This window comes from Cetorhinus maximus, chromosome 1 (assembly GCF_964194155.1).
Source record: "Cetorhinus maximus chromosome 1, sCetMax3.hap1.1, whole genome shotgun sequence".
In the NCBI taxonomy this organism is placed as follows: Eukaryota; Metazoa; Chordata; class Chondrichthyes; order Lamniformes; family Cetorhinidae; genus Cetorhinus; species Cetorhinus maximus.
Window position 1 is genome coordinate 162,099,287 of NC_135879.1, and position 72,089 is coordinate 162,171,375.

Here is a 72,089-nt window from a genome sequence, read left to right on the forward strand (position 1 = left end):
CTGTGAGACAGTTCTCCCAATTTTGGCACTAGCCCCCTGATGTTAGTAAGAAGGACTTTGCAGGGTCGACAGGCCTGAGTTTATCGTTGTCATTTCTGGTGCCTAGGTCGATGCCAGATCTGTCCAGTTCCATTCCTTTTACACTTTTTAGCGGACTGATACAACTGAGTGACTTGCTAGGCCATTTCAGGGGGCAGTTAAGAGTCAACATCATTGCTGTGGGTCTGAAGTCACAAGTAGGCCAGACCAGGTAAGGGCAGCAGATTTCTTTCTCTGAAGGACATTAGTGAACCAGATGGGTTTTTACGACAAGGTTTCATGGTCATCTTTAGACTATTAATTCCAGACTTTTTTTACGGAACTCAAATTCACCATCTACCGTGGTGGGATTCAAACTCCGGTCCCCAGAGCATTACTCTGGGTCTCTGGATTGCTAGATCTCCTGCAATGGATCTCTGCCAATGTTTTGGTTACTATGATTATCTGGTCCATTTAAGCTCTCCAATGAAGGTAAGCATGCAGGTGCAGCAGGCGGTAAAGAAGGCAAATGGTATGTTGGCCTACATAGCGAGAGGACTCGAGAACAGGAGCAGGGATGTCTTGCTGCAATTATACAGGGCCTTGGCGAGACCACACCTGGAATATTGTGTGCAGTTTTGGTCTCCTTATCTGAGGAACAATGTTCTTGCTATAGAGGGAGTGCAGCAAAGGTTTGCCAGACTGATTCCTGGGATGGCAGGACTGACATATGAGGGGAGATTGAGTCGGTTAAGATTATATTTGTTGGAGTTCAGAAGAATGAGGGGGGATCTTATAGAAACCTATAAAATTCTAACAGGACTAGGCAGGGTGGATGCAGGAAGGATGTTCCTGATGGTGGGGGAGTCCAGAACCAGGTGTCACAGTCTGAGGGTACGGGGTACACCATTTAGGACTGAGATGAGGAGAAATTTCTTCACCCAGAGAGTGGTGAGCCTGTGGAATGCGCTACCACAGAAAGCAGTTGAGGCCAAAACATTGTATGTTTTCAAGAAAGAGTTAGATATAGCTCTTGGGGCAAAAAGGATCAAAGGATATGGGGAGAAAGCGGGAGCAGGCTATTGACTTGGATGATCAGCCATGATCATAAGGAATGGCGGAGCAGGCTCAAAGGGCCGAATGGCCTACTCCTGCTCCTATCTTCTATGTTTCTATGTTACTATGTAATCACTTTATTACTACAAATAATGACCAACAGACAAGTCCCAGACCCGAGACAAAAGAGGAATGTGGACAATGTAAATCCACATTCCCACTATGAACAAAAACATAAGAACATAAGAAATAGGAGCAGGAATAGGCTATTCTGCCTATCGAGCCTGCTCCGCCATTCAATAGGATCATGGCTGATTTGATTGTGGCCTTAACTCCACTTTCCTGCCTGTCTCCAATAATCCTTGACTCCTTTATCAACTTGTCTAATTCAGTCTTGAATATATTCAATGGCTCAACCTCCACTGCTCTCTGTGGAAAAGAATCCCAAAAACTAATGACCCTCTGAGAGAACAAATTCACCCTTGGAAACCTCTTATTTTTAAACTGTTCCCCCTAGTTCTAGATTCCCCCATGAGAGGAAATCTTCTCTTAGCACCCACCTTGTCAAGCTCCCTCAGAATCTTATGTGTTTCAATAACTTCCCCTCTCTTTTTTCTAAAGTCCAATGAGTTTAGGCCCATCGTGCTCTGCCTTTCCTCATAAGACAACCCTTTCATCTGTGAAATCAGCCTAATGAACCTTCTCTGAACTGCTTCCAATGTAAGTACATTGTTCCATAAATAAGGAGACCAAAACTGTACACAATACACTAGGTGCGGTCTCACTAACATCCTGTGCAGTTACAGCAAGACTTCCCTAATTTATACTCTATCCCCCATGCAAAAAAAGCCAACATTCCATTTGCCTTCCTAATTATTTGTTATACCTGCATGCTGACTTTTTGTGATTCATGTACAAGGACACCCAGATCCTTCTGTACTGCAGCCTCCTAGCTGTTAATTGGCCAGTCACCAAGTAACCGCGATCGTCTGGCTGCATTTTGCTCATGCGGAAGCAGCATCCAATTCTTGTCCCATCACCATGACTCATGCTGTCCAAATTAGATTTAGCTTATTTGATTCTGAGTGTGGAGGAGCCCAGCTCCAAGTTGTATTGGGGCTTTGCACAGAAGACAAAGACCGTTCTATCCATTATCAACCAAGTGGTCAACTCCATGAATACGACTGTGTATGAGTCTGGTTTAGTGATGACATCTTTTCCAATTTCCCTTTTCTCCTTATAACGGGGTTCTTTGTCGCTAATGGTTAATAGTGAGCAAAGCAATTTAGTAGAATTTACACTATTCAGTTGTTCTAAGATTTTGTCATGTTTAAATTCCCAATGAAATTTTGTGTTTTTTATTATTAGTCATAATGTTCATCGTTGCATCAAGGTTAGGAATAAAACATGAACCGTATGTGACCATCCCTGGTGGACTTCTTATCATAGTCTTGCAGTAGAGGTGACATCTGAATAGAATTTACTTCTTTAATTCTGGTGACAAACATTCTTCCCAAATAACAAGTTTGTTTTTCCTTAATGAATTCACATTTTTCACAAGCATGCAAGCTTTTCTTTTAGCCTTGCATCTTAACTCAGCATTTTTTGCGACCTTATACTTATATCAAGATACGGCCTGATTAATTTAAACTTCTGGAAGGCCTTTCAATTGCTTGTTTTTAACATCCTGACATAGAAAAGACCCCAAATTTCAATATTTTGTATTGTTTGAGACAAATATTACTGAAGAATGTTATGAAACAAAATATTCAAGGTCTGATTTTAATATGTGCATATCCTGATCTAACTCATGAACGTACTTGCAGATCTTTTCATCTCCAAAATAAATAATGTACATGCTGCACATAATTGGACTTCATTGCAACATGTGGATTTTATATTCAATTATATCTTTTTCTGTTATCTTGTCTGTAGTGCTAAGAAATTTCAAATAAATAACTTAGATATAAATGAGAAAGAAGACCTAGACAGCCTAAAATGGCTCAAAACAAATAAATCCTCAGGCCTAGCTGGCCTTTATTCCAGAACACTCAAACATAGGAAAAGGATGGAATTTGTGAGAGACTGACAGTCATTATGATGGATTTGTTGAATATTGAGAAGCAGTGGATTGGAACCAGGCTAACACTGTACACTTTTTGAAAGGGAAGTGACTAAATAAACATAGACCCTAATGTCTTACTTCGATACCATGTAAAATGATGGAATCAATCAGGAGTAAAGATCCTGCCTGACCAACTTTCTTGTCAGCTCTGAGGAAGTAATGTCTCAAGTGGGCTATGGAAAGCCTGTGATGTAGTGTTCCTGGACTTCCAAATAAGATTTGACAAAGTTTCTCATAGAAAATTGCGAATTAAACTGAATGCAGTGGGAAATCTGGGTAAAACTTTAGAACGGATAAGAAATTAGAATACGAGAACAAGGTAGAAAACAGCTACACTAATTAGAACAATTATGTCAGGGCGGGCAGGGAGGGAGCAGTGTGTGTGTGTGTTAGAGTTAGCGTCTCAGAGATTAGTGTGAGGTCAACACTTTCTAAATTTACATAAACAACTTGGATTCAGAAACTCAAAGCAAATTGGTTACATTTGCAGGTGATACCAAACTAGAAGAAACAATTGATTATTCAGAAACAGCTCAGGGAATATGAACTGAACTAAATATATAAGTGGGAACAATAGCAGGTAAAGTCTTATATGGATATTACTTAATATAAGAAGAAATAATGGATATCACAGATGAAGAGTGTTAAAAAAGTTAAGGATGGATCTATGCACCTGACATTGAGCATGTCTTAACAGTCCAGAACAGCTCTTAGCAAAACCATGTAATGTTGAACTAAATAGTCAAAACAGAGCTCTGCTAAGGCCACAGCTTCTTGTCCAGTTCTGGTCACCAAGACATACAGACAGAGCCCACATGTGCTAGAGGCAGTAAACGGAAGAACCACAAGGCTGATGTAAAAGCAAAATACTGCAGATGTGAGGGTCTGAAATAAAATTAGAAAGTGCTGAAAAAGTTCAGCAGGTCTGGCAGCATCTGTAGAGAGGGAGAATCAGAGTTAATTTTTCAAGTCCAATATGACTCTTCTTCAGAATTGCTACAAGGATAGGTTTAGAGGTTGGAGGTATGAGAAAAGACTGAAGAAGTTTAACCTTCTGGAAAAGGGTGAGTACAGGTGATATTACAGAGGTGTGTAAGACTGCAAATTGTATGAAATGGGTAGATTCTACTAGGGTCTCAGGGGTGGGTTAAATGTGCATAAATCATTGAAGCTTTCAGAACAGGTGGAGAAAGCGGTTAATAGGGCATGCAGGATCCTGGACTTTATATATAGAGACATAGAGTATAAAAGCAAGGCAGCTATGGTGAACCTTTATAGAACACTGGTTCAGCCTCAGCTGGAGGATTGTGTCCAATTCTGGGCACCACATTTTAGGAAGGATGTGAAGGCATTAGAGGCAGTGCAGAAAAGATTTACGAGAATGGTTCCAGTGATGAGGGACTTCAGTTTCATGGTTGGATTGGAGAAGCTGGGGCTGTTTTACTTGTAGAAGCGAAGGTTGAAAGGAGATTTGATAGAGGTGTTCAAAATCATGAGGGGTCTGGACAGAGGAGAAAGGGAGAAACTGTTCCCATTGGCAATGGGTCACAAACTAGAGGACACTGGTTTAAACTGAATGGCAAAACAACCAAAGGTGACATGAGGACAGCAAGTGGTTAGGATCTGGAATGCCTGAGTGTGTGGTGGAGGGAGATTCAGTTGTGCCTTTCAGAAGAGAAATGGATGATTATTTGAAAAAAAAACTGCAGGGCTAGAGGGAAAAGAGGGGGAGTGGGACTAGCTAAGTTACTGTTGCAGAGAGCTGGCACAGCCACAATGGGCTGAATGGTCTCCTTCTATGCTGTTACCATCCTATAATTCATAACACCATTCTAACTAAACGGTGGGAGTTGGATCAGGGGACACAGATTCAAACTGGTAAATGGCATATATAGAACTGATGTCAGGAGGTTTTTCAGATGAAAAGTGAACTACTAACATGTGCAATGGCCTTCAGAATAGGGCAGTGGAAGAGAAGGTCCAGAACCTTCTAAAGATACGATCGGAAACCCCCATGGAGGTAAGGTTTTCTGGATGAATTAACAAAAATCTGCTGAAAGCTTTCCTCATCCATATTTATCTTGTGACATGTACTGATTATAACTTCAATATGTTGTCAGTCTGTTGAACCTTCTAGATACTTTAAAAACTGAAGCATTAAGAGAATAGTCATTCCAGTCTGTGCTTCTACAACTGCATACAATTGTGCATTGACTTCCCTCATGGTAACAGGAATGCAGATTTGCAGCCTACATTGTAACTTTAGTGCAGTGTTCAATATATAAGATTTGCAAATTACTAGCCCAGCCAATTTTTTTTAAGTTTCCAGGATTGCAATTAGGTTCTCACCAAAACTCTAACAGCTCTAAGAGAGAGCTTTGAAGAAGTCATATGGACTTAGAAGGTTAACTCTGTTTCTCTCTCCACAGATGCTGCCAGACCTGCTGAGTTTTTGCTGCATTTTCTGTTTTTATCTCAGAGCAGCTGCTAGATTTGCAGACAGAGAGCCCAAGTAGGTAAAGTTCTTGCTTTCCCTGGTTTCCTGGAGAATAGAAAACATCTATTTGCATCAAGCACCCTCAGATGAGCCTGTTGGGATCTTACAGGTTGTCTGTTGTGTTGTTGAATCAGTAGTCCTTCCAACAGCTACATTGTTTAATATCAACTGGGACTGCAGCCGTTCAAGAAGGCAGCTCACCACCACTTTCTCAAGGGCAGTTAGGAATGGGGAATACATGCTGGCCCAGCCAGCGACATCCCCATATCATGAACGAATACATTAAAAAAATCTTGACAAAGTGTTTTCTTTAATCTATTGTCATTAAACCTGTTAGAATAATTTTCTCGTTTGTTTGATCTTTATTGTGTCACTATTTATTTTGTTTTATAACAGCCTTTTAGAATTCTCAATAACTTGCAATTTGTTCTCGGGTGCTTTTAATAAAGTCTGTTCTTAAAGAAAAATGAATAAATGAGAGGCGGTGGTGAACAGGATCAACTTTGGACTCAATATAAACCCACGCAACCTAACTGGAGAGAAAACTGCAAGAGAAAGGAGAACCTCCAGCCGCATCACTACTTCCTGGTGCAGGACTTGCCAGGACATCTGACGGCAATTTCACAGCATGGAACTGTACAGCTATTATTCCTTATATGTTTCTATTTATTTGACACTAACGTCCATCATAAACAGTGAGCCTAAACCTCAGTCCAGTCTGAGGTGGAGAGACGAGAAGCAAATTTGGATTGAAGCGATCAAGAAAGCAGTCGTGGAGCAATTGGGACTGAAAAAACCCCCAGTATCAGGAATGAACATTTCTGGATTAGAGGAGGAGAAAATGTATAAACTTTACTTACAGCGTGTGAGGCAATACGATCAAAATATTAACTTGATGAACAAGAAACCTATCAGAATAAGTTCTGTCAACGTGTTTATTCAGAAGGGTAAGCGCTTTGTCCGATCGAGTACATGTTACTTGAATGCATATTATTAACGTGGGATTTGACTCAGTAATCCATGCGTAGCAGTATCAATTTAGCCACACGCTTAAATCATCTTGTACGTTGTAAAAATCCACTGACAGAACATTTTTTTCTGTTCGAAGTGAATGTTTTGACTGCACTGGAGCAGACAGGGTGGCTTTTCAAATACATATCGATTTTTAAGGAATTAAATTTGAGAACATTAATGTTGCTAAATTTAATATTATTTTCTCTGAAAAATTGATGCGCTATGGGAGGCAGTTTTCCAACTTCCCGCTGCTAACAGTCAGATACTGGGATGGTGCTTGTCCTAAAGTAAAGGCATCGTGACTTGAACATTGGGCCGGGTTGTGGGCTCCATTTCTATTCAAGTATATAATGACATTGTGTGAAGAAATAAATAGAGCCATTTCAGTGCAATCTGTGGACAGGAATTTGCCACAGGTTTCGGGGACTCTGACGTACACGAAGAAATGGGAGCTCCTGAGCCGGCACGTTGGGAGTAGCTCAGCTATTTTATATACACAGGATATACGGCACTAAAACAGGCCATTTGGCCCATCCAGTCTGCGCAGTTGTTTATGCTCCACTCAAGCCTCCTCCTATCTTTTCTCATCTAAATCTACCATCATAACCATCTATTAACTTCTCTCTCAAATGCTTGTCTGGCTTCTCCTTAACTATTGATTTTACTATTATACTTCTATCTAATATACTTACGCTATACTATTGGCTTTAAACACTACTTGTGCTAGCGAGTTCCACATTCTTACCACTCTTTGGGTGAAGAAGTTCCTTCTGAATACCCTACTGGATTTATTGGTAACTGTCTTATATTGATGCCCACTGGTTATGCTCTTCCCTACAGGAGGAAACATTCTCTCCGTTTTGACTCTTATCAAAACCGTCCATTTTAAAAAACCTCTGTTAGGTCACCCCTCAGCCTCTCCAGTGCCTCTATACCCTTTTTATAATATGGAGACCTTTTTAAGTGTTGGTCTAACCATGGCTCAGCACAGGTTTAGCATAACTTCCCTACTTTTCAACTCCAACTCTGTGGAAATAACGCCTAGTACTCTATGGTGCAACTTTTAGTGATTGGCATATTTGTACTCCAAGATCCCTTTGTTCCCCTACCCTACCGAGGCTTGTACCTTCCAAGTAATAAGTGACTTCCCTATTCTTCCTACCAAAATGTGCTACCTCATGTTTATCTGCATTGAACATCATTTGCCAACTATTTGCCCATTCTGCAAATTCATTAATGTCCTCCTGTATCGTGTTGCAGTCCTCCTCAACATTGACTATCCCCGGCAACTTGATGTCATATGCAAACTTAGAAATTGCATTTATGATTCCAAATAGTTAATGTACATTGTGAACAGCAGTGGTCCCGGCACTACTCCTTGTGGGACACCACTTCCCACCTTCTGTCATTCTGAATAATTACCCTTCTCTCCCACTCTCTGCTTTCTGTCTTGAAGCCAACTAGCAGTCTAGTCTACCACTTGTCCCCTACTTCTCTAACTTTACTCATTAGTCTATTAGAGGGCTCCTTATTGAATGTCTTTTGAATATCCAGACAAATGACACCTAATGAATTACCATTGTCTACTCTCCCTGTTACCTCCTCAAAAATTCAATAGGGTTGGTCAAGGAAGATTTTCCCTTTTGAAATCCATGCTTACTATTACTATTCATTATATTTCTCATTTCTAAAAGCTGTTCTATTTTCTTCTTTAGTTGGGATTCAATTGTTTTTAAAATACATGGAAACAATCCATTGGGACTGGGGCAGGGGCAGCTTTGTCCTCTTTGAATTAGTTACATCCTTTTTTTATTTAAATGCACTTATCTTATTACACATCTCATCATTCAATGTCATGTCTACCTGTTCTATCCCCCTGGTAAATACTAAAGCGAAATAATCATTTAATATTTCTACCATCTCTCTATCATTATGTATGGTATTATCCTATCTACCCCTTAATGGTTCAATTCCCATCACAGCCTTCCTTTTCTTACTGGTATGCCTGTAAAACATTTTACTATTTTGTTTTATGTTCCTTGATAATTTAATTTCATAGTTCCTCTTTGCCTTCCTACGTCTATAATCTGTTCATATTCTCTTATATCATGAACTCTTCTGCTGTCAGTGAACTTAAATGTATGCCTTTTTCCTAACCATTAATTGTCCCCTTATGTCTTTATTCATCCAGGCTGTCCCACTAATATTTTGTTTGCTCTTTCCTTTTAGTGGAATATATATTCCTTGCACCCTACTGTTTTAAATTTTTCACATAGTTGTTCTATGTTGTTGTTTGCCAACATTGTTGTCCATTTTATTTTCCCAAGTTCAATCTTTAGCCCCTCAAAGTCAGCTTTCTACCAACTATTAATTTAGTTCTTGATATATCTATGTCCTTTTCTATCATCATCTTAATTGTGTTATGGTCACTATTGCTTAGATGTCCTCCTACTTTTACTTCTCTTATCTGCACTGGTTCATTGCCCATTAGTAGATCTCTTGTTGGACTTTTTACATATTGGATTTGAAAGGAGTCCTCAGTGCATTGTAGAAATTCTATTTTCTTAACCCTTTTACATACTGTTGTATATTTTATATTTCAGATCTATGCAGAGATGACACCAGTCACTGTTTTTTTTAACTAATTCAAGGGGTGTGGGTTCCGTTGGCTAGACCAGCATTTATTGTCCATCCCTAATTGCCCTTGAGAAGGTGGTGGTGAGCTGCCTTCTTAACCGCTGCAGTCCATGTGGTGTAGGTACACCCACAGTGCTGTTAGAGAGGGAGTTCCAGCATTTTGACCCAGTGACAGTGAAGGAATGGTGATATATTTCCAAGTCAGGATGGTGAGTGACTTGGAGGGGAACTTCCAGGTGGTGGTGTTACCAGTATCTGCTGTCCTTGCCTTTCTAGATGGTAGTGGTCGTGGGATTGGAAGGTGCTGTCTAAGGAGCCTTGGTGTGTTTCTGCAGTGCATCTTGTAGATGGTACACACTGCTGCTACTGTGCATTGGTGGTGGAGGGAGTGAATGTTTGTGGATGGGGTGCCAGTCAAGAAGGCTGCTTTGTCCTGGATGGTGTCAAGCTTCTTGAGTGTTGTTGGAGCTGCACTCATCCAGGCAAGTGGGGAGTATTCCATCACACTCCTGACTTGTGCCTCATAGATGGTGAACAGGATTTGGGGAGTCAGTAGGTGAGATACTCAGCGCAAGATTCCAAGCCTCTGACCTGCTTTTGTAGCCACAGTATTTATATCACAGAATCACAGAATTGTGACGGTACTAGTTCAGTTCAGTTTCTGGTTAATGGTAACCCCCAGGATGTTGATAGTGGGGGGATTCAGCAATGGTAATGCCATTAAATGTCAAGGAACAAAGGTTAGATTCTCTCTTGTTGGAGATGGTCATTACCTGGCACTTGTGTGGCGGGAATGTTACTTGCCACTTGTCAGCCCAAGCCTGGATATTGTCCAGGCCTTGCTGCATTTGGACATGGACTGCTTCAGTATCTGAGGAGTAGCGAATGGTGCTGAACATTGTGCAATCATCAGTGAACATCCCTACTTCTGACCTTATGATGGAAGGAAGGTCATTGATGAAGCAGCTGACGATGGTTGGGCCGAAGACATTACCCTGAGTAATTCCTGCAGTGATGTCCTGGAGCTGAGGTGACTAACCTTCAACAACCACAACCATCTTCCTTTGTGCTAGGAATGACTCCAACCAGCGGAGAGTTTTCTCCCTGATTTCAATTGACTCCAGTTTTGATAGGGCTCCTTGATGCCTCACTTGGTCAAATGCAGCCTTGATATCAAGGGCCGTAACTCTCGCCTCACCTCTGGAGTTCAGCTCTTCTGTCCATGTTTGAATCAAGGTTGCAATGAGGTCAGAAGATGAGGGCCCTAGCAGAACCCAAACTGGGCATCAGTGAGCAGGTTATTGCTAAGCAAGTGCCGCTTGAAAGCACTGTTGATGACCTCTTCCATTACTTTACTGATGATCGAGAGTAGATCGATGGGCGGTAATTGGCTGGGTTGGAATTGTCCTGCTTTTTATGTATAGGACATACCTGGGCAATTTTCCACAAAGCCAGGTAGATGCCAGTGTTGTAGCTGTACTGGAACAGCTTGGCTAGGGGCGCAGGAGATTCTGAAGCACAAGTCTTCAGTAATATTGCCTGGGCCCATAGCCTTTGCAGTATCCAGTGCCCTCAGCCATTTCTTGAAATCAGGTGGAGTGAATTGAATTGGCTGAAGACTGGCATCTATGATGCTGTCAACCTCCGGAGGAGGTTTAGGTGGATCATCCACTTGGCACTTCTGGCTGAAGATCGTTGCGAATGCTTCAGCTTTATCTTTTGCACTGATGCACTGGGCTCCTTCACCATTGAGGATGGGGATATTTGCGGAGCCTCCTCCTCCAGTGAGTTGTTTAATTGTCCACCACCATTCACGACTGGATGTGGTGGAACAGCAGAGCTTAGATCTGATCCGTTGGTTGTGAATCGCTTAGCTCTGTCTACCACTTGCTGCTTATGCTGTTTGGCATGCAAGTAGTCCTGTGTTATAGCTTCACCAGGTTGAAAGCTCATTTTTAGGTATGCCTGGTGCTGATCTTGGCATGCCCTTCTGCACTCTTCATTGAACCAATGTTGATCCCCTGGCTTGATGGTAATAGTGGAGTGGGGTATATGCCGGGCCTTGAGGTTACAGATTGTGTTTGAGTACAATTCTGCTGTTGGTGATGGCCCACAGCACCACACAGATGCCCAGTCTTACATTGCTAGATCTGTTTGAAATCTGTTCGAAATCCCATTTAGCAAGGTGGTAGTGCCACACAACACGATGGAGGGTGTCCTCAATGTGAAGTCGGGACTTCATCTCCACAACGACTGTGCGGTGGTCACTTCTGCTGATACTGTCATGGACAGATGCATCTGCGGCAGGCAGGTTGATGAGGATGAGGTCAAGTATGTCTTTCCCTCTTGTTGGTTCCCTCACCACCTACCGCAGACCCAGTCTAGCAGCATTGTCATTTAGGACTCCAGCTTAGTCAGTAGTGGTGCTACCAAGCCACTCTTGGCGATGGTCATTGAGGTCCCCCACTCAGAATACATTCTGCTCCCTTACCACCCTCAGTGCTTCCTCCAAATGATGTTCAACATGGAGGAGCACTGATTCATCAGCAGAGGCAGGGTGGTATGTGATAATCAGCAGGAGGTTTCCTTGCCCATGTTTGACCTGAATGCATTGGCTGAATCTTACCTATGTCGGGTGGGCTGGGCGGGAGTGGGTTGGGGTTGGGTGCGTAGCTGATCATGATTGGCTGTGTGCCGCCATTTTATGAGGGCGGGCCAATTAAGGCCCACCCAGTGTAGTATGTGTTCTGTAGCGCTCAGCACTACCTGTATGGACAGGGGGAGAAGGGAGAGTGTGGGCCTGTGGTCTTTCACGCATGCGCGCGAAAGAGCGCAACAATCTCCCTGAGGCACAGAGATTGAATAAACAGTAAAAGTTTTTAAAAATTCAAGTAAAACATTATTTAAACATGTCCCCTCATGTGACAGTGTCACATGAGCTGGGACATGTTTGTCAAGTTAACAAAACTTATTTATTAATTTCATAAAACCTTCATGAAACCTCATCCCATCTGTGGATAAGGTTACCTGGAAAACCTGAAGGCCGCTTGGGCTCTCCATCTGCCCGCCAACCTTAAGGTTGGACGGGCAGCGTTGTTAACGAGCTAAATGGCTTTCTTGATGGCCTTAACAGGCCTTTGACAGTTTGGTGGGCGTGCAGCCGCCTCCGGCGCATGCCTGCCGAACGCAATACTGAAATGACGCACAATGACATTGGGACACGCGCCCGACGTCATCTCGTGTCATTTTATGCGTCGGCGTGTTGGGCCCACCCCCGCACGCCAACGGCAATATTCTTGCCCATGAGACTTCATGGGGTCTGGTGTCGATGTGGAGGAATCCCAGGGCAACTCCCTCCTGACTGTATACCACTGTGCTGCCACCGCTGCTGGATCTATCCTGCCAGTGGGACAGGACATACCCAGGGATGGTGATTGTGGTGTCTGGGACGTTATCGGTAGGGTATGATTCTGTGAGGATGACTATGTCAGGCTCTTGCTTGACTAGTCTGTCAGACAGCTCTCCCAATTTTGGCACAAGCCCCCAGATGTTAGTTAGGAGGGTTGACAGGGCTGCGATTGCCATTGTCGTTTTCAGTGCTTAGGTCGAAGCCAAGTGGTCCATCCGGTTTCATTCCTTTTTTGTGACTTTGTAACAGTTTGTTACAACTGAATGGCTTGCTAGGCCATTTCAGAGGGCATTTAAGAGTCACATTGCTGTGGGTCTGGAGTCACATGTAGGCCAGACCAGGTAAGGACGACAGATTTCCTTCCCTAAAGGACATTTGTGAACTTGATGGGTTTTTACAACAATCGGCAGTGATTCCATGGTCATCATTAGGCTTTTAATTCCAGATTTTTATTGAGTTCAAATTCCACCATCTGCCGTGGCGGGATTCGAACCCTGGTCCCCAGCGACAATACCACTATACCACCACCTCCCCAGGTTTTATTCACAGTGCTTTAAAAAGTCTACTCCAATCTTCTAGCTCTTTGCTTCCAGCTCTTTCTACAAGTTTGTTTACTTTTCTCTGAGTCCACATGCAGGCTTAACCAATCAAGCACAGTGAGCATCAATAGTCATCAGAGATGTTTAATCAGAAGCAATTGAACACTACAGCTACCTCTTCTGTCCAATTATTATCTGTGTAGTTGATTATTATTCTATGCTGGCAGCCCAGGAAGTTGCACTTAGAAGGGATTTTAATTATTTAAATAGGATCCCTGCTGAATGGAAGTGGGCAGCTGATCCTTAGCCAGTCCCCTGCTGAGAAACTTCCTCAGATGTGGGATTGCATCAGGCAGCTGTCCCAACAGAGCTTCCACCTATTTTCCCAGTATCCCCGCCTTCCAGCCAGCCACCCTGGGGCCAGGAAAATCCTGCCCTATAAATCCATGGATTTTTGGGAATGTTGCAATTCTGTAAAATTTCACAGCCCCTTCATAGGTTGTCCACTAGGAAGAGAATGAAATTGCTTCCTGGAGGAAACAGGGCATCACTACTTGCTTGTACATCTACCTATAACTGATTGAATTAGTTTGCTGATGTCCCCAGTGATAGCCTGGAATAAAACAGATGTAAAAATTAAGCTGAGCAGTTTTGATTTTGGGTGATATTTTAAAACAGACAATTTTGATTCTGATGTGTGTTACACATGTATTGATTTTCATATCTATTGAAATTATTTGGGAGAGAAGCAAACAGTAACCGAATTGACATTATCATCTTACACTATCACCCAAAGTCAAAATTATCCCTAAGTATAGGCTTGACCATAGCAGCCATTGTGTCCACAATTTGTCTGCAGGTCAGTATACAACATGTAGCCCTACTTTCTCTTAATTTCTCTTGTAAGAGTACAAAAACATAAGAAATAAGAGCAGGAGTCTCGAGGCTGCTTTGTAATTCAGCTCGATCATGAATGATCTCTTGCCTCGACTCTACTTTCTCACCTGCTCCCCCTATCTGTTGATTCCCTGTGAGATCGAAATGTGTCTGTCTTAGCCTTAAATATGATCAACAATGGAGCATCCACAAACTTTTGGGACTGACGATGTTAAAGATTCACAACCCCCCGAATGAGGAAATTTCTGCTCATTTCTGTACTAAATCATTGTACCCTTATCTTGGTCCGTTGGGGGTCAAAGGATCTGGGTTGCATGCTTGTTTTGGGGTGACCGAGTTGGTACAGAGACAGAGAACAACAGTAGATTGTTGTTAGAATAAACATATGCTGTTTATTTCCAAACAAAGCTCAGCAGCTACACTTGTGTGCTCACAACTCAAAACTCTGTCTTCACTCTTCAGTGTCTAACTCATAGCTCTCTCGCAGAGGTTGCCTGCGCTACTGTTCTAATGGGTATTAAGATCAGGTGATCTTACATTACAACACTTGTCTTAAAGGTATATTACACATCAGGCTACTACATCCCACCCCCTTAACGGAAAAATGTATTTCACAATTTTTCGATATATCAAGTTACTTACATAGATCAATTATTTACAAAGTCAGTCTGTCTGGGGGTTTCCTTATGCATGTAGAACGCCTCATCTCTACAGCTTCTGAAGTTTGATTTGGAACCTCTGGAGTTGTCTGAGCATCTGGTTCTTCAGTAAGTACCTGTAAGTCTGTTTCTTCGACTTTCAGGTACAGTCGGCCCTTCAAACACATTTGTACTCGGTTGAGTTCTTTCAACAGGAGATGTTGATTCAGTCTTGAACACTGGTGGAATCATTCCTGGGTATTTGGTTTCTCCTCTTCTTATATTAGCCACATGTCTCCTTATTACTCGATCTTCAACTATCACGTGGTAGGAAAGAGGTCCCATTACAGCACTTATTTCACCAAACAACCATGCTGGTCCTTCTCTAAAACTTTTCCCAAATACCTTCCCTCCTACATTAAATATTCTGTCCCAACTGTAACAGTCATGTCCCATTTTCTGACTTTCCTGCCTTCTTTCTACTTTTCCCCCCAGATTTGGCATGATTAGGCTCAGTTTTGACCGGAGATGGTGCTTCATCAACAATTCCGCAGGTGTGACACCTGTTGTCAAATGAGGGTGGTTCGATAATGGAAAAGAAAACGTGCTAGTTTAGTCGCTATCGAATCTCCAGATAATTTCTACACATACCAGATGTGTACTCCTGAACTGTTCTCTCGGCGAGTCCACTTGAAGAGGGTGGTATGCAGATGTTTTCACATCAACAATACTGTCGAGGCTCGGTTAAATTCAGTACTCGTGAATACTGTTCCATTATCTGATACTAGCACTTCAGATAGTCCATTAATTGTGAAACTGACGTAGCTTGTCTATTGTAGCAGAAGATGTGGGTGACCTCACTTCATCTATGTCCATCCATTTTGAATGAGAGTCTGTGACAAGTAGAAACATTGTTCCCATAAAAGGTTCCTCATAGTCGATGTCTTTCTGGCCACTCCCAAGGGTGTAACGGGGCTGTTGCAGGCAATCTTTGTACTTGTTGACACTGCATACAACAACCAACTAAGTTTTCTATTTCTCCATCCATTCCCGGCCACCACATATAACTGCGTGCTATTGCCTTCATTTTGGAAATTCCGGAATGTGCACTCTGAAGTTCAGATAACAATGGCTTTCATCCTTTTGGAGGAACAATCACTCAAACTCCCCACAATAAAATACCTTCTTGGCTGGCTATCTCGTATCTCCTCTGGAAATATGGTTTCATTTCAGCAGATCCTTATGTTTGTGACCAACCATGAAGAACTTGATTTCTCATTTTGGATAAGACTGGGTCTCGATTTGTCCAATCTTTAATTTGTTTAGCACATATCAGTAATGAGTCCAGCAAGTTCAATAACAAGATGAGTTCCTGAGGAATTGGAACATCCTCATCTACTTGCAAGGGTAAACGACCCTAAGTGCATCTGCATTTGCAATTTGACTTGCGGGCCTATGAATAAAAATATACTCATACGTTGCTAAGATCAATGTCCCTCTTTGTACTCTTGCTGAGGCTATAGGGGGTATAACCTTGTCTTCACTGAATAGTCCTAATAATGACTTGTGGTCTGTTATGATAGTAAAATGATAACCTTGTACATATTGATGAAGCTTCTTAACACCGAAAATGATTGCCAGGCTATCGTTTTCAATTTGTGAGTAGTTTCTCTCTGCAGTGCTGAGTGTTCCCGACAAATATCCTATAGGCCGTTCTGATCCATCATCCATTCGATGGGAAAGCCCTGCTCCAGCTACATAGGGTGATGTGTCACATGTTAATATCAACTCTTTTTTGGGGTCAAAATATACTAGAAGTACAGATGATTGCGACAACGTTTACACTCTTGTGAAAACTTCTTCCTGTGGTGTTTTCCATGACCATCCCTGGTTTTTCTTGAGCAAGTAATACAGCGATGCCAGTTCTGTCGACAAATTAGGCAAGAAATGTCCATAGCAATTGATCATTCCTAAGAATGATTTCAGTTTGATGTATTCTTTAGCTCTGGGGCTTCTTTAATGGCTTTCACTTTTTTTTCCAACTTGATGTAGGCCTTGTCAATCTACCTTGTGTCTTAGGTAAGTTACATCTTTTGCCTGGAATGTGCACTTTTCTTTTTTCAATCCCACTCCAACCTGTGAAAAACGTTTCAGAACTTCTTCCAAGTTCACCAAATGCTCCTTTTCAGTGAGCCCAGTCATGAGAACATCATCCATATAAATGACAACATGGGGCAATCTCTGTAGTAAACTTTCCATGATTCTTTGGAATGTGGCGCAAGCAGAAGATACGCCAAAAGGCAAATGGGTATATTGGTACAATCGTTTGTGTGTATTAATGGTGACAAACTTCCCGGAGGCCTTCTGTAATTCCAATTGTTGGTAGGCATGATTCAAATCTAACTTCGCGTAGACCTTTCCACTTGCCAATTTAACATATAAATCTTCAGTTTTAGGTTTGGGGTATCTATCCAATTTTGCCACTTTATTAACTGTTAATTTCTAGTTCCCACATATTCTAATGCTTCGGTCAGATTTAAGAACAGTTACAGTTGGAGCTGCCCACTCTGAAAATTGTGCTGGTTGTATTACTCCCAGTTTGCTAATCTGTCCAGTTTGGCATCTACCGTATCCTGCGTTCCATAAGGTACTGGCCTTGCCTTCATGAATCTTGGTGTTGCCTCTGGATCTACATGAATTTTTGTTTGTAGTCCTTCAATTTTCCTAAATTCTTTCTTGAAAACTGAGGCATGCTTTTGCAGTAACTCTAAAAGCCCATTATTTCTCAGTTGGAAGATTTCAGTCCATTCCAATTTAATTTCTTTCAGCCAATTTCATCTGAGGAGACTAGGTCCCTCACCTGCTACTACCATCAAGTTTGTCATCTCACTGTTTGAGCTCCATAGTGTACTGTGACTTTACATACGCCCTTAATTAGAATGTCTTCTACTGTATAAGCTTTTAACTTGTCACCAGTTTCTTCTAAATTCAGCTTATATTTCCTGTGATTCAGGTGTTTAAAATTATGCTCAACAATCACCGTAGTGGCTGCATCAGTATCCACCTCCACTCGGATAGATTTCTCATTCACTCTCATTGTTACATAGATAGGCTCTGTTCTTCCTAAATTTAAATTATATAGTGAATAGATACCGGAATCTATTACTTCAGGCTTTTCAATGCTGTTTGTCTCATTGGGTTTTTGCTTTTGTTTGAAAGTCTGACTGATTCTATCTTTGCAATGTCTCATGAGGTGTCCATATCGATAGCAGAGAAACATTCGATCTTTTTAAACTGTGATTCATTACACGGTTGTCTGCTTCCATCTCTGTTACTAGTATGCCATGTTTTTGCTGCTAAGTTATCCCTTTTAATTTGTCTGCTTGCGGTGGCTGTTACCCGCTTCTGAGTAAAGCTCTGCACTTACATGCTCTTTTTGGTTGAGGCTCCCTGCCCAATGTAGAGGACGGCACCAATTTAAGCTCCTTGTATGGATTCTGAGTCTCGCATTGCACCTTCTATTGCCAGAGCGATTTCCAATGCCTTCTGAAAATCTAAATTTGTTTCAGCCAGTAATCTCTTCTAAATCACCTTTTTGTTTATACCGCACACCAAACGATCTCCAAGCATATCATTGATAGATGTACCAAACTCGCAATATTCAGTTAATTGTTTCAGACTTGCCACATAACAAGCAACTGTCTCCCCCACAGCTCTATTTCTTGAGTTAAATTTGAACTGTTGCATCGTCACCGATGGCTTGGGCTGGTAATGATTCTTTACGAGGTTCACTAAGTCACCAAAACTTTTTGAGTCTGGGTCACTGATGCCAACAGATTTCGAATTAGTCTGTATGTCTTACTCCCACACGTGGACAGAAGGCTTGCATGCCTCTTCTCCTCCCCTGTGATGTCGGTTGCCTGGAAGAAGAATGCGAGGAGTTCAACATAGTAAGACCAGTGATCCGAGGTTGGATCAAAAGGCTCCACTCTTCCAAATTGCGGCAATCTCTGAGGGATTACTTCGACGATCAAGAAGGGAATTTTCTTTTACTTACTACCATATGAGGTACGGCCCAATTTCGGTTCTTCTGATTTCCTTTGTTCTTCCTCGCTTTTTACCTTGTTTCTTCCATAGCTTTTTGTGCTTTTACTCTCATCGCCAGTTTGTTGGATCTAGTGTCCTTGGTTTGATGGTGGCCAAAGGGTCCGGGTTGCACACTTGTTTTGGGGTGACCGAGTTGGTACAGAGACAGAGAACATCAGTAGATCATTGTTAGAATAAACATATGCTGTTTATTTACAAACCAAACTCAGCAGCTACACTTATGTGCTCACAACTCAAAACTCTGTCTTCACTCTTCAGTGTCTAACTCAAGACTCTCTCATAGAGGTAGCCTGCAGCACTCTGCCATTGGATATTAACATCATGTGATCTTACATTACAACACTTGTCTTAAGGTATATTACACATCAGATTACAACACCTGTCAAACCCCTTCAGAAACCTGTGTGTTTCAATGAGATTACTTCGCATTCTTCTAAACTCCAGAGATTATAGGCCCAATTTACTCAGCCTCTTATCATAGGACAACCGTCTCATCCCAGCGACCAATTTAATGACCCTTTGTTGTACCACCTTCAGTGGAAGTATATCCTTAAATATGGAGACAAAAACTGCGCATAGTACTCTAGGTGTAGTCTCACCAAAGCCTAATATAATTGTAGCCAGACATCCATATCCTTGTACTCTAATCCCCTTACAATTGCCTTCCTAATTACTTGGTGTACCTGGATGATAAGTTTTTGTGTTCCTTGTATGAGTACAACCATCTCTCTGAACACCGATATGTAGAAGCTTCATCCGCTTTAAAAATATTATGTTTTTATATTCTTACCACCAAAGTGAATAACTTCATACTTTCCCACATTATACTTAATCTACCACCATGTTGCCCACTCACTTACCCTGTCTATATCTCTTTGCAGCTTCTTTGTGTCCTCCTCACAGCTTACATTCCATCTAGCTTTGTATCATTAGCAAACTTTCAAAACTTATTCTTGGTCTCTTTGTCTAAGTCATTAATATAGATTGTAAATAACTGAAGCCCCAGTACCGATCCTTGTGGGACACCACTAATTACCACCTATCAATTTGAAAATGCCCTGTTAACTTACACTCTGCTTCCTGTCCATTAGTCAAACCTCTATCCATGTTAATACATTGCCTCAACTCTATCAGTCCTTATTTTATGTATTAATCTTTTGTGTGACACCATATTGAAAGCCTAATGGAAATCCAAGTATTCTGAATCGACTAGCTTCTCTTTAGTTAGTTACATTTTCAAAAAACTCTAATAAATTTGTCAAATGTTATTTCCCATTCATAAAACCTGCTGATTCTGTCTAATCGTACTATGGGCTGGGTTTTACAGGCCACCTGTGGGTGTCAAAACCATGGGTTGGACCCATAAAATAGGGCACTGTGACATCCCCGCCATGCCTGCCACCCCCACCCCCACTGTGATTTTATGGGCGGCAGGGTGGACTGCCCACCCATGGCCCAATTGAAACCATTAATTGGGTAATTAATGCTGGTTTCTAAGACTTTCCCAATCCTTAGGCTTACTATGATTCTTCACTATTATAAGTCTTTTCTATTAATCTAATATGATTCTTGTCTTCTCTAGCAAGCCATGGATGGATCTTTCTCACTGAGATTTTGTTTTTTAATGGAATGTATTTTTGTTGACCATCTTAATTCGTTTCTTTAAATGTTTTCCACTTTTTATTTACCTCTGTACCTTTTTAGTCTATTTCCCCAATCAACTTTAGCCAGCTCTCCCCTCATACCTATGCAATTGAACTTGTCTAGGTTTAAGGTCCTTGTTGGGACTGAGGTATGTTGCTCTCAAATTGATGCCTCCATCTTAAGTTGGAGGTATGTGCACCCCTCTGATAGTGGGGGATCAGCAGTTTCTTTAAAGAAAATATTCTTGGGATGTGGGCAAAGCTGCTTTTATCATCTTCACTGATTGGCTTAAGAATGTTCTGGTATAACTATTTGAACAGTGATAGTGCTTTTTGTGTAGCTTGGCTGGCATTCAACTTCTTCCACCCAAAAACCAGAGATAAAGGAGGACTTCCATCTAGAAACTCATTGTGCTACTGTTGTGGTGAGTTGGTGATCATAGCAATTCCAGCGTACTTTTCTTAAGTAGTAAATGACTATGTGGGGGGTAGGATTAGTAAGCTTGCGGATGACACAAAGATTGGCCGGGTGCTTAACAGTGAGGTTGAGTGTCTTGGGCTACAGGAAGATATAGACGGGATGGTCAAATGGGCAGATAAGTGGCAGATGGAATTTAACCCTGAAAAGTGTGAGGTGATACACTTTGGAAGGAGTAATTTGACGAGGAAGTATTCAATGAACGGCATGACACTAGGAAGTTCTGAGGAACAAAGGGACCTTGGCGTGTGTGTCCATAGATCTCTGAAGGCGGAGGGGCACGTTATTGGGGTGGTGAAAAAGGTGTATGGGACACTTGCCTTTATCAAGCGAGGTGTAGATTACAGAAGTAGGGAGGTCATGTTGGAGTTGTATAGAATCTTGGTGAGGACACAGCAGGAGTACTGTGTGCAGTTCTGGTCACCACATTATAGGAAGGATGTGATTGCACTGGAGGGGGTGCAGAGGAGATTCACCAGGATGTTGCCTGGGATGAAACATTTAAGTTATGAAGAGAGGTTGGATAGACTTGGGTTGTTTTCGTTGGAGCAGAGAAGACTGATCGAGGTGTACAAGATTTTGAGGGGCATGGACAGGGTGGATAGGGAGCAGCTGATCCCCTTAGTTGAAGGGTCAGTCACGAGGGGACATAAGTTCAAGGTGAGGGGCAGGAGGTTTAGGGGGGATGTGAGGAAAAACCTTTTTACCCAGAGGGTGGTGACGGTCTGGAATGCATTGCCTGGGAGGGTGGTGGAGGTGGGTTGCCTCACATCCTTTAAAAAGTACCTGGATGAGCACTTGGCACGTCATTACATTCAAGGCTATGGGCTAAGTGCTGATAAATGGGATTAGGTAGGTAGGTCAGGTGTTTCTCATGTGTCGGTGCAGACTCGATGGGCCAAAGGGCCTCTTCTGCGATTTATGTCTGGCAGAGGCGGTGTCTCCATATCAGTGTGTTGCAATTTAGAGTACAGTGATGCAAATTACAGTAGCTATCTTTGTTGCAAGCTCAAGGCCAGAAACTTCTGTGATTCTGTGATATCAGCTCTGTGCCTGCCTCCGCCCGCTCCCGCCCAGCCCGTCTGTCACAGGTAAGTTTCTGGCCTTGAGCTTGCAACAAAGATAGCTACTGTAATTTGCATCACTGTACTCTAAATTGCAACACGTTGATATGGAGACACCGGCTCTGCAAAGACCCATCAAAGACAATGGCCTCAGGAGAATATGAGTGAGCCACATATCCTGTACCCATTAGCAAGGCATCAAGGCAATCACCTGAGATATTCAACAGTGGATTGCCAGACATAAAATGATTAAGTGATGGCCATGTGACAGGCCCACCTTATGTGTGCGTTTGAACTTCTGCTTTCCCTGTAGTAAGAGCACAAGCAGTTGAGGTGCTGATGAGAGAAGACCCGAGTGGGGTCCCTCCTTCCTCCTTCTCACTTCAACCCACCTTCCAAGCTTTAAACCCTGTTTGCTGACTGTGACCAACCAGGGATGCCCTTACTGCAGACAGAGACCTCTAAAAAGAATTCAACCCAGCACTATCATCTCTAGGAGAACAGCCGAATCAGCCGTCTACCTCTACTACATCTCTTTGTCAGCAGCATAAACTGTCTCCCTCCCCACATAAACCACCTGCCCTGTTGACTGGAGAACTGCATGTAAAATAGGGTGACTATTAAATGAAAATGCAAGTTAAAAGATTGACAAAGGTAATAAATAGTAAATTAAATATGAGCACACTTTCTGGTTTCTGGTTTATCCTTCAGCTAATTTTATTGTTTATTTTGGCGTTTTAAAAAAAAGTTGAATTAACTTCAGAGATTTTTTCTACTGCGTTTTGCAAACAAAAGTCCATATCAAGGCAAATAATGGAAGTTTATTCACCTCACTGGACAGCTGTATTTAGGAGAAACACACATTTCGATTCAACTGCAAATGATAGTGCAGCAATTTATTATTACTTTACAGGATGCCCTGAAACATGATCAAATCATACAAATTATTATACAATAAAAATTGCAAAATGCAGTTTAATTTTTTCCATGTTAACAAATTATCTCAAATTTCAATGATTTTCGATGACAAGAGCCTTATGTTGTTTTATCAGTTTAGGTCAAACATTGGAAAGTTAAACTGACAGAGTAAAACTCAAATTGTTTATAACTGTTATCTGACACCACGAGATTAGATTACGTTAGATATAAATTAATCACTCCTGGTAATTTCAACAAAAGATACAAGTTAATCATTTCTGAAGCAGACTATTTTGATATTGCGTATACATGTGTACATGTGGATGTGTGTTTCCTGTTTTTGGTCACTCTTCTCACTGGCAGTGATTATCTGTCCTGATGCTGTTTTTGATTCATGATATTCATACAATTGGATGAATGTATGTAATGGTACTACTGTAGATTTATTGAGAATTGAGGGCTGAACTTTCCTCAATCAGTTCTTGGAGGGTAAAGTCCGACTTTCGCCTGGTCTCCTGACCTTGACCCATTTTCTTGTGTTAGGGTCCATTAAATTTTCAGGGAGGGTCCCAGCAAAATCCCTGCAAACAAGAGGGGGCTCACCACTGCCAACTTGGAAAATTCAGGTAATACCACAGCAGGGATACTCTAGCACATAAAGAGAAGTGGGTGGGGGTGACTTAAAGGAACAGATGAACGTCGACGATTGAAAATTGATTTTTTTTTAAATGCCTCAGATCAGGGAATTAGACTCAGTATTCACACCATCCACCGCCAGCACACTGTGACAGCAGTAAGTATGTAGGGATGCAGTACAGCAATTCACTCAGTTTATTTTGATGGTGCCTCCCTTTCATTCAACCTCTACCACTAAGAAGGACAAGAGGAGCAATCTCATGGAAACACCATCATCTCCAAATTATATTTCAGGTCAGACACCATTGTGACTTAATGTATATCACTGGGTCAATATTCAGAAATTCTTTACCATTCTGGAAGAACCATCACCATGTGGACTGCGATAGTTCAAGGAATGGTCCCACGATCGCCTTCTCAGAGCAGGATCTGTCCTGTGGATTGCAGGGGATGCTTGTTCATGATTTAATCCAAGTCTCGTTGCTGCTGATCACTGACCAGTTTAAAATGAGTTTAAGGTTTAGCAGCAGTGCTATGAATGAGGTGTGTTGGTGGTCAGTGATTTTCTCCCGTTATCGTCAGAGGCTTATAATCTTATAGGGCAGGATTTTACAGCCCGCGGGCAGGCACATGCCCAATCTGATCGGGCGTAAAGTAGCGCGTGATGACGCCAGTCAAGCATTCCTACGTCATCGTGCACTCGCGTGTTATTTCGGTCGGTGGGCGTGCGCAAGAGTCGGCAACACGCCTGCCAACAATTAAGAGGCCTATTAACGTCCTTAATCAAATAATTGAAAGCAATTTTTCGCTGCCCGCCCAGCTTTATGGTTGGCAGGTAGGTGAATTGGCCAGGCGGCCTTTAGCTTTTTTATGAAACCTCATCCATGAGCGGGCTGAGGTTTCCAACAGTAATTTAAAAAAATAAAAATTTTTAGACATAATTTTTATTATGTTTCTGCTATTGTTACTGAGTTCTATGTTGGGACATGTTTTTAACATCTTAAAAATCTTTCTTTTTGATTGTAAAATTCTTCAGCTCCCTGAGGAAGCTGCCTGCCTTCAGGGAGTTTTCATTGCGCGCTCCCCCGCGCATGTGCAGATGTTTGCACTCGCACTCCTCCCACTCCCACCCTGGCAGCGCTGAGGTTCTCAATGTGCCTTTCACACTAGCTGGCTGTTAATTGGCCAGCCAACGTGAAATCGTGGTCAGGGCCCGATGGCGGGCAGTGGACTGTTTCACAGCTGCTCCTGGGCCCGCCCGATGACCGAAAGATTCTGCCCATAGTGGGGGTTGGGCGGTTGCGGGCATGGGCGGGTGTGCAGCCGATCGATGCCCGTGATTGGCTGCGCACCGCCATTTTACGTGGGCGGGCCAATTAAGGCCCATCCAGCATGATGCGCACCCGGAAGTGCTGAGCAGTCCCTGCACGGTCAGGGGGGAGTAGGCTGAGTTGGGGCCTGCGCTCTTTCGCGCATGCGCATGCACGTGGAAGAATGCAGAAATCTCCCTGAGGTACAGAGCTGCCTCAAAGAGGTCAGTTTGATATTAAAAAATTTAAATAAAGGAAAAAAAAATTTTAAGACATGTCCACTCATGTGACAGTGTCACATGAGCTGGGACACGTCTATGAATTTTTTTGAAAATTTTTATTAAAGTTCAAAAACCTTCATGAAACCTCATCCCGCCCGTGGATGAGGTTTCATGATAAATGTGAAGGCCGCCTGGGCTCTTCGCCTGCCCACCAACCTTGGGGTTGGATGGGCATGTCAGTTAATTATTTTAATTGCTGTTTAAATGGCCTTAATAGGCCTTCGACAGTTCGGCGGGTGCGCAGCCGACTCTGGTGCGCGCCCACCAAACTCAAGATTTGAATGATGCGGGGTGACATCAGGACACAAGCCTGACGTCACCGCGCGGCATTTTACACGGCGGCGAGCGGGCCCCGCCCCCGCTCGCTGACCCAAAGATTCTGGCCATAGTTTTTTTCACTTGCATTGTGGATGCTGGGAGAGCCTGATTCCTTTAGTATTCTTGTGTGAACTGGCTACAAGGGAAATATGGAGATTTCCGGAGTGCTGCATAAATGGTTCCATAGTGCTTCATTATGGGTGCATTTTTCTTTGAGAGTCCCTTGCTTTTGGGAGAAGCTAGTTCACACTTATCCAACAAGGGAAGCAAACGGAAAATACTGATTGCGATGCTGATTGATTGAAGTGCTGAGAAGGCAGTGCAATGGTCAATGCTCAAGGACAGGGATGTGGTGCTGAAAGAAATTTTATGGCTCACATGAATGGTCAAGGTCAGTGAATGCATGCTCACACGTCATATCATAGCAACTGCACCACTTCCCTCACACACTGCTTCATTCACCGCATGTCGTTCAGACGCCTGCCAACAATCACTATCAACAATGACTCATTCCTCACATTCACATGCTTTATCTTATCCTTAGAAACTTAATACTGTTAGAAGGCACATGCCTACGTCTCACAGCTTGGACACAGTATCACAGAACCCTGCTCTTGTGTCTTTATGCACCAGATACACAAGAACTGCTGCATGACCAATGAGTGGTGTGGGAGGCTGAAGGCTTTGAGGGAGAAGAGACTGAGGAGGAAGAAACACTGTCACTTGATCTGATATTTGCAGTCAGATACTGGCACTGCGCGAACTTTAGAGGTTAACATAGAAGCGGGGAAACATTGGGCATGAGTTGCCTGCAACCAAGGCAGGAGGAATGGATAGCTTGGGTGCCAGCTCCGTGGAAGTTGCTTTACGAGCATGAGGACAGGCAAAAGCATCCACACGACAGGCACTACACAGGAGTGTGATTAGTTGACTACAGTATATAGTATTGGATGTTTTCTTGGATAAAGTTGATATAGAATGGTTGCCTTGTGATGGCTTTTATTCAGGAACGTGGCCAAGAAGACACTGTCATGGCTTGTAACAGAGGGAGGGTAAAGTGTGAGATTCCTATTCAATGGTGATTTGCAGTTGTGTTCACAGGAACCAAAGTCAAAAGATGCACTCATGGACAGCCCACCTAGGAAGGTGGATGTGAGCCTACCTCCTCCTCCTCCTGACGTGCTTGTCAAGCCAGTGATGACAAAGGCTATGACGCATGATGGCCAGGCTGTGGAGGGTGCAACTGACCACCACAAATTGGGACACTGGCTCTGGTGAATACAGGAGAGCTCCGCAGAGTGTCCCAGACAGCAAACCATTGCTTCAGCACCTCAATTGTTAGCTTGATGATGTTTCTCACAGCAGCATGACTCTCATTTTAGACTCTTTTGAGATAATCAAAACTCAATAAATTAAACAGAACTCAATAAATGAGAGGGAGACAGCAGCCCCTGATGGGGCACTGTAACTAAAACAAAATGTCAAAGGGAACTTACAAAATCAAATTTAAAGGTCATTTCCGGGGGTGGTGATTTTTTCTCAGCTCCTGCAGTGCCCACCGATCACGGGAGGCCTTGAGTGTGCCGGTGGACACTGCCATGACTCTCATTTTATGAGTGCTGGCCGCTTGTGATTGAGTCGCAATCACATGGGATGATGGGAATGATCAGTCAGGTGTAGAATGGATAGGCTTTGTTGTTTTTGCGTTACAAAGTGAGTGCATTTCAAAAGCACTTCATTTTCTGTGACGTGCTTTGGGACATTCCTGGGAATTTTTTAAAGGGCCGTGGGGTCGGAACCCAATGAGGGCGGGCTTTGAAAATCCTGGTGCCGGTGGTCATATTGGAATCCTGACTCCTCTGGTGCAATTTTGTATTTTCAAAGGGCTGGCAGAGGGGTTGGGGGTGTGGTGGGGAAACAGAGGATGCAGGAAATGCATTCACCACCAATTAATGGCTCTTTAAGCTCACTAAGGAGCTCATTAAGGGGCCTATCTGTTCGAGTTTAGAATTGAATTTTTTTTTCCCAGCAAGGTCAAACAGGCTTGCGCACGTTGTGCTGCAGGGACCTGGTAATTTTCAATTGCTTTGAGTTGAAATCTGAAGGACGACCTACTGGCAGCATGAGTGCCGCACCAAACCTCATCATCCATGGCCACTTTCGACCTGGCCTTCCAAGGAGCTGTCTGCTCAAATCAGCAAGGCAGCGGCAGCCCCCTCATGGGACCAGCAGAGTACTTTAGGAGACTGTTTACCAAGAGAGAGATCAAGAATGCTGTTCTGAAACTGGCACCAAGTAGTCAGCTCCAGCTTCCTGGAGGCTGCTCATGGTGCCCAGCTCCCCCGTTGACCAATTAATTTAAATATAGCATTGCAATAGTGACTCAGCTCAAGTACAGCATGATATGGAATTTGTTCAGGTGTTGGGTCACAAGTCTTCAACTCTTTTTTTAAAATTTCTTCATGGGATATGGGCACCATTGGCTAGACCAGCATTTATTGTCCATCCCTAAATTGCTCTTTTTTTTCCCCCCAGATGGCATTTAAGAGTCAACCACATTGCAATGTGTCTGAAGTCACATGTAGGCTAGGTAAGGATGGCAGATTTCCTTCTCTAAAGGACATTAGTGACAACAATCAGTTTCATCGTCAGACTTTTAATTCCCGATTTTTACTGAATTCAAATTGCCATGGTGGGATTTGAACCCTGGTCCCCAGAGCATTGCCCTGGGTCTCTGGAATACCAGTCCAGTGAAAATACTACTATGCCACAACCACCCCTTTTTGATTTGAATGCGCCGAATTCAAGATCCTTCACTGAGTTAGTAGACATCATGAAGGCACATTTTCAGCCTAAGCCACCGGTGATCATGCAAAGGTTTAAGTTCAACTCTAGAGTAAGGGCCCCCAGTGAGTCGATCGCACTACGACTTCGGTGATACTTTAAATTAAATGTTGCAAGATCGTTTGTTTTGTGGTGTACATGACGACATCATTATGCGCCATTTGCTTGCAGAAGTTAATATTGACCTGAAGCGTGCCATGGAAATAGCGCTAGCAATGGAGAGTGCTGAGAGGGACTTGCAGACGTTGCAGAGTGTGCAACATGGCGCCATTCTTCAGTTAGGGCTGGAACCTGCCGCCGGGCGTGGTGCAAAGACCAGGGAGGCTACCACAAAGTAAGTGGGTCCCTAACACTAGAAAAACAAAAAGAAATACTGGAAGCAGCTAACCAGTAATCCAGAAGTTAAAGTGTTACCAATGTGGGGGTAATCATGTACTAGAAACCTGCAGATTTAAAGAGGCAGAATGCCACTACTGTCAGAAAAAAGGGCATGTTGTGAAACAGTGCAGGGTGAGACTCACATAGCCATTCAGACAGCAGGCCAAGTTGAATGAAGTGCACAATATAAATGAACCAGAAGCTGCTGATACTGCTATCTATTCTCTACACAATCTGAAGGCCAGGAAAACTGAACCAATTACTGTTACCCTTCAAGTAAATGGAAAGCCTCTAGTTATAGAGGTTGACACAGGAGCATCGACCGCAGTGGTGGGAGACCACACCTTTAAATACCTCAGAGAAGGTACCCAGCCAATGAGTTTGGAGCAAACCACAGCTCAGTTAAAAACGTACACAGCAGAGGCAATACAGGTGAAAGGCATCCCCATTGTACCTGTATCCTACAGGCAACAGACAGCCCAGCTGCCAGTGATTGCTGTAACAGGTGAAGGACCTAGCCTTCTGGGCTGTGATTGGATGAAAGAAATTAAACTCAGAAATTTTTCAAGTCAGAGAGGAGGAATTCCTGAATTGTTAAAAATGTACGACAGAATATTCTGAGATGAGTTTGGCAAAATAAAAGGTCTACAAGCTAAAATATACATGGATTCTGAAGCAACACCCCTTTTTTTTAAGGCAAGACCTGTGCCTTATACCCTAAAGGAGAAGGTGGATGCGAAATTGTGCCATTTGGAGAAGTTAGGAATAATCCAACCTGTCCAACTTTCAGAATGGGCAGCACCCATAGTCCCTGTGATGAAACCAGATCAAACCATTCGCATCTGCAAAGATTATAAATTAACTGTGAACAAGGCTGTGAAATTAGACAAATACCCAGTCCCAAGGATTGAAGATTTGGATGCTAAACTTGCAGGAGGAAGATCCTACACTAAACTGGACATGAGCCATGCATACCAACAGCTAGAGCTGGACAACACATCAAGAAGGTATGTCACCATAAACGCGCACAAGGGCCTGTACCAATATACACACCTACCCTTCAGTGTATCATCTGCCTGTATTATTTTTCAAAGAGCCATGGAAAGCTTACTACAAGGACTTCCCTGAGCTATAGTGTACCTGGATGACATCCTGATTACAGGATCAATGGAAGCAGACCATTTGGCCAACCTGGAAGAGGTTTGGAAGAGATTTTTGGAGGCTGACATACATTTGAAAAAAGAGAAGTGCACTTTCCAAGCAACTGAAGTCACATGTTTGGGTCATCGAGTGGATGCTCAAGGGTTGCGTTCATTAGAGGAGAAAGTCAGGGCAATCAAGGAAGCGCCTTCTCCTACCAACGTCATGGAGCTCAAGTCTTTTTGGGCATGGTAAACCATTACAGTCAATTCTTGCATAATCTGTCTAAAGTGTTAACTCCTTTACACTTATTATTAAAGAAGAACCACAGATGGTCCTGGAAGGCACAGCAAGAGGAAGCCTTCATAAAAGTGAAGAAGCTTTTACACTCGTCATGTCTGCTAGTACATTATAACCTGTCTAAGGAATTAATACTCACATGTGATGCATCTCCCTTTGGAGTGGGAGAGGTATTGTCACACAAGGCGGAGGATGGATCTGAAAGACCAGTAGGTGCAACAGAGAAGGGTTACTCACAAATTGAAAAATAAGGGTTATCTATTGTAATTGGAATAAAGAAGTTGCATCACTATTTGCACGGTTGACATTTCACCATAGTGTCAGATGAAAAGCCACTGTTAGGATTGTTTAGTGAAGATAAGGCAATCCCACTGATAGCTTCTGCGAGAATTCAAAGATGGGCTTTAATTTTGTCATCATATGATGCACTTTTATGCACCGTCCAGGTGTGCATATAGCAAATGTAAATGCCCTCAGTCGCATCCTTTGCCAGATAGCATTACATATACTCCACTGTCTCAAGGAGTGGTACTTGTGTTGAATTTCCTGGACTCCTCGCCAGTCTGCGCTAAATAGATAAAGAATTGGACAAACCGGGATCCAATTTTATCAAGAGTCCGAGAACAAGTATTGCAAGGATAGTCAGATGCATAAGCCTCAGAAGAATTAAAACCATTCTATGCTCATAAATTCTGAACTGAGTTGTCAAGATGATATCTGGCTATGGGGAGCAAGAGCCATCCCTTTGCAAGGAAGGGAATCACTCTTGACAGAGTTTCATACTGCGCATCCTGGTATTTTGAAAATGAAGATGCTTGCGCGAAGCTGTATCTGGTGGCCAGGTATAGACAGCGATATGGAAAAAATGGTTAAACACTGTCTTCAGTGTCTGCAACAGCAGAAGTTGCCAATTTCAGCTCCACTGCATAATGGGAGTGACCTGGTCGACCGTGGGTTAGACTACATATAGAATATGTAGGACCATTTTTAGGTACCATGTTTCTTGTGATCATCGACGCACATTCAAAGTGGATGGATGTGTTTGAAGTGAGATCACCTACATCGTGTGCAACTATTGAAAAGCTGCACCAATGTTTTAGTGTATATGGTCTACCAGGAGTTATTGTGTCAAATAATGGGCTGTAACCTCCGACTAGCATCGGAAAGTGCAGAAATTAGAAGAAATAAATACCTACTTAGCTGGTCTTGAAAATAACGTTGACACTTCCGTTCACTGGAGCTGCTTGGGGCCAGCATCGAAAGAGCCCTTGCAGGCCTCAGCTAAGTCTAGATCCAGCGTATTCAAGGAGCCCATGCCCCTTTTTTACAGCACGAGCTGCTGTAAAGCAGGTAAGTTTAAAGGGCCAGGGAAATTGACAGGCCAAAGGGCCAGGGAAATTGACAGGCCAGGGAGAAGGTAAGTGTCTAAGGTAAGTGGATAGGATTTGGGTGTTGAGGGTGTCCAGTTGTTGTGGGGGGGTGGTCCAGGGTTTGGGGGATGATCCGGGGGTTGGGGGAGTGGTCCGGGGTTGGGGGTGGTCTGGGGATTGAGGGGGTGGTCCGGGGGGATGGATGGTCTAGGGGTGTGGCGGGGGGTGGTCCGAGGTATGGGGCGTGTGGATGTCAGAAGTCTGGGAATTGGTTGGGCCAAGGTTACGCGGTCAGAAGCTGGGGGGGGGAGATGGGGTGGTGGTTTGGGGTCTGGGTGTCCGAGGTCAGGGGTTGTGGTTGTTGGTGGGGTCCAAGGTCGGCAGGGTTGTTGGTGGGGTGGTTGGGGAGTCCGAGGTTGGGGGTGGGGGGGCGGGGGGTTGCTGTTTGGGGGGTGCCGGAGGGCAGGGCTGGGTGGTTGGGGGGTGTCAGAAGTCGGGTGTGGGTGAGTCCCATGGGGTCGGTCTGAGTCTTTACAATAGTTACTTGGAAGAGATTTTAATTCTGCTAACTTTTGCTGGGTAACTATTGGTATAACTCTAGTGGAACCATCCGAAGTTTGCAATTTAAATCACATTTTTGGATCGTTCCCAGCACAGCGCAATTGTCCAGAGGAAGTGTGAGCTTCTGGGCAATTGCCGTGCAAACCCTTATCTGGGAACTTGCCAGAGGGATTCCCCAGGGAAACTTTGGGGTAACCCCCAAATCTGACGCGAGGGAGCGCGGAAGTTATGGGCCAATCGTACTGCTTTCACTCTTACCAAATTCCAAAGATTTGTGAACCTAAATGGGATTAAACACGTCAGAACAGCACCGTATCATCCCTCATCCAATGGGTTAGCAGAAAGAGCAGTACAAACCTTTAAAACAGGCATGAAGAAACTATCCGAGGGAACGTTAGAAACACAAATTTATTTCATACTGTTATGGGGACCATGTGACTGTACAGACAAATCAGCCCTAAACGTGGGTAATCTTAGGGGCAGAGCTTTCTAGCCTGGGTCTCGGAACAAGCATATAGCTTCATCAGGAGCTCTGTTAATAAAGTTTACTGTTCCTTGCAAGAAACCTGCCCTGCACTCCAAGTTTATCACACTAAGTGAATGGGTAAGAACATAACAGATGGAATATGATGGGCCTGAACTTCCTCAGAGTGGCAATCAGCGTTGGGGGTTGGGGGGAGGTCGGGCATCGGGGATGGGGTGTTGGGTCGGGCGGGGCCTCGGAGGATGGGGCCTTGTGGGGGGGTTGTTGGACCTTGTGGAGGAGTCAGGTCAAGTTGGGTCGGGCCTCAGGGGGAGGGGAGGGTGTTGGGCCTAAGTATTGATGTAACACAGTCAGAACTATCCGTAGTTTGCAATTTAAGTTGCATTTCGGATGGTTCCCTGTGGAAGGCAATTGCCCATGGGAGGTTTCCACTTCCAGGCCATTGCTGTGCTAACCTTACCTGTGAACCTCTGAAGGGGATTCCCCAGTACATCTTTCGGGTACTCCCCCAACCCCCCTCCACCCCCCCCCACTCCGCACCGCCGAACTATATGATGCCCTGGAGCTCGGAAGTTACAGCACAATGTGAATAAGTGTGAAGATATCCACAGCAAGGCAGAGCATTTCTTAAATGGTTAGGAGGTTGGAAATGTTGATGTCAAAAGGGGCCTGGGTGTCCTTGTTCATGAGTCACTAAAAACTAGCATGCAGGTGCAGCAAGCAATTAGGAAGGCAAATGATATGTTGGCCTTCATTGCAAGAGGATTTGAGTATAGAGCCTTGGTGAGACTGCACTTGGAATATTGTGTGAAGTTTTGGTCATCTTATCTAAGAAAAGATATACTTGCCATAGAGGAAGTGCAACAGAGGTTCACCAGACTGATCCCTGGGATGGCTGGGTTGTCTTATAAGAAGAGATTGAGGAAACTGGGCCTTGTATTCTCTAGAGTTTTGAAGAATGAGAAGTGATCTCATTGAAACGTACAAAATTCTTACAGGGCTGAATAGGGTAGATGTAGATAGGATGTTCCCCTGGCTGGTGAGTCTAAGAGGACACAATCTCAGAATAAGAAGCAGGCCATTTAAGTCTGAGATGAGGGGGAATTTTCTCACTCGGGGGTGGTGGGGCGGAATTCTCTACCCCAGAGGGCTGTGGAAGCTCAATTATTGAGTGTGTTCAAGGCAGAAATTGATAGATTTCTGGATACTAGTGACTTCAAGGGATATGGGGATAGTGCAGGAAAGTGGTGTTGAGGTAGATGATCAGCAATGATCTAATTGAATTACGCAGCAGGCTTGACAGGCCAAATGACCTACTCCTGCTTCTGTGTTCTTATGTTTTTCAGCATGGTGAGTCCCCCACCCGCCAATGATTCAATAACAGCAGTGGCAGGGTGAGACTCTTAAAAAAGGCCTCAATTAGCATCCGGGCAGGAAGGCTGAAGCTGCCTGCAAACCTTCCTGCCCTGGACTTAATTGTGGTGGTGGGGGGTGGGGGAGGCAGGGTCACCACCCTGTACCCTCTGCCTGATCTTATAGTTCACCTCCCTCCCCGCCTTGGAACTTGCCTTCCGGAGGAGGAGGGTGGGTGGGGGGATTAAATTCCACCTATTGTCATTGCTTAGTTCATATCCTTATTAGTGAAAGTTATTGCTCTTTTTACTGTTGAATATACTTGGTTTCAAAATGATAAACTCAAATTACTTAAATATGTAACAAATAGAAAACTGTCATGTATGACCCTATTGCATCAAATGTTCAAATCAAATTAATGGCCATTGGGTTTCCATGACTTTATACTTGTGCATTGCCATGTTCGTTAAAGAAGCTGCATTTATTTACCTATGTAAAATTTATCAAAATTCACAAACTATTTTGTACAAAAGATTGGGAAATCTTTTGACAAATGTTGGGAATCTCATAAACGTTGGGAACCTCATAAACAGCAATGTGTCTAATAACTGCCCAATGTTGTATGAAACTATAAAGGCCACCAGGGACTGAAGTTTTATTGTTGGCCTATGATGAGTTAGCTGATCAGCAATACCATCATTAAACCTTGATCATTGTGTGGGTTCAGTTCTGATAGTTTCGTATGGTGAAGTAATCCACCATTCACTGTTTAATTAGTGACATACAAAGGCTGCTTAAGTGAGGTCCAGGAGAAAGGCAATGTAACATCTATGGAACAGATCCCATTGAGAAACAGCGTCCTCATGAGAGAAGAGTAGTGAAAAAAAATCCTTAAAAGTACCTATATCATTACATTGACTACTCTTTAAAACTTGACAGCACCAAACTCACGGCCATGATTTGCTTCCACTTTGGAAGCTGCATCACAAGATAACTCCTTGGACAGATTTTCTTATAAATTGGTCTGATGATATTGCTACAAAATGCAACTACTTTTATGTGTCCATCTGACTCATTACCTAAATGATCTCATAATTTCAAATGATCTATTCAACACATAGAAGAATAAACATGGCGATAAGACATTGGAGCTCCAACAATCTGGTAGAATGAAGAGTTTACAGCTGTGATTCCTCAACTGTGGTTTTTTGAGGTAAAAGAAAGAAAGGTGTGTATTTTTATAGAGCCTTTCACGAACTCAGAACATTCCATCCCAAAGTGCTTTACAGCCATTAAAGTACTTTGAAATGTAGTCACTGTTATAAGGTAGGAAATGTAGCAGCCAGTTTGTATACAGCAAGTCCCACAAACAGCAATGTGATAATAACCAGATATGTTTTTTTTTAGTGATGTTGATCAAGGGATAAATATTAGCCAGGACACAGGGGATAGTTCACTTGCTCTTCAATAAAGTAATGCCTTAAGATCTTTTACAGCCTCCTGAGAGGGAAGATGGAATCTTGTTTTAACATCCAATTCAAAAGACAGCATGTCCAACCACAGACAATAATGTCTCTGTACTGTCCTGGGGTGTAAGCCTAGGTTTTTGCACTCAAGTCTCTGGAGTTGACATAAACTCCCAACCTTTTGACTCGGAGGCAGGAGTGTTATCTCCTGAGCCATGGCTGACATGTCTGAGCAAAGCCACAGAAGGAGAAAAGAGAAATCTGGGAAGATAACATTTATATAGCACTTTCACAACTACCAGACATCTCAAAGCACTTTACAGTCTCTGAAGTAGTTTTGAAGTGTAGTGATTATTGTAATATAAGAAATGCAGCAGCCAATTTGCAAACCGCAAGCTCCCACATACAGCAATGTGACAATAACCAGAAAATCTGTTGTTTGGCGATGCCAACTGAGGGATCAATGTTGACTGGGATACCTCCCCTGCTTTTCTTTGAGTTGTGCCATGGGATCTTTTACATTCACCTTAGAGGGCAGACAGGGCCTCAATTTAACATCTTGTCTGAAAGACAGCACCTTTAACAGTGCAGCACTCTTTCATTACTGTACTTGAACCTCAGCCTTGATTTTTATGCTCATGCCCTGGACTGGGACTTGAACATGGAGCTTTCTGACTCAGAGACAAGAGTGCTACCAATTGAGCCACAGCTGACAGGTCTGAAGAAGGGTCATACGGACTCGAAACGTTAACTTTGTTTTTTTCTCTCCACAGATGCTGTCAAACCTGCTGAGTTTTTCCAGCATTTTCTGTTTTTGTTTCAGATTTCCAGCATCCGCAGTATTTTGCTTTTATCACAGTTGACAGGTGGTGACTTCCAAATCCTCGGAGTAGGCCGGTATCCACCCCAATCTTTTTCTCAGGGAAAGAAGCGTAGCATTGAGACTATAGAAAGTGAAGTAGAAGAATACAAGGAAAATCCACCATAAACTGTTGAACAATGTATATTTCTCTTATGTTTGTAACAGGGACAGTTTTGGAAAACACCAGTAGAACAACAAATGATCTGACCAGCAATAAACAGCGACTTTACTTTAATATTACCATTGCCAGGAACAGGCTTGTCTTTCCTAAAGTAAAGATTTTGAGAGGTGAACTGAAAATCTACAAATACTTACAACAGAATACGAATTTACATCAGAAACAGAGGCCTGCAAACCTGCAGCTTGTGAAAATCTACCAGTTGCTCAAGCCAGCTATTGAAAGGAAAGAATTTCAGCTCCATTTCCTTGGCTCTAAAGTCATTACATCAAATTATGAGAGGGCTGAAACGTTTGACATTCGAAAAACAGTTGAATATTGGATAAACTACCCACAGGAAAATTATGGCCTTGAACTTGAGTTGCTTCCCCGGTTTTCCAGTCACAAACACTATGCCGAAGACAAAGTGACCATTGAAGCAGAACTGGAAATAGAAATACAAAAGGTTTTTAAAGAAGTCCGCACACGCCGTGAAAGCCACACTGAGGACTGCCAGAGAAATCAAATACAGTGTTGCAGACGATCACTACATGTATCTTTTGAGGAGATCGGATGGTCAGACTGGATTAGAGCCCCACTAAGTTACAATGCCTTTTACTGTGATGGCACTTGTCCTCAGAAGTACAAACTTGCTACAATGCATACTCTAATCAAATCAAAGATGAATCATCTTTCTAATGGAGCTATTCCTGCGCCTTGTTGTGTTCCTGCATCCTATGAACCACTAACTCTCCTGCATTTTAACAGTAATAACAAATTAACACTTACAGCATTTGATGACATGGTTGTGTCCAGATGTCATTGCTCTTAATTTTATTAACAAATTCCTAATTTAGCTATTTATTGCATAGAGTATTTATTTGTATTTATGTGCTATACCATCTGCAGTAAAAATGTTTTATCCCGATAATAATTCAACCCTCTATTACCCCCACTTATATATAGCCTACATGTCAGATTAAAGTAAAGATGATGCATACATGTCTTTCTGTGGTTACCTTGCGTGTCATTAAACAGGTTTATTCTTGAAGATTCATATTTACAGCTTACACACCTTTCAAGAAAGAAAGAGAGTCCAAAAGGACAGCTAATTAGAATAGAAGTATACAGCATTGTGTACCATCTACAAGATGCACTGCTATAACTCACCAAGGCTGCTTTGACAGCATTTTTCAAATCCGTGACCTTTACCACCAGGAAGGACAAGGGCAGCAGACACATGGGAACACCGCCACCTGCAAGTTCCCCTCCAAGCCACTCACCATCCTGGCTTGGAACTATATCGCCATTCATTCATTGTCACTGGATCAGAATCCTGGAACTCCCTCCCTCTGAGCACTGTGGGTGTACCTACACCACATGGACTGCAGCGGTTCAAGAAGGCAGCTCACCACCACCTTCTCAAGGGCAACTAGGGATGGGCAGTAAATGCTGGTCTAACCAGCAACGCCTACATCCCGAGAAAGAATGAAATGACTGAAGCGAACTGGTTAAAGCCAATCCCACAACCTGGGGGTGATTTTTTTTGGGAACTTCCTGTGCTCCTTCACCTTGGCAGAAACCTGTTTACGTGCATAAATGGGGTTTCCACTGAACTTCAGCTGAAGTTATGGCAGTGGATCAAGAGAAGTCATGAAGAAATTTAACCCTGCTGATGTCAATGGCACATTTTCCATGTTTTTCCATTCCATGTGAAAGGATTTCTTTGCAGCCAAAGAGCGGTGAGGACAAATGTGTGATAATTCATTATATTGAGCCATTTGTATAATATTCAGGTGGTGTCTTACATTGTTAACCAAGTACACATCACGCTGTTTGATCTGGATAAATCGGGTTCAGGATCAAATCTAGGTATACTACCTCACTAAATACATCTGATTCATAATACTTGGGAATATAAGCGTGGGGAGGGGACTTAATCTGCAGTATGGGAAGAGGTAAACCTGACAGTAGGTTTAACTACCTGAATCTACCTCCAAGTTAATTTTTTTTGTAGGGATAACTGGGAAAGGAGCCTGTTTGGATGATCAATGAGGGGATATTTCTCTCCAGCTTTTCCTTCTGTAAGGCTAAAACAGGCAGCCAATTGGATTTCTCTCCATGTTCACAATTTCACACAGCTATAAATCAAATCATGCCCTTTATATGGTAAGGAGGGAGCAGTACATATTGACATGACTTGGCATGGATGATTTTGTAGCTGAAGTGCCAAGTTTCCTATGTTTAGATTATGTAAATACATATGAAAGCATGGAATTAGGAAAAGGCCATTTGCCCCATCAAGCCTATTTCTTGCACAGATTATAGATGCTGCCATCATGGACTATGAAAATGTTCTGTGAAGTTTCACTCTCTCCAAACCCCCGTCCCCCCAACCCCCGACCTCTGACCCCCCAACCTCATCCCCCCCACTCCCGACCTCTGACCCCTCACCCTTCCAACCTCCAACACCCCCCCGATCTCTGACAACTCCTGGCCCCACCCCTCCCAGACTTCCGATCCCCTCAACCACTTCCCCCAGACCTCTGACCAACCCATCCCCACCTCCAACCCCAAGGTCTCCGAACAACCACCAAGCCCGCCCCACCCGGACCTCCGACCGACCTCCAACCAAACTCCCCCACCCCCAGACCTTCAACTGACCATCAGCCCAACCCCACTCCGAACCTCCCCCAGACTTCCGACCAACCCCCACCTCCCCCTGAACCCCCAACCAACCCCATCCCTACCCCACTGTACCTCTGACCGAATCCCCCCCCACCGGACTTCCAACTGACCCCCCCACCACCTCCCTCCCCCTTGGACCTCTGATTGGTCCTCCCACCATCTGGACCTCTGACCGACTCCCCCCAACCCTGACCCCACCGGATCTCCGACTGACCCCTCAACCCCACCCTTGGACCTCTAACCGACCCCACCTCCACCCCCACGGACCTCCAAATGACCCCAAACCCCTAAACAGACCTCTGATCAATGACCCCCCACCCCCAACTCCACCCTCCCCCAGACGTCTGACTGACCTCCCCACCCCCAACCCAACCCCCCTGGAACTCCCCCAACACCCACCCCAGACACTGCCCCCAAACACCACCCACCCAAGACACCCCCAGCCCCCCGACCGCCCCCCCACTCCCCATCCACTTACCTTAGACACTTACCTTCCCCCTGGCCTGTCAGTTTCGTGGCCCTTTAAATTTACCTGCTTTACAGCAGCAAGTACCATAAAAAAGGCCTCCTTGAATCTGCTGCTGCTACACTTTGCTGGGGCCTGCGAGGAGTCTTTCAATGCAGGCCCCAAGCAGCTCTGGTGAATGGAAGGGTCAGCATAATTTTGAAGACCAGGTAAGTATGCATTTATTTCTTCTAATTCCTGCGGACCAGCACTTTCCGACGCTAGTTGCAAGTTACGGCCCCCTATGTTCCTCAGCATCCTTTCTCTCGAGGTTGTCTTGGTGCAGACTTCAAAGGTCTTGATGGAGCCTGCCACGCTTGTTGCAATGTGATTTGAGTGTGTTGACAGTACTGTGCATGTGCAATTGAGTGTTGGGCGCCAATTTGAAGCTAGTCGAATAGGGCCTGACGTACACATGCTGGAACTCAGATGCACTACAGGGTTGTGCATGTGAAAATACATTGTACATTGTACTCGGCCATTACCCGCAAGCCGGGGATCAACCCTGGTTCAATGAAGAGTGCAGAAGGGCATGCCAGGAGCAGCACCAGGCATACCTAAAAATGAAGTGTCAACCTGGTGAAGCTATAACACAGGACTACTTGTGTGCCAAACAGCAGAAGCAGCACATGATAGACAGGGCTAAGTGATCCCACAACCAACCAATCAGATCAAACCTCTGCATTCCTGCCACATCTAGTTGTGAATGGTGGCGAACAATTAAACAACTCACTGGAGGAGGAGGCTCCACAAATATCCCCATCCTCAATGTTGGGAAAGCCCAGCACATTAGTGCAAAAGATAAGGCTGAAGCATTTCCTACAATCTTAAGCCAGAAGTGCCAAGTTGATGATCTATCTTGGTCTCCTCCTGAGGTCCCCAGCATCATAGATGCCAGTCTTCAGCCAATTCAACTCACTCGACGTGATATTAAGAAATAGCTGAAGACACTGGATACTGCAAAGGCTATGGTCCCTGACAACCTTCCGGCAATAGTACTGAAGACTTGTGCTCCAGAACTAGCCACGCCCCTAACCAAGCTGTTCCAGTACAACTAGAACACTGGCATTTACTCAGCAAATTGGAAAATTGCCCAGGTATGTCCTGTACACAAAAAGCGGGATAGATCCAAAACAGCCAATTACCGCCCCATCGGTCCACTCTCGATCATCAGTAAAATGATAGAAGGCATTATCAACAGTGCTATCAAGTGCCACTTACACAACAATAACTAGCTCACTGACACTCAGTTTGGGTTCTGCCAGGGCCATTCAGTCCTGACCTCATTATTGTCTTGGTTCAAATATGGACATAAGAGCTGAACTCCTGAGATGAGGTGAGAGTGATGGCCCTTGACACCAAGGCCGCATTTGACCGAGTATGGCATCAAGGAGTCCTAGCAAATCTGAATTCAATGAGAATCAGGGAAAAAACTCCCCGCTGCTTGGAATCATACCTAGCACAAGGAAGATGGTCGTGGTTGGTGGAGGCCAATCATCTCATCCCAGGACATTGTAGCAGGAGTTCCTCAGGGTTCTGTCTTAGGCCCAACCATCTTCAGCTGCTTCATCAATGTCCTTCCTGTTGTATGTTCAGTAAGTCTCACAAAGAGGTCCTGAGTCTTGTATGGTTGAACATTAAGTGTTTAGCGATAGAACATAATTATGTACAATACATATGGGATGTAGCCCAAGCTGTGAGCTAACTACATGCTTGCTTCTATGCAGGTCTCTGTCCAGTCCACAACTGACACTAGTCTCAGATCATGTGTCTGTTTATATCACACTATGAACGGTACTGTTTCCCAGTCCCACATTAACCCTTGCTATGCGAGATACCCTTACACTACATTTCCCTCCATCATAAGGTCAGAAGTGGGGTTGTTCGCAGATGATTGCACAATGTTCAGCACCATTTGCGGCTCTTCAAATACTGAAGCCACCCATGTCCAAATGCAGCAAGACCTGGACAACATTCAGGTTTGGGCAGTTAAGTGGCAAGTAACAATTGCACCACAAGAGTGCCAGGTAATGACCATCTCCAACAAGAGAGAATCTAACCATCTGTCCTTGACATTCAATGGCATTACCATCCCTGAATCCCCCACTATCAACATGCTGAAATTGAACTGAATGATCCATATAAATACTGTGGCTACAAGAGCAGATTAGAGGATGGGAATTCTGCATCAGTAACTCACCTCCTGACTCCCTAAAGCCTGTCCACCATCTACAAGGCACAAGTCAAGAGTGTGATGGAATACTCTCCACTTGCCTGGATGAGTGCAGCTCCAGCAACACTCAAGAAGCTCAACACCATCCAGTATAAAGCAGCCTGCTTCATTGGCACCCCATCCACCATCTTAAATATTGACTCCCTCTATCACCGATGCAAAGTTGCTGCAGTGTGTACCATATACAAGATGCACTGCAGCAATTCACCAAGCTCCTTCGATAGCATCTTCCAAACCCGCGATCTCTACCACCTTGAAGGACAAGGGCAGCAGATGCATGGGAACACCACTACCTGGAAGCTCCCCTCCAAGCCACATACCATCCTGACTTGGAAATATATCACCATTCCTTCACTGTGGCTGTGTCAAAATCCTGGAACACCCTTCGTAGCAGCTCTGTAGGTGCACCTACACAATATGGACTGCAGCGGTTCAAAACGGCAGCTCACTGCAACTTCCCAAGGGCAATTAGGGATGGCAACAAATGCTGGCCTAGCCAGCGATGCCCACATTCTGCGAAAGAATAAAAATCAATGCATAAGGGCACTCACTGTATCACTGTCATTAGTCACAGTGATAAACTAAATTGACACAATTTTAAAGCGGATGTAGGAACATAGAGCCCTGGTTTTCACATATACAATTTTATGAAGCTGGTAGTGATGAAGGTTTTTAGTTATTTAGAGAGTTGAGAGAAGCTGGATTGTTCCTTTTAGAGCAGAAAATGTTAAAGGATGATTTCTTCGAGTTCAAAATTATGAGGGTTTTAATATAGATGTGGAGAAACTGTTTCCACTGGTACAAGGGTTGGTAACCAGAGAACACAGATTTAAAATAATTGGCAAATAACCAATGGGAGATGGCGAGAACTTTGTTTGATCAGTGAGTTGTTATAATTCTAAATGCTTTGCCTGAAACAGTGGTGGATGCAGATGCACCAATAACTTCCAAAGGGAAACTTCAGGGAAAAATTGCAGGTTTATGGGGAAAGGGCAGTGGAGTGGGACAAAATGGTAGCTACAGAGGGCTGTCACAAGCATGATAGACTGAGTAATCATATTCTACAAAAATTCCAGAATTCCTAAATCCTAAATTTTTATTTTCTTTTATTATTCATTCACGGGATGTGGGCTTCACTGGGTGGGCCAGCATTTATTGCCCATCCCTAGTTGCCCTTGAGAAGGTGGTGGTGAGCTGCCTCCTTGAACCACTGCAGTCCATGTGGTGTAGGTACACCCACAGTGCTGTTAGGAAGGGAGTTCCAGGATTTTGACAGTGACAGTGAAGGAATGGTGATATGTTTCCAAGTCAGGATGGTGAGTTATTTGGAGGGAACCTCCAGGTGGTGGTGTTCCCATCTATCTGCTGCCCTTGTCCTTCTAGGTGGTTGTGGTCATGGGTTTGGAAGGTGCTGTCTAAGGAGCCTTGTTGAATTTCTGCAGTGCATCTTGTAGATGGTACACACTGCTGCTACTGTGTGTCAGTGGTGGAGGGAGTGAATGTTTGTGGATGTGGTGCCAATCAAGCGGGCTGCTTTGTCCTGGATGGTGTCAAGCTTCTTGAGTGTTGTTGGAGCTGCACTCACCCAGGCAAGTGGGGAGTATTCCATCACACTCCTGACTTGTGCCTTGTAGATAGTGGACAGGTCAATTAATGGGCAGCCAGCGTGAATCGCATACTGCAGCGCTCAGCGCTGCCAGGGTGGGGGGGGAGGAGGGCGAGCACAGAAGTTCGCCCATGCGCTGGGGTGTGCGCAGTAAAAGCTCCCTGAAGCACAGAGCTGCCTCGGGGAGTTGAAGATTTTTTAAATAAAAAATAAAGCATTTAAAAATGTTAAAAACATGTCCCCTCATGCAAATCTGTCACATGAGCAAGGACATGTTAGAAATTAGTTTGAAAATTTTTAATTTTTAAAAAATCACTGATCGAAACTTCATCCCGTCCATGGATGAGGTTTCGCAAAAACCCTAAAGGCTGCCTGGCTGATTCACCTGCCCGCCAATCGTAAGGTTGGCCAGGCAGTGAAAAATTTCTTTTAATTATGAATTTAATGGGCTTAATAGGCTGCTTAATTGTTGGCGGGCGCGCTGCCAACTCCTGCGCACGCCTGCCGACCAAAATATCGCACGAGTGCATGATGACATCGGGACGCTCGCCCAATGTCACTACGTGTCATTTTATGCTCGTTCAGGTCGGAGTGCGCCAGCTCTATGAGCAAAATATTTTGCCCATAATTTCTAACTGTACTAATCCTTTTAATGGCTAAACCATTTTGAACAAGACAATTATACAGTTTTTTTTTTGTTTTTTTCCAAATTTTCTGCTGCTCCTCTTGAAGATTCTGATGTATTGTTACAAAGATTTTGGCCGTCCTTCAATAATAGATAGTTGTTCTTCATTGGTGAACCAAGACAGTGAGTGATGACAGGATGATCACAACCAAGTACAATTCTTACCCAACATTCGCTTCACAACAGGCCTCACTTGATAACAGTGAAGAACAGGAACCATATCTGCATCAGCCAAGGCCCTCAGAGAGCCAACCCAATGACATCCAAGATGGCCTATTCATCCTAAAATCCTTTTATCCCATGCTAGAATCCTCAATCAGAAAACAGAAAAGCTGAAGCCCATTTATAGAAAGATCCACGAGCCTTCCCACTCCGCTCCTGCCCTACTTTGCATGGTATCCCCAAAATTAAACTCTTTCTACAATAAGTACAGTTTGTTGTTGAAGGAATTATTTCAGCAAACAGCTAGTCATCCTTGATTTCATCCAGAAGCACCATCTATCCAGTTTACTTCCACATTTGACGTCCCAAGGAAAACATACTTCTAAAAATGAAAACAGGCCAACTGACACAATAAGCAGCCAGGCAAAGTGAAAGAAAAAAAAAATCTAAGAAATAAGAAAGAGGGGTTGCAGTAAGTCATTTGGTCTCTCGAGCCTGCTCCACCATTCAACTATGTCATGGCTAATCTGATGGTGGCCTCAACACCACTTTCCTGCCAGCCACCCATTACCCTTGACTAGTCAATCAAAAATGTAACCCAGCCTTGAATATATTCAATGACTCCGCCTCCACTGCTCTCTGGGAAAGAGAAATCCAAAGACCCTCAGAGAAGAAATTCCTCCTCATCTCCATCGTAAATGGGAAACCACTTATTTTGAAACTGCGCCCCTAGTTCTAGATTACCCCATGAGGGGAAACATTCTCTCAGCATCTATCCCATCAAGCCCCCTCAGAATCTTATATGTTTCAATAAGATCACCTCTCATTCTTCTAAGCTCCAATGAGTATAGGCACAACCTGCTCAACCTTTCCTTATAAGACAATCCCTTCATCCCAGGAATCAGCCTAGTAAACCATCTCTGAACTGCTCCCAATGTAAGTATGTCCCTTCTTAGTTAAGGTGTGGTCTCACCAATGCCCAGTACAGTTGTTACAAGACTTCCCTACTTTTATACTCCAAGCTCCATGCAATAAAGGCCAATATTCGATTTGCCACTAGCTGTACCTGCATGCTGACTTCTTGTGGTTCATGTACAAGGACACCCAGATCCCCCTGTACTGCAGGCATTCTGCAGCCTCTCCATTTAAATAACATTCTGCGTCTCTATTCTTCCTGCCAAAGTGAATAAGCTCACATTTTCCCACATTATATTCCATCTGCCAATTTTTTGCCCACCTTACCTAACCTATCTTTAATCCTTTGCAGACTCTTTGTATCCTCACAACTTGCTTTCCTACCCATTTTCATATTTTCAGCAGACTTGGCTACAATACAACTGGTCCCTTCATCCAATTCATTAGTATTGATTGTAAATAGTTGAGGTGCCAGCACTGATCCCTGTGGTATTCACTAGTTACAGTTCACCATCCTGAAAATGACCCATTTATCCTGATTCTCTGTTTCCTGTTAGTTAGTCAGTCCTCTATCCATGTTAATATGTTACCCTTTACACCATGAGCTCTTGTGTAGTAACCTTTTGTGGCATCTTATCGAATCCTTTTTGGAATCCAAATACACAATATCTGCTGGTCCCCCTTTATCCACCCCGCTTGCTACATCCTCAAAGAACTCTAATAAATTTGTCAAACACGAATCCCCTTTCCTAAAACCATGTAAACTCTGCCTGATTGTACTGTAATAGGAAGAATTAGAGAGAACCTTTTTGTACATAGAAGGTAATTTTAACTTAGTCTGTCTATAGAGATGGGTGGGTTCAGGTTAGAAATCTAATTTACATTCCGAGCAATTTTACTCACCATTGACTTTGGACGTGGTGGGTAAATCAAGCAGCCGGCCTGAAGCTGCTCCACTCCCACCAGGTGGGCCAGTCCATATATACAGGAGCTGAATTAATTGTCTATCATGCTTAAACCAGCTCTTCACCGGGAGCTATCAACGCTAAAGTAACTCTCTTCTATCTTTTCAAATTATTTTGATCAAATATTTTTCCGATTCTTTTTCAAATTCAACCACGGCAAAAGAACAGCAAAAGCTGTGGCTTACACTGCTGACTGTGTTTAAAAATACATAGGACTGGATCTTGCAGTCCTAATAGTGGTGAAAGCTGACACATTTGCTGCTATTGAGAGCTGCAATAGCACTGGAAGTTCTGGGGAGCCCACACGCTCAAATCTGGAAGTTGCGGTTCACCTGAATAGGCTCCGGGGAGCTCACGCTGAAAGTCCCACTAGGACCTGTTAGCATGTAAACATGGACTCTTTGTCCTGTACTTACCCCTTAGTTTTTACACTAAGTTATTCAGGGCTGCTCCTTAAGACTTGGCCCAACATTTCATGGACCATTTACTCTTTTTACTGTGTGCGACATCTTTCATTTTGTTTACAAAAGCAACCGTCTTGATTTCTAATGGCTGTTTCTACTTGCTTTCTAAACTGTAAAAATCTATGGCCTGGACATTAACAGGGATGAGTTATGTAGGCGGTGTGTGGAGTTTCAGACAGGAAATATGGAAGTCTAGATTTCCCCTTATTCTGTGGAGTTTTAAATCCACCTGCTCCACCTCCTCTTAAACAGTATAAAATCCAGCACATATCTACTTCTCTTTAGCAATAAAGAAGGGTCATACGGACTCAAAATGTTAACTCTGTTTCTCTCTCCACAGATGCGGTCAGACCTACTGAGTTTTTCCAGCATTTTCTGTTTTTATTTCAGATTTCCAGCATCTGCTGTATTTTGCTCTTATCTTAGTGTTTAATTCAATGCCACTTCTCTTTCAGGATGCCTACCTTGAAGAAGCACTGCTCTTCTCTCCGACAGGATTTCCATTTGTCTCTTCCATCCTGCTCACCTTCATTGCTTTCCATTTCCCCCCTGGTTTGACAAGGTGTTTACCAAAACTCACTTTCACAGCCATATTTCCTTCCTGTCTCCGTCTCTGACTTACCCTGCGTGGATTCCAACTGAAATTCCATCCCTTATGTTTCGAATCCACTCAGGATTACAGGTATCTCTGGGACATACGACGTTCCTCGAACTGCTGTTCTTGCCGCGTCCTGAGATCCACACTCAGTGCCATGTGCCGCCATATGTACACACTCGATCTCTCCCTCCAGCAGCACCGACTCACCCTATCTCTAAGTTGTCCTTGTCCCCAGTTTCATTTTATTCTCATCCGACGCCTCAACAAGAAACTTTTTCTCTTCCTTTCAGGTGTTAAGAAACACAAGCTCCAACAACTTATTGATACCAAAGCCCATCCAGGACTCTTCACCCCATCCTGTCCCCTTGACCCCATCCCTTCTTCGAATCCCAGCCCTTGCCGTGTATTCACCATGCCCTCTGACCTTCCCCTCTCTGATGCTGAACATTCAGTACTCAGCAAAGGACTCATTTTCATACCCTTTCTCCCTCACCTCAATGAATTTCGGGCTCGGCATGATGCTGAACTCTTCTTCCGCCGCCTTCATCTCTGTGCTCACTTCTTTGGACAGGAGACCACGGATCCTTTTACCTGCCTTCAGTATTCTCCCTCCACCTGGACCCCTCCCTCTGGCCTCTTACCTGCTCTTGATCTTTTCATTGAGAACTATCAGTGTGACATTGGCCATCTTAATTTCTCTGCTCCTCTCACCCACTCTAACCTGTCTCGCCCTGAACTTGCCGCACTCCATTCTCTCAGGTCCAACCCTGACTTTCTTATCAAATCTGCTGACAAGGGTGGTGCTGTTGTTGTCTGGCACACTGACCTCTACCTTGCAGAGGCTGAGCGTCAACACATAGACACTTCCTCCTACCTCCCCCTGGACCATGACCCCACCACTGAACATCAAGTCATTGTTTCCAGGACTGTCACTGACCTCATCTCCTCTGGAGATCTTCCCTGCACAACTTCCAACCTCAGTCTCCCAACCTCGGACAGCCTGCTTCTACCTTCTCCCCAAAATCCACAAACAGGGCTGTCCCGGTAGACCGATCATGTCAGCCTGCCCCACGGAACTCATTTCTTCCTATCTTGGCTTCGTTCTCTCTCCCCTTGTCCAGTCTCTTCCCACCTACATTCGCCCTCCATCATATCAACAATTTCCAGTTCCCTGGCCCTAACTGCCTCCTCTTCACCATGGACATCCAGTCCCTCTACAACTCCATCCCTCACCAGGAAGGTCTGAGAGCTCTCCGCTTCTTCCTTGAACAGAGGCCTGAACAATCCCCATCCACCACCACTCTCCCCTGTCTGGCTGAACTTGTTCTTTCACTGAAAAATTTCTCCTTTAACTTGTCTCACCTCCTCCAAATAAAAGGTGTGGTTATGGATACCTGCATGGGCCCCAGTTATGCCTGCCTTTTTGTGGGGTACGTGGAACATTCCTTGTTCCAGCCCTACTCAGGCTCCACCCCACAACTCTTTTTTTGATACATCGATGACTGTATTGGTTCCTGTTCATGCTCTCGTCTGGACCTGCAAAAATTTATCGATTTTGCTTCCAATTCCACCCCTTTATCACCTTCACGTGGTCCATCTCGGACGCTTCCCTTCCCTTCCTTGGCCCCTTTGTCTCCGTTTCTGGTGACTGTCCACCAATATTCATTATAAGCCCACCGACTCCCAAAGCTAACTCGACCTCAGCTCCTCACACCCTGCCTCCTGTAAGGACTCCATCCCATTCTCTCAGTTCCTTTGCCTCCGTCGCATCTGTTCTGATGATGCCACTTTCCAAAATGGCGCTTCTGACATGTCTTCCTTTTTCCTTAACCGAGGCTCCCCCCAACTGCGGTTGACAGGGCCCTCAACTGTGTCCGACCCATCTCCTGCGCATCTGCCCTCACCCCTTCACTTCCCTCCCAGAACCATGACAGGGTCCCCCTTGACCTCGCTTTTCACCCCACCAGCCTCCGCATTCAAAGGATCATCCTCCGCCATATCCGCCAACTCCAGCATGATGTCACCACCAAACACATCTTCTCCACGTTTCCCCCTGTCAGTATTTGTAGGGATCATTCCCTCTGTGACACCCTGGTCCACTCTTCCATCACCCCCAACTGCTCATCCCCTTCCCATGTCACCTTTCCATGCAGCTGCAGAAGGTGCAACACCTGCCCCTTTACCTCCTCCCTCCTCACCATCCAAGGTCCCAAACACTCCTTTCAGGTGAAGCAGCACCACCTTCACTTGCACCTCCTTCAATTTGGTCGACTGTATTCACTGCTCCCAATGCGGTTTCCTCTACATTGGAGAGACCAAACGCAGACTGGGTGACTGCTTTGCTGAACACCTTCGCTCAGTCTTCAAGCATGACCCAGACTTTCCTGCCATGTGTCATTTCAACACACCACCCTGCTCTCATGCCCACATGTCCATCCTTGGCCTGCTGCGATGTTCCAGTGAAGCTCAATGCAAACTGGAGGAACAGTGAGGGGCCTAATGTGGGCCACTCCACCTCTGGTCTGGGATGTCTCACCGTTGCCACCCATGCTGGATTGGTGACCTTGCTTGATGGGCTTCGCCTGGAGTGGACGTAGGGGGCATCACAGCGGGCCTCCATTATGTCCAGTAGGCACTTCAGGGAGGCGTACCTAAATCTGGGGCAGCCATCAGTTCCCAGCAGCTTCCTATCCTTTGAAGAGCGCTAGCTCTTTGTAGGGGCGACTTTTAAATATTGCACCCAGTTTACTGAAGGCCTGAGGTGACAGCGGGGCGGGTGAATCAGAAGGCACTCCACCAGCGGCTGGATTGTGGTGATATGGTGTGAAAACCCGCCATTGCGGCCAGCGGGTAAAACCTCCTTTTTCCTGCCCACTTAGGGACGATTATGCCCCTTGTGTTTAACACCTTCAGACCATGAACTCTCTCCTCCATCTTTACCCTTTTTTGAATCCAATTTTAAGATTTTTATTTATATTTATTTTCATTTATTCATTCATTTTTTCTATTTTTTTATTTTATTTTATTTTTTCACCCTTTTTTTAATCCTTCTACCACCACCGCCCCCCTCAAAAGGGCCATCTGTCACTTGTTTCTATGTTGTGCTTTCACAAAGCACTGACCCTTGTTCTGCTATTAACAAATTCTGCTATCTTACCTTCACGCCACTATCAACACCTTCTTTAGTCGTTAACACGACCATTAATACTCCCTTTGTCTTGTGTCCAGGACATCTTTGTCAATCTCTCCTGAGCTCCCACCTATCCCTAACCTATTTTACTCCACCATTCCACCCCCTCTTAAACAGTATAAACTCCATCACATTTCTACTTCTCTTTAGCTCTGAAGATGAGTCATACAGAATAGGAATGTTAACTCTGTTTCTCTCTCCACAGATGCGGCCAGACTTGCTGAGTTTCCCCAGCAAATTTCTGTTTTTATTTTAAATCCACGGTGTTTGTCTTTTGCCCTTAATAGGTTAATTCCCACCCAGTAGTCAACCTGATTGACAGCTTGGCTTCCAGTTGGGTGGGGAGGATTCTGGAGCAGGCCGCAAGTGGGGGGATTGGATCCCTGACCCCAGTGGCCCTGATGGGGTGAGCTTGGGGAGGTGGGGAGGGGAGCACTCCTGTTCCTTCTTCTGCTGACTGGCAAGTAGTGCGCTGGAGGCTCTTCCTTCTCCCTGAAGCTGTTCTTGCCTCCCTTAAGCTGCCAGGTTTCCTGAGGCTTGGGAAACCCGGCCAGCCATGATGGAGCCTGCAAGGCAGGATAATTCAGAGGCTGCCAGTCTCACCAAATTCCCTGGGTTGGCTGTCTGTCCCTTGTCCTGCCTCCATTAAACCCACAATTGGGTGGGGGGGGGTTGGGGGTGGTGGGGTAGGAGACAGTTTGGGCTTGGATTTCAGAATTTTAAAATTTTAACATTTGGCCCATGCCACCCATTTTTTGGATAATAACATTCAACCCTACGGAGCGGCACCCTAGATCTTTTGAGTTCACCCTGTTAAATATTTATAATTTAGATTATACTTCCTTTCACTATTCTTTTTCCCAAAAGATACTATGCATTTTTCTGGTTTGAACTGCATCTATATCACATTACAATTGCCATTCATTCTTCATCAGCAGCCTTCAATTTCATTCAACTTGTGCATAAGAAGAACTTGTATTTATATAAAAGCAAAATACTGCAGATGCTGGAAACCAGAAACAAAAACAGAAAATGCTGGAAAAACTCAGCAGGTCTAACAGCGTCTGTGGAGAGGAAAAAAACAGTTAACATTTTGAGTCTGAATGACTCTTCTTCAGAGCTAAAGAGAAGTAAAGATGTGATGAAATTTATACTGTTTAAGGGGGGTGGAGCACTATTGCCTCTTGCAGCTTTCTAATGCCCTGAAGCTTTTCACAGCCATTTAAAATAGATGGTTGAAACCAGTCATCATACAAACACTTCTAGATAAAGAAGTCAGGAAACTTCCTGTACTTCACTGTAGATACAAAATTACACAATTTTTGCTACAGAAAAGGCACACCATTAGTTATGAGGTTGATCTTAGTGTAAAATATAATTATGGTGAAAGAGTTGAAAAACTAGGAATATAGGCCAGAATTTTCCCATTGGCGTGTGGGGGCGGACCCGCATGCCAACATGTAAAATGACGCGTGGTGACGTTAGGCGAGCTTCCCGATGTCACCACGCGCCATCGCAGTATTTAGGTGGGCGGGCGCGCGATGTTCTCCGATGCTTGCCCGTTATTAATTAATCAGGTACTTAAGGCCCTTGAGGCAGCAACTGACTGCTATTTTTCAGGGCCCAGGCGATCTTCAGGATGTTGCACAGGCACAACGGGCAGGTGGGTAAGAGACATTTATATAAACCTCATCCACGGGTGGGATAAGAGGGGTGAGCGGGGTTGCGAGTGGTATCGGTTAGATATTTAATTGTGAAAGTTACTGCTACTTGCCTGTGTGAGCAGAAATACTTCAAAACTCATACCAGCTGCTTGGACAGGAGTAAAAGCCTTCAAGTCAGGACTCTACAGTAAAGATCATTTTTGGGGCCTGCAGGTTTCAGGAAGCCTTCCCTTAGCCTGGGAATGGGAGTTGTGCTATCCACTGGAGGCACCTCCTCTGAGGAGGAAGGGAGGGCCAGAAGGGGGAGGAGGCCAGGAGTCCACATTCCCCCTCCAGGGGAGCCGCCTTTGGGAGGAGAGGCGCAGGCACAAGGGGCGTAGGGCCAACAGGAAGTCCAAGGCAGAAGGAGCTGCAGAAGACACCACTATCCTGCTACCAGGGTTTACAGGGGAAGCAGCTACCTCAATATGTCTGAGGTACAGTGCTGAAGGAGGCTCCGCCTCTCAAGGGAGACAGTCGCCTCCATCTGTCAGATGATAGGCCCTGAGATCTGCACCAACTGTGTGGATGGGCACCCCATGACAATGATGTTGAAGGTCATGGCTGCTCTCAACTTCTATGCCGGTCCTTTGTAGAGTCTCCCAGTCAGCTGTCCACACTTGTGTCAAGTAGGTGACAGGTGCTCTGTTCAGGAGTGCATTGACTTTCATCCACTACCACTGGGACGAGGCCAGCCAGGCAGAGCGAGCCAGAGGCTTTGCGGCCATTGCTGGCTTCCCCCGCGTCCAGGGTGCAATAGCCATCATGTGGCCATCAAGGTGCCAGTGGGTGAGCCCGGTGCCTTCGTCAACAGGAAGGGCTTCCACCCCATGAACGTGCAGATAGTGTGTGATCACAGGATACTGATTCTACAAGTTTGTACAAGGTACCCAGGCAGCTCCCACGACGCTTACATCCTCAGACACTCCCAGGTGCCGGGGCTCTTCAGTGCTCCAGCCCGGCTGGATGGATGGCTGCTGGGTGACAAGGGCTATCCCCTCAGAAGTTGGCTCATGATGCCTCTCCGCCCTCCAAGAACAGAAGCTGAGCAGTGGTTCAATAGGAGCCACGGCACCACAAGGCTTGTGGTGGAGAGAACCATCGGTCTTCTCAAGATGCACTTCCGATGCCTGGACAGTTCAGGGGGCGCACTCCAGTACCCCCCAGATCGTGTGTCACTGATAGTGGTTGCATGCTGCGCTCTCCACAATCTGTCGCTAGAAAGGGGTGACGCAGTGGACGAAGAAGATGTAGGCGCATTGTTCCAGTGAAGCCCAACGCAAACTGGAGGAACAGCACCTCATCTTCCGACTAGGCACTTTACAGCCTTCCGGGCTGAATATTGAATTCAACAACTTTAGATCTTAAACTCTCTCCCCCATCCCCACCCCTTTTCCATTACTTCCCCCTCCCTTTTGTTTTTTCCAATAATTTATATAGATTTTTCTTTTCCCACCTATTTCCATTATTTTTAAATCTGTAATGCCCTGTCAGTCTTTCCACCCCACCCCCACTAGAGCTGTACCTTGTCTGTCCTGCCATCCATTCTTAATTAGCACATTCTCTTAGATAATATCACTACCTTTAACACGTCTTTGTTCCTTTTATCTGTGACATCTTTTGATTATCTGCTCCTATCACTGCTTGCTTGTCCCTACAACCACCCCCACCCCCCCACACTTCTCTCTCCCCCCACCCCCACCCACCTTAAACCAGCTTATATTTCACCTCTCTCCTAACTTTACTCAGTTCTGCGGAAGGGTCATGAGGACTCGAAACGTCAACTCTTTTCTTCTCCGCCGATGCTGCCAGACCTGCTGAGTTTTTCCAGGTAATTCTACTTTTGTTTAAGATGTAGGCGCAGTTGCTCCAGATGCACATGATAAGTCCAGCAGTGAGTCCGAGGATGAGCACGCACAGGAGAACGCTGAGGGGGTAGATGCTGACCTGGGCATACTCCAGGGAGGCAGGGACACCCGGGAGGCTTTAATCCAAAGAACCTTCAGCTAGCCCATCACAGATGGACCTCCAACACACGTCAGGGCTGCAGGCTCCATACTCGATACCTGAGTGCTAAATCAGCCTGGATAGGAACATTAACTAAGGGCCTTGTCAATAAAGCTCAATGTCAAACAACTCACTCATAACATCATGGTTTCCCGTACACCTGCAGAAGTAAGGAATCACCCTGAGGCATGGCAACATATCAAAATTTAATGATTTGACAAAATGAACTTCAGAAACCAAAACAAAAGGTGTTGCACATCACACCAAGTCTTAATGAACTAATATGGGGCAACACAAAAGCACCAGTGAGAAACCCGTGGTGTGCCTAATGTACCTTAAATTTACGCTCACGGGTACTACGTCTAGATGCTGTCCCCTCGCTGGCACTGGCACCTGAGACAGCCTGCTCGATGACCTTTGCGGACGTCCTCTAGCCCATGGAGCCTGTGCTGGCCCTGCCTGGGAGGGAGCGGCCAGTTCCACAGCTGGCATCTCCCCAGTCGCCACAGCCTTATCGGATGCCATGGTCGCTGGCAGAGGGGAGGAGGAGTTGCTGCCCTCATCCGGAGCGCCCTGAGAGGTGCCCGCAGAGATGACAGGCAGCTGCTGCGCCGACGTGAGGCCGCTTTGGACCTCCCTGCTCACCACAGATGGATGGGCACCGAGCTGGGATACTTAGTGCCCAAACCATCTCCCACACTGGCAATGATGAGCTGAGGTCAATGCTACTGTGAGGACTTGCAGGTCCGAGCACCCCAAGAGGCCCTGATTGTTCTCCAGGAGGAGCCTCTCCATAGGGTTGCCACTCTCTCCATGGAGGAAGCATGGCGCTCAGCCATGAGGCTCATTGCATCGGTGATGCTCCATGTGGACACCTCCAGCACAGGCACCATGCCACGCATTGCCTCATGTATCTCCGCCAGAGATCCTCCCGCACACCCTGCTGCACTTCTAGTATTTGCTGCCTCACGGTCAACTCCAGGGGCAAATCATCAGCCACCAACCAAGCATGTGCCTGGTCCCCAGCAGTTCTCCGACTGCTGGTGCCCTGGGCACTCTCTATCTCTGCCCGCACCTCAAGAGAGTGTGAACTGCCCTAGCTGAAAATCTAATTCCCACCAAGGTGCTAGTATCTGTGTTGGTGCCTGCCTGGCAGAGATGGTGTGACGCTGGTGAGTCGATATGTTCTGGGCCCTCAGGTGTGAGAGGTGGCCCCTCTGCCTCCTCCTCCTCCTGGCCCTGCTCCAGTGATGCTGAAAGGAAGAACAAGGACATTTGATTAGTTAAAGTGGAGACAATGTTAATTTGAATGCCTGTCCCCCGGATCATTATGCACTCATCCTTCCATAATCAAGGGTAAACCCACGTTGCAAACTTCAATCGCCAAGCATTCAGCAGTGCCATGGCTGCTGAGACACACATGGTGACCTCGGTGCTCGGCAAACATACCTCCCTGTGGCACCCCAGCCTCACCGCTTCCGGTGGACCTGGGCGCATGGCACCTCTGCAGATCCATGGCCTGCTGTTCAAAAGGAATCAAGATGGCCAACTGGGCTGGGCCTCCACCAGTCCAAATCTGCTCAGTGGAATTGTGTGCAGTCCTCTCCTGAAAAGGAGAGAAGAACATTGATTAGTCCAGCCTGTACCTGGATTCCCATCGCATCCCTGCCAACCCAGCCAGAGTAGGACATTGCAGGGCTCTAGTTCTTCATTACCCTGCAGTTGCCGCACACTCACACAAAGAAGCCAAGGCTGACCCCTCCCCCCTTGCCCAAATGCTGCCTCCTTCACATTTGGCACCACAAGGTCTAACCTTGCAAAGCAAAGAGGCACAAGCACGTGGAACGCAAAGGCCAGCAGGTGAATTGGTGCCCCGCCACCTGGAAGCTCCCCTCCCAGCATGTTCGCACCCTGACTTTGACATGCTTCGCAGATCCAGCACTCTGCCTAGGTGCAGATCCTTGAGTTTCCCCCCGAATCCATACTCTAGGTGTCAGTGTCACACATGCTGCAGGTGCAGAACCCATCTCAGCTCCACCCTCTCAGGATGAACTAGGCATGGGCAATATCTGCTGGCCCACCCAGCGAGGGATACATGCCGTGAAGGATTCAATGCTGTAACTGCTCTCAGAGTTGTTGGGGTGGTGTGGGGGGAGGGGTGCACTGGGGGGAAAGGCTGACGACTGCATTAAGTGACCTCAGCCAACATGGTACTCACCCTTCCCGAGCGCAGGAGGTCATTGAATCTTTTGTGGCACTGGAGCCATGTGCATCGCACCACATCATGGGAGCTCACACTCTCGGCCACCTCCTCCCACGCATGTTTGGTCAGTTGGGGAGGCCTCCGCCTCTCGACCTTGGGAAGCGGGACATCCCGCTATGATGCCACGTCCTCCAGGAGCACAACTAGGCACTCGTCTGAAAATTGAGGGGCACACTGCCCCGCTGCCCTACCCTCTGGCCTGGCCTGCCCGCTGCCCTACCCTCTGGCCTGGCCTGCCCGCTGCCCTACCCTCTGGCCTGGCCTGCCCCGCTGGCCTACCCTCCGGCCTGGCCTGCCCTGCTGGCCTACCCTCTGGCCTGGCCCGCCCCGCTGGCCTACCCTCCGGCCTGGCCTGCCCTGCCGGCCTACCCTCCGGCCTGGCCTGCCTCGCTGGCCTACCCTCTGGCCTGGCCTGCCCCGCTGGCCTACCCTCCGGCCTGGCCTGCCTCGCTGGCCTACCCTCTGGCCTGGCCTGCCCCGCTGGCCTACCCTCTGGCCTGGCCTGCCCCGCTGGCCTACCCTCCGGATTTGCTTGCTCATCAGAAGACCTCTGTTGAGCCCTTCTACCGGCCTTTGTGAGCAGCCTTGCAAAGCTTGCCAGGCCTTCATTTAAACAGGCCGCGGGGTTGCCACCGGCAGTCAGTGCAATCCCACCACTGCCCACACACTCCCGCTATCCTTGGGAGTCGAGAAATATGCTAGGCAGGCCCTAATTGGCCCACCCGCATGAAATGGCGGCGCGGACCCAATCAGGGGCGGTGATTGGGTCCGCACCCACCCACACCCGCGCCCGCTCCCGCTCCTGCTCGGCCCGCCCGACATGGGGAAAATCCTCCCCATAATTACTGCAGCACAAAAACTTAAAGGAGATCTGATAGAATTGATTAACATTTGGAATGTGTTTGAGAAGATAAATCATGAAAGATTCTTCCAGCTGCTGAGTGAATTGGTGATGAGAGGACATACATTTAGGATCAGTGTAGAAGCATTTAAAGGGAGATTAGAAGAATTTTTATTCTTCCAGTACATTATTAGAATATGAAATGCATTGCCTCAAGTAGAAGTGAAGTTTATTACAACATTAAAGATGGTATTAAATACTTGAATAAAAAGAAAATGGAAGATGGTGGGAGAGGAAGCGCATAACTAGACTAAAGAGCTACAACATACTCGTTTACATTTTTTTTAATTTAAAAGGATCTTGTATTGCTTATTTCAGATTCTAAAATTCTCTTAACATCAGATAGAGGATTCAACCTGTATAGTTGCCTTTAGAATTTTAATCCCCACTTAACAATTCAAATCACTTTAAAAAATATTTTCAAAGCTCTTTAAAGGAAGATATGAGATTTGAATACAGGTGTGGGTACCATGGAGATCCAGTTCAGTTTTCTGTAAGGCTCACTGGGAGTGGAATTGAAAAGAGTGGAGAGACGCATCTGGAAATAAGTGCCACTTAAAAAGGAAATCACAATTTTTCAGCAGATCAATGAGATTTTAAACCAGAGGCAAGGGATTTTATAATTTTGAAATACCTCTCTGCAGTTAGCACATAGGAAAACAACACAATTCATCCCAAAAATCAATATTTCCTGATTAATTTGGAAGAGTTGAGAGGTCTAGGTCAGATGATGTGTTTTAGAACCATCATCTAAACACACTGATTAGATTACCAACCTGAAATCATTCCTTGTTATCTGTTACTTATAATATATAGTCTTGACTCCAGTCTTTGGTCCTTTTTATGGCTACAACTTCCACAAGCTTACAGAAAAATAAAAAATGTCCAAAATGCTTTTTTAGACAGCCCTGCTGGCCTCTGGAAATAGAAATCTGGATTAGCAAATTGCTTTGTCCTAGTCAGAATTTGAAATGCGTAAGTACCGACTGGTAATTCCAAGTTGAACAGCCCCAAGTTCTTCAGGGTAGTGTCTTCAGCTGTTTCATTGATGACCTTCCCTCCATCACAAGGTCAGAAGTGAAGATGTTCGCTGATAATTGCACAATGTTCAGCAGCATTCACGACTCCTCAGATACTGAAACAGTCCGTGTCTATATGCAACAAGACCTGGACAATATTCAAGCTTGGGCTGATAAGTGGCAAGTAACATTCATGCCACATAAGTGCCAGGCAATGACCATCTCCAACAAGAGAGAATCTAACCATCTCCTCATGACATTCAATGGCATTACCATCACTGAAACCCCCACTATCAACATCCTGGGATTTACCATTTACCAGAAACTGAACTGGACTAGCCATATAAATACTGTGGCTACAAGAGCAGGTCAGAAGCTAGGAATCCTGCGGGAAGTAACTGATCTCCTGACTCCACAAAGCTTGTCCACCATCTGCAAGGCACAAGCCAGGAACACTGTCCACTTGCCTGGATGAGTGCAGCTCCAACAATACTCAAGAAGCTCTACACCATTGTTACTGACAGGAGAGAGGCAAAGTATACTCCTTAATCCTCTCCCCATCTGCCTGTAAGCAGAGGTGTTTTTGAATTATTATTAAAGTAGGCTGTGACGTGTTTACCAAACTCTTAGTTTGTGTGGTCCAATTTTATAAGTAACATGCAGCAGACTCTCTTTATGATTACATCAGAAGGTCAGTTTATTTCACATTTAAACTAGGAGGGGGGATTGTTCCTAACCTGACACACACATATGCAGTAAAGGGGGGGATGGAAAAATTTACAACTATGGATGGCCACAATAAAAGAATCACAGAAATGAATATTAGTTCATGTGATTTCCAGAGTCAGAGAAGTCAAAGTACAGTGGGTGTTTCCTTCGTGGCAGAGTTCAGTCCAGATGAATTTCTGGTTGGAGACAGCAACATGAAAATCCTTGAAATGACTGACGATGCAGCACAATGGGATTTTGTGCTTAGACTGCTTGGCAAGTGATGATCAGAGACTTCTAAAATCAAACAGACTCCAAGGAATTGAGATGGTGAATGGCTCCTTGGTCAGCTGGGAGACCTGCTGGAGTTCTTTCCGGTTGGTGTTAAATCAGCAGGCGGAGTTACGAGTCTAGAAATGTACTATTAAAACAGTCTAAAAGGCTAGAAGCATGGGGCCATGTGATGTGGTCCATTAATGAGTTAATTGCAGCCTCACAAGCAGTTTCTGTGCCACTGGCTAAAATCCATAATTTCCCTTAGGAAGGCTCTGGTGGCGTTAACAACTCTTCAGGTATAACAAGTTTTGAGGTGTCTGCCTTTCTTATTGTCCTGGCTAGGGGGAGTAAGTTAGTCTGTTAGTCGATCAGTTTCGTGATTACAATGTGGCCTTACAATCAGGTGTGAGACTCCACAAAGATGAGAGTGGAACTCTTTTGTTCTTGTAATCCCTGTTGGAAGCTTCTAGATCTGATGGCCAATCTTGTGAGTCATGTGGCCTGTAGCATCTATCTTGTGGTTCCACAAAAGTTTATTTTAAAATAGCATTAAAAAGTTTTGATACACGCAGTTCTGATTTTTTTTCATGTCTTATTGACATGCCATCATCCAGGACATAGCAGCCCACTCGACTGGCATCCCATCCACCATTTTAAACATTCACTCCTTCCACCACTGATGGACAGTGGCAGCGGTGGGTACCATCTACAAGATGCAGTGCAGCAACTCACCAAGGCTTCTTCGACAGAACCTTCCAAACACGCGACCTCTGCCACCTAGAAGGACAAGGGCAGCTGATGCATTGGAACACCACCACCTGGAAGTTTCCCTCCAAGTTACACACCATCCTGACTTGGAAATATATCACTGTTCTGTTTGACCCGTCAATGGGTCAAAATCCTGGAACTCCCTTCCTAACAGCACTATGGGTGTACCTACACCACATGGACTGCAGCGGTTCAAAGAGGCGGCTCACCACCACCTCCTCAAGGGCAATTAGGGATGGGCAACAAATGCTGGCCTAGCCAGTGTTGCCCACATCTTGTGAACGAATGAAAAAAAAAATCAGCAACCCTTAAAGGGGCCACTGGTGGTCCCTCAAACAAGCCCAGACAATATTTGGATTCTGTGAAGTTGGAGGGAGCATGAATGCTCCTTCTGGCATCAGAAAAAACTGCAGGGTCACCCATGCCCTTTCATAATTGCTTTGGTCCACCACCCAGATTTAAATCAGGGCTGATAATGTCCTGACAGTCGAGCTGTGTCAAGGTGCCTGATTGTTGCAACAAATTTATTTCAAGGGTGAGTTTAACTTGGTCCTTGGGCCTTTCTGTTCCAAAGAGCCATTACTGCATGCTGCTGGAATTGTGCTGGCTTGGGGTACTGCAGAACTTAGGACCCTCACTGTCTAAATTTTAAAATTTGAACTCAGCACCAAGGAAGCTATTTTCTGTCTTTGCAATCACTGTGAGGTGACTCAATAGCAAGATGTGAGAAACGTACCAGTAGATTGCATACCAAACCAGAACCATACTCGCAAAATGATATGTGGAAGCACATATCACAATTTCAGGCCGATGTCATGCATAATTTTTCAGTCACAATTTTATGATCAGGAAACTGAACAGTGTGCTTGTAGATGAGAAGGCTTAAATCAGAATAATTGAATATCAACAGAGAATGGGTTTTAATACAATAATATCTGCAAGTAACTACTTGCTATAGATTTAAATGTTATTATACCTGGTAGCAATGTACATGCTTTTATAGTGAAAGAGGGTGACTGAGCTCGAACTAGAATATAAAAGATCACATTTTACATCAGTATTTAATAATCAGATTTTGCTTTAGGGTGTTACTCAAACCCTTTAACAGATATTTATGAAGGGATATTTTACACCTCCTCCCCACCACCTTCACCTCCCCCCATTGGTTGATTTTGTTCTGCTCGCCCACTTTCCAGGCATTTGGAATAACATGGTGTAGCATTTCAATTAGCTTCTTAGCTCCACAGTGGATCGTGGGACTTGAGCTTCCTTGTCTGCCTTATATCCTATGCTCACACCTTCTATCCAACATTTCTATGTAACTGGATTAACAAACACTTATGGGTTATTGGGTAATTGATAAGTATTTCCAGAAGTTAAATTCCAATTATCTCTCAGCCAGTTTGCAATGGACATTTTCTTCAAATCCTAATAGTTTTTCAAAGTGTTTTACAAAATTGTTTTTCTTTATACTCTGACATTTCCAACCATGTAGACAGCTACATATCCATTAGTAACCGGGTTGAGTATCCAGCAAACCCTTTTCTCTTAGGACCCTTTGTTAAAAAGGCCAATGAGAGGATACTTGCAACCTCTCAGTCTGGGATGGAATTGAACTAATTTCCAGAGGTGAAAGGACAATGCTTCAACCCACTTTGCCACCCGTCCTTCTACAATGAACTATTGTACACTATATTACAATAACACAATACATTACTAAAAGTAATGTAATTAAACTTTGGTGCAAATGTTAAAGACGATTAAATGTTGTACAGTACAGTACAGTGACTTTCTATATTACATCATTGATAAACTTATGCATGAATAGAAATGTTAAGCAGACATTGTATTATTGTGCAGCATTTTTCATGCCATGATACTTGGGTACACAAATAAATAAATATAGTTACAATGATTTTACAGCAAAACAAATAAAAACAAAAATACAATACAAAAATATATCACATACTGGCAGAGACCAAGTGGCCTCTTTCTGTGCCATAATCTTTCTATGATTCTAAAATGTCCCAAGTTAAGAAAAAGATTTAGTTCCAGTTATTTCAATTTTTGCACTGTTTCCTGCACATTATAGGCAATGATACCTTAATTTGGAAAGCTACCCCTAGCCTGTCTGTAGCCTCTGTGGGTTTTTTGTCATTTACCCACAAAGGGTGTCTAGCAAGGATTAAGAAGCAGTGTAATATAATCATTAAGGGGCTAACTGTGGCAAATCTGTGTACCGCAGAATTACACTGTTGTTGCCTAAAACTTTACAAGATTTGGGCAGACAGTTTTAATAGTTAATTTTAATATTGTCAATCTCTTAATTATCTCCCTGGAAAATTAACAACCACTAATTAGTACCAAAGAACCAGAAATGCAATGCTAAGTATATAATTTTCAACATTCCATTTGTCTGTGCTTTTGGTCATCTCCCAAAACTTCCCCCCTCCTTTCTCTTTGGTGTCTACCATTATTCCTATAAAGTGCCATGGGGCTTTTGGTGAGATTGAAAACACATTATAAGTGTAAATAGTTGTCTTGTAGCCATAGTATAACAAAGTTCTTTTCACAGATAGAAAATTAAGCATTGGGATTAGAGTTTTTCTTGTGAAATTTTGGAGTACAAAAGCTTAACTCAATTGCATGACATTCTTCTGTCTGCTATTGAGTCATTAAACTCAAACAAATTAATTAATTGCATGATGACCAAGGAAGCTTAAATAACTGGAGCAGATCCCAGCTAAGCCTCCATTCCTTCAGCAAGCTAAAGCCAAGCCGATTTTGTTAGCTCAATGATCTCAGGTTGGGGGTCATGTTTGTTATTCTTCACTGCATCTTTTCCAGACCACAATATTCTTCAATAGGTGGGAGACCAAAATGGACATAATTTTGCAAGTAAGACTCATTAAAGCGTTAAATAACCCTATTATGTAGTTCTAGTTTGTAATGAATTGACTCAGCAATATGGCCTCGGATCCTCTTTGCTTCGGCTGTAAATTCCTGACACTAAGGCCTGGATTTTCATCAGTGAGTTGGGTGGGCCCGGCTCTGCGAACCTGACCTTTAAAAATGCCTGCTGGAACTTCCAATTTTTAGTCTGGGGTGGGGGGTGGTGGGATAGATTAGAAATTGGGGTGAGCAACCCCAGAAGTAGTGAAAGGTTGCAGGCGGGCCCGGCACGAGTTGGGTGACTCAGGCACATTTAAAAAGCGGGTCTCCTGAGGGACCTATTTGAGAGGTTCATTGCCAATGATAAATTTCCTGTGCCTGGAAGAGATGCCATTGCCTTGTCAGGTGAATGTCAAAGCTGTAAATTTTGTCCAACTGTTAGCCAACCCTGGAATGGATGGCCCATCATGGGCTTTCCCGATGGAAGAATTGTTATTGTTGCTACCCAATCAACGTGTACTGTACTGAACCACTGAAAGCATGGAATGGATTCTCAAGGTACAGCCATGAAGATGGCATCATCATGCAACCACTACCTGGTACAGATATTATGCAGTCATGCAGTTATCTGCCAAGACTCAGTGGTTGGATGAATGATGAACAGCGCCATGCTTTATTCCAGCCACTTGCCCTCTTGCCATCCCTCACATCTGCACATTGTCACAGCATAACAGCGTGACTAAGAGGGAGTAAACCAGCAGGGCCGTCAGTGGCTGCAGAGCACATGTTACCTTGGAGTTACAGCTTCAACATATGTGGCACCAAACAATTGCACAAAGCCATTCTCTCCACCAAACCTTACCAGTAATCATTGATGACATGGTGAAAATGGTTAGTGCATGTAAGCACACAAAAGTCAATGAGAGTATTGTAATCTGAATTGCTCATGACCCTTTTCGCCATACATTTTTATTCATAGAATGTCACACAGAGGAGACGCAGGGGAATGGATGGGTCCAGCTACCCCACACTTTTCTGATCAGGACCTTCATTAGTAGAAAAGGTCCAGAGGAGATCAGTCCTTTACCCTGTTGGCATTTGCAATCCACCTGTCGCAACCAAGAAGGGGCTGGATACAAATTGTGGCTGTGGTGATTGCAGCAGGAGACCACCAGTGTTCGTGGATTCAGTGCCGGTAAAGGTTCAGTGACCTGCTCCGTTCCAGCAAGGTGAATAGCTTGGCTCATCCACACAGAGCTCCAAGGGAAGGGTCATGTCTGCAGGCTGCAGCTAAGGTGTGAGACATGGCACAGACCTCTGCTTCAGTGTTTAACTCACTTCGGTGTGCACAGAACAGATGTGAATGAGCACTGTGATGCACAGACACAGTGAAGAGTAATATCCCTACATGCACTATATACCAGGCTAACATAAACTCATGGGGCAGAATTTTGCCCTTGATGTGCGGGCTCGGCGGGGGCGGGCAGGGGCGGTCGGGAAGCCAACCGCTGCCCATGATTGGCACCACACCGCGATTTCATGCTGACGGGCCAATTAAGGCCTGCCCAGCGTGATACACGAGCGGCAGCGCTCAGCACTGCCTGTGCAGGTGGGGACGTTGGGAGTGCGAGCAGGCCTAGTGCGAACTTCGCGTGTGTGCGCAAGAGAGCCCTGAATATTCTCCCTGAAGCATGGAGCTGCCCCAGGTAGATTAGGAAGATATTGAAAAAATTAATAAACAACAGAAAAATGTCATAAAGCATGTCCCCTCATGTGACTCTGTCACAACGAGCAGGGGCGTGCTTTTAATTCAAGTGTAAAATTTTTATTTGATTTTTATTTGCTTTTGGAAACCTCATCCCAACTGTAAGGTTTGGACGGGCAGCATAAATTTGAATTTAATTACCTTTTCAATGGACTTAACAGGCCTTTTAATTGTCAGGAGGCGTGCTGCTAGCTCCGGTGCGCGCCTGCTGAACGAAATAACGTGGGATTGTGCGATGACGTTGCGATGCTCGTCTGACGTCATCACGCGTCATTTTACGCCTGGCCAGGTCGGGCGCGCGTCCACCCGCCGAGCTTAATATTCTGCCCACGTTGTCATTGCAGTCAGAAAGGGTGAAAAACGCCACGACGATTACCCAGACTGGGGGTGGGTCAGCCTTCCTGACTTGCATCCATCCCATGGAACAGATGGCCATGGAGATTGCCAGGATGCCTAAGCAGTGGTCTGTTGGTGATGGTGAATTGCCATTAGCAGGTGATAAAGGCAGTGCTGAACTCACTGTGGCACATGGTGGTAATGGTGGAGGACATGCTGTCACTTTACTAAGCACAGTGGGACTTTAGCATTGAGAGGGAGTGCAAGGATGGGGTTGCGTCATATGGGCAGTGTGGGCATGGTTAAGGCGTGCATCAGAGCATGCTTTCACAATGAGTAAGGCTATACTTAAATAACTCCTCCTGTATCTCACACAGGTCACAGCTCTGCTCTGTCACCCCCTGCCCCCTGGGCCGGATCACCCCTTAGGCATCAAGAGGAGAAAGAGATGTCCGAGGAGGCAGCGTTACAACTCAATAGCCCACACTCTGCTGATTCAGATACCAGCCCATCGGAGTGATGTAATGTGCACTAACGTCACCACACCAGAGTGTAAGAGGAGGTGCCAGAGTCAGAGACACCTGTGCTCAGTCCCCCTCAGAGGAGGGAGGAAGGTCACGATGATGCTCCAATAAGCAGGAACGTGGAGCCTCAGGAATCACCTTTTCAGGCACAGTATTTAGATAATCAGCAGCAGATGTTCCCTGAGGTAGTAGGAGCTCTTGGTCTGTGTATGGAGGAGTCCATCGCTGTCATAAGCTCCACATTGTCCTGGGGACTCAACCGCATGAGCTCCGGCCATGAGAGATTGGCCAATCTCATGGAGAGACACAAGCAGCAACAATCGGAGTGGATGCAAGAAGAGCATCTTGGACAGGAAAGGGTGCACTGGCTCCTTCAGTAGCCTGGATCAATCCGCTCAGAGTATGGACACTGATATCCATAGAATACATGAGGAGCTGTGTACCCTGAACAGGAGGGTCACACTGTTGGCACAGCCATTGCTGGAATGGGCAACAGCTACACCCCAGCAGCCAGTCCCATCAACCCCACCTGAGGGCCAACCCAGGCTGTGCAGATCACTGAGGAGGTTGAAGGTACCAAGAGCTTTTCAGCATCCTCATCCACCTCTCCAGCCCTTCCGCCAAAGCCCTTGTCTGCTGCATTTGTGCCAGTGGCTACAACTGTCTGTGCAAAGATGCAGGGGCCGGAGTCTGAAGGAGGACCCAACAGGTACAATGGCTACCTGCATGATGAGGCTGGCCGCTATACTTCTCATTGCCATTTAGACCGAGAAGTCAGTAGCCTGCCTCCACCTCCTCTGAGGCAACACAGGGGCAATTTGTGGGTGTGTGTATGTGAGTGCCGGGAATGGGTAGTGTCTTGAATAATTGTGGAGTCAATACACAAAGTACTTTAGGTGGAAGTATGTCACCAGGGACAGTCTGATGGCAATTGCGATATTGGGGGACCTTATGAGAGCCTATTTTGCACAAGGACGCGTCTGGCGATGATCCCTTCCTGCACAGAGTCAGGCTTGGCTACAGGGCCAGGCCTCCTAGCTGCTCTGCCATTGATGGCCTTCTCATCCGATTTGGAATCTTCTGGCTGGACAGGGACTTCCTCCTCCTCCTCAGAGGTTGGAGCTCTGCCTATGGCCTCCTTGTCATCAATTTGTGTACCCCTCTGCTGTGCAATGTTGTGCAGCACGCAGCACACCACCACTATTCTTGTTACCCTTGCTGGGGCATATTGCAGAGCTCCACCTGAGCGAGCGAGACACCTGAAGTGTATCTTTAAAATGCCAGTGGTCCGTACTTGCTGGTACTCCTGTTGACAACATGGTTACTGATGTAGTTGTGCTACGTGTCCAAAAGGGGGTCATTATTCAGGTTCTTAAGGGGTAGCCCTTGCTTGCTAGAAGCCAGCTATGGATTTGCTTTGGTAGCTGAAATAGCTGAAGGAGTGTGAAGGAGTAATGGAGGCTGCCAGGGAACCTTGCCCACAATCGAAGGAAAACCTTGTTGTGGTCGCAAAGCACCCATATGTTAATTGAATGGAAGGAGTTCTGGTTGACAAAGGTGGGGTCCGCATGTTGAGCTGGGGCCTTTATGGCAACATTGGAGCAATCAATAACACGCTGCACCTGAGAGAAGCCTACTAATTTGGTTCTGCGAAAAGGCCGTGGCTCTGTGCAACTGAGATGCCAAATCTACAGGGGAATTAATGTGATCCCCACAAGAGGAAACAGGGCATTAGTTACTGCCTTAAGGCAGCTGTGTACTGCTGACTAAGACATACCAAACAGGTTTCTTATGGTCCCTGGAAATATCTTGAGGCATAGACGTTGAGAGCGAAGGTTACCTTCACAGCCACTGGCAGGTCATGGGGCGTGGGGGGTGGGGGGCGGAGGGGATGGGGTGCTCGATGGATTGTGGCTCAAGTTGCTGCTGGACATTTATTCATTCATGGGATGTGGGCTTTGCTGGCTGGGCCAGCATTTATTGCCCATCCCTAGTTACCCTTGAGAAGGTGGTGGTGAGCTGCCTTCTTGAACTGCTGCAGTCCATGTGGTGCAGGTGCACCCACAGTGCTGTTAGGAGGAGAGCTCCAGGACCTTGACCCAGCGACGGTGAAGGAACAGTGAAATATTTCCAAGTCAGGATGGTGAGTGACTTGGAGGGGAAGTTGCAGGTGGTGGTGTTCCCATCTATCTGCTGCCCTTGTCCTTCAAGATGGCAGTGGTCATGGGTTTGGAAGGTGCTGTCTAAGGAGTCTTGGTGAATTCCTGCAGTGCATCTTGTAGATGGTATACACTGCTGCTACTGTGCAGGGTGGTGGAGGGAGTGAATGTTTGTGGATGGGGTGCCAATCAAGCGAGCTGCTTTGTCCTATTCGGTGTCAAGCTTCTTGAGTGTTGTTGGAGCTGCACTCATCCAGGCAAGTGGGGAGTATTCCATCTCACTCCTGACTTGTGCCTTGTAGATGGTGAACAGACTTTGGGGAGTCAGGAGGTGAGTTACTCATTGCAGGATTCCTAGCCTCTGACCTGCTCTTGTAGCCACAGTATTTATATGGTTAGTCCAGTTCAGTTTCTGGTCAAAGGTAACTCCCAGGATGTTGATAGTGGGGGATTCAGTGATGGTAATGCCATTGAACGTCAAGGGGTGATGGTTGGACTCTCTCTTGTCGGAGATGGTCATTACCTGGCACTTATGTGGTGCGAATGTTACTTGTCACTTGTTAGCCTAAGCCTGGATATTGTCCAGGTCTTGCAATGCAACATATATCTGTTGCTGCCTCATAGCTTAGCCTCAGTCGCCTTTGGCATTGGTTCTCCATCATTGAGGTAGGATCTGTAGATTTGTACACCCTTCCCACAGAGCAGTACCTCCTCCTTTTTGATGAGCAGGCAGCATCCTCTCCCTCCTGACCTGCTGCCCTCCCTCTGGCCTCCGGCTGCTCACGGTGATTAGCTTCCACGTACGGCCTCTATGAGCAAGAGTGCCATGCCCAATTCTATGTTCCTTTGTACAAAGCGGTATGTGTCCCTCTCCAGCACAAAGTTCTTCCTGTCCCCTTGGTGCGTGAGCCAGTAGGGGCAAAGAAAATTGCCCTATGAGACCAGCAGCCCACCCTCCTACTATCTTGAGTTAAGATAAGACAGTTGGAATTTGTTTTGTGCCACTTCTGGAGCAATGAATAAAAGTTTAAAGCTGATTCCACAGGGGTGCCCACCTCTCCAAACTATTCAAACAAATAAACCAAGTTCAGACCTGCTCTTACCAGGTTTACTCTTCACACTTCGGGTTCTAGACTCCTGGACTACCAAAAGTGAGCGGAGGCAGATAATGATTAACATGGCCAGCTGCCTCTGTAAAACACTCATGCATTAAACGTGAACTTCCTCCACCTGCCCCCCACCATGAAAATGAAAACTGACATGTTGGGGGGGGCGGGACTTATGATTTTAAGGCACGTCTACCATTTTCGCCACAATAGTGAGGCTCTCTGTTATGTAAAAATCCCAGCCTTAGCCAGAACCTGAGGAAGTGATCAATGATCATTGCTATGACCCTCTTCTTGTTGAACTGACAATTTGATTCTTATTTGAAATTATATTTTTATTACAATATGTTACCGCCAAAGCAAACAGGATCCTAGGCAATATTACTGAGCCAATTCATTACAAACTAGAACTACATAAAAGGGCTATTTAAGGCTTTAATGCAGTCTTACTTGCAAAATTGTGTCCATTTTGGTCTCCCATCTATTGAAGAATATTATGGTCAGGAAAAGATGCAGTAAATCCAACAGTGACTCCCAACCTGAGATCATTGAGCTAACCAAATCGGCTTAGCTTTGGCTTGCAGAAGGAATGGGGATCTGCTCCAGTTATTTAAACTTATTAAAACTTTGGTCATCATGCAATTAGATAATTTGTTTGTGTTTAATGATGCAATAGCAGACAGAAGAATGTCATGCAATTGAGTTAAGCCTTTGTACTCTAGAATTACACAAGAAAAACTCTAATCCCAATGCTGAATTTTCTATCTGTAAAAACATAAGCATATGTTGAATGTATAAATTTTACCAACAACATTTTCATACCATGGCTACATGACAACTATTTAAAGAAAATTCTTTGATTTTTAAAGTGTTACTGATCGTGACACTTTAGTGGTGATTCTAACACCTTTTATTTGCCAGAAATAAAGCAGTAGTGGAGGTGGCAATGGACTTGCTGCCCCATTTCTACTACCTTTCTGCATGGCATATTGCTTCTGGTGTTTTTGTGGGTAGCCAAAGCAGAAACCTCATGAATCAGGGCCCTTTTCACATACATAGAATGCAGGTACATTTTTAATGCTCCGCTGGGCGGACTGTGTGCTGTGGCTAATCTGCTTAGTAAAACCTGGTGCGTAAGAGGAAGAAGCCTGTAAAGCCATGGTTTAAAACTATTCTTGTGAGTGCAGAAGGAGCATGAGTGGTCTTCAGGGCTCCATAAAAGTAAGTGGGCTTCTACAACCTCGAACCATTCCCCATCTAACCCGCACTGCTTACAGCCCTCATCTGAGTACTGCAGTTTGTCAAAAGCATGGCAGGAGATGATGGTTTGTGCTGTACTAAAACCTGACAAGCCAATCAATGACCCAGCAAGCTATAGGCCGATATCACTTCTGTGCATGACTTACTTGTCCCACCCCCCCCTTAAACCAGCTTATATTTCACCTCTTTTCTATTTTTCCTCAGGTCTGTTGAAGAGTCATACGGACTCGAAACATTAACTGTGTTCTTCTCCGCAGATGCTGTCAGACCTGCTGAGTTTTTCCAGGTATTTTTGTTTTTGTTTTGGATTTCCAGCATCCGCAGTTTTTTGCTTTTATATTAAGATGAAGTCAAGAGTCAACTTGATCCAGAAACTGGCAACACCAGTTGGGGAGCCTCAGCATCAGTACTACAGACTTCAGCAATGGCTCTCGTCTACTCCGTAGCTGGGTACTGTGCACTTGGTATTGTCCAAAGGTAGCCAAAATTGACTGGTTGATGTTCAACTGAACACTGCAATGAGATGCAACAATGACCCCAACACCTTGGCTACCTGTGCTGGCACCAATCGCACCCCACCCCCCCACCAATCTGCTGTGATGCAGTGACCCTCTACGAAGCTCAATGAATCGAGGAAAACAAGTGCCTCCTTGTCCACCAGGACCTCACCAATATCCCTCACCTCCACTTGAAGTCACTCTTGCCCTTTTGAATCCATGCACACAACCTTAGGCAATGCGATTTCAACCCTGAAGGAGCTTGGAAGAATGAATGCTCCTCAGAAGTCACAAACAAACACCTCGTGAAAGACTCAACACAGAAGGTCCCTGGGCTCGACCTCCCACGAAGCTCATGAGCATCCCTAAACTGCATCTGTACAAACCATGGCAGATGTGGATACCTGATGCACAAAAGGAAAATTAAAAACTCTCCTGTGTGCGACTGTGGTCACCAGGGACAGACCATGGAACAGATAACAACTCAATGCCTGACTCATAAACATGAAGGAGGTATCACAAAGATACACACTGCCACTCCTGACATAATATCCTGGCTTGATCACTTTAATGTAAAATTATAGTTGTTGCTCTGCGCCCAGCCATATGAATGAACAAGTTTGTCAGATGTAGGAGGGATGACTCAGCCCACAAAGTGGATTGGGCCTCCTGCCAAGAGTATTGGTCAGTTGGTCTGCATGCTCTGCCAGACAACCATCCATAAATTCTGCTTCCCCTCTTATTGCTCTTTAACTTAGAAATTCTAGCCTACTGGCCAATGAGGAAATTGGGATTATTGCAGAAGATGCAAGAGAAAAATTAAGCATTTGCTGGAAAGCAGGGCCTTTAAGGGTACAGAGATTACTAGACCAGGCAGGAAGGGTATTTGATGAGCGGACATTTCTGGACAAAATCTACTATCGAAGAGTTTTGGTGAAAGTAAAGAGTGTCATGAAATATGAGAATCACCCCTTGTCTCAGTATTACTGTTGATTGTGTTCAGGGAAAAGCTACACTCCCTCAGATGCAGGACAAATCAGTTCCTGAACTCGTTTATCCCCTTCGTATAAGGACTTTTAACAGGAATTTGATATATGGATGAGGATATGCACTCATCGTGGAGACACACTGACTGATTATTTTAATGCATTGGAATAGTTTTAATTTATATTTTAATTAAAGTTAGACCTCTGTGATAGGGAAATTTTCCTTTTTTTGTTATTATTCATTTATATGTAGCGTTTTAATGAACGAGCAACGTACCCAAAATGAATTTCCATATGGACAATAAGGTGAAATTGAAAATTGAAAGAAAAAGTGACAGACTACAGTATAGAATTTAATGTCTTATCAAACTAGTCCTTTTAAATTCCCTCTTGAGTTAAATTCATAGA

General features: G+C 44.9%; 1 protein-coding gene across 1 annotated transcript; it reads left to right on the plus strand.

Annotated features, from left to right (window-relative positions):
* Positions 1–6,304: 6,304 nt before the first annotated feature.
* Positions 6,305–37,500, plus strand: gdf15 (Growth differentiation factor-15). The gene is made up of 2 exons (XM_078549120.1): positions 6,305–6,643; positions 36,509–37,500. The coding sequence occupies exons 1-2, from the start codon at positions 6,325–6,327 to the stop codon at positions 37,330–37,332; spliced, it is 1,143 nt and encodes a 380-aa protein (XP_078405246.1). The 5' UTR covers positions 6,305–6,324; the 3' UTR covers positions 37,333–37,500.
* The last annotated feature ends 34,589 nt before the right edge of the window (positions 37,501–72,089 follow it).

Coding starts and splice junctions, on each gene's coding strand:
- gdf15 (XM_078549120.1), top strand. CDS start 6,325: ATGGAACTGTACAGCTATTATTCCTTATATGTTTCTATTTATTTGACA. Junction 6,644..36,508: donor CAACGTGTTTATTCAGAAGG/GTAAGCGCTTTG, acceptor TGTTTGTAACAG/GGACAGTTTTGGAAAACACC.